The sequence below is a fragment of the Oryctolagus cuniculus genome, chromosome 10 (assembly GCF_964237555.1).
Source record: "Oryctolagus cuniculus chromosome 10, mOryCun1.1, whole genome shotgun sequence".
NCBI lineage: Eukaryota > Metazoa > Chordata > Mammalia > Lagomorpha > Leporidae > Oryctolagus > Oryctolagus cuniculus.
The window spans coordinates 121,756,954-121,827,697 of record NC_091441.1 but is presented as its reverse complement, the minus strand read 5'-3'; the positions used below and the strand labels follow the sequence as shown (position 1 = coordinate 121,827,697).

Below are 70,744 nucleotides of genomic sequence, written 5' to 3'. Positions count from 1 at the left end.
CGTACGGCGGAGCCAGAGCCATCACCGCGGCTTTCCCGAAGAGCCGAGTGAGCACCCAGGAGCTACGAGGATCAGCCCGGTGGACACGGAGAGCAGGCAACGCAGGTGTGTCTGATGGGGACACAGCGGTCAACTCACAGGCCAACAAAATAAGCCACCAGACAGCAGAGGCATCACTGTAAAAGGTTGCAAATGCTCAGGGAAATTGGAGTGGGGGCTGGGGGTCCTTACAAGGCTCCGGTCTGAACATCTTATGGATTAGGAGGGCGGTGGGGAGCGCTTACTATCTGCTGGGTCTTGCAGTAGATGCTTAAGGTAGAACAAAATGGAATTTCTGTCTGCAAGATCCTCCCAGCCTGGCAGAGGAGGAGAAGTCAATTAAAATCTGACATAATTAGATAATAGGTGACCCATATGGGCCGTGCTCTATTCTGAGTCCTGACACGCATCCGCGCGCTGGTTCCCCACCAGCGCCCAGGGCAGGTGCTATTTCCATCGCCCTTCCGCAGAGGAAGCTGGAGTGAGGCAGGTGTCGCTTGCCCAGAGCCGCACTCCCAGGAAGGGGCAGAGCTGGGACTTCATCCAGAGTCTGACTCCGGAACCTCCCCCCGGCGTGTTAAACTGCATCGTCTGCCCAACCGAACGCAGAAGCCGTGACGTGCAGCCAAAGCGGTGTCCAAGCCGAGGGCGGATCAGGCAGGAGGGCCTCACGGGCAAACAACTCCTGAGCCACACCCAGAACATGGCAGCCACCCGGGAAACGCAGCGGCCAGACGGGAAGCGTGGAGAATCCATCTTCCCTCGAGACTGTTACACAGTCACGTGTCGCATGGCGACCTTTTGGCCAGCGATGGCTCATGTTCCTGAGATTATGATGGAGATGAGAAACGCCCATCACGGGGGGACTCCAGCATTCCCGTGTCAGCCCGGCACGCGGGTGTGCGTCGCTGTAGTGACGCTGCTGTAAGCAAGCCCAGGTGCCGCCTGTGGTACACAGGGTGATGTCCCCGACGGTGGTAATAAGTGACGATGTCTCTGGCTTACCCGCAAACTACACCACACCTGTGTCATGATTTTTATTGCACTTTTATATATAAGAAAGGGAAATACGCCAGCTGTGCGTGTTGTGCCAGCAGCAGCCGTGCACGTCGCCTGCTTCCCAGGTCACCTCCTCTTGGGCTCCAAGGACTCTCCGGTTGTGTCGTCCGCCACGGCTGTGGGAGCGACAGGCTGTGGCAGGCAGCCCGGCGTGCTGTAGGCTACACCCTGCTGGTTTGTGTGCGTGCGCCCTACTCTGTTTGACCAAATCGCGTAACTCTGCTTTTCTGAAAACATGTGCTGCCGTTAAGCAACGCACGGGCGTATGCGTCAGACGGATAAATTAGGTAAAGCCCTTAGCTCAGGCCTGACCCTCCATCAGTCAGCATCTGAGCTGCCTCCACCATCCCCAGCCCGCCCACCAAGAGCTGTGCTGTGGGAGGGAACCGGGGTAGGGGTCGGGGGCAGGGAAGGTGACCTGGATCGGGGCTAACGAAGCGAGCGCAAGATGCTTCTCAATGCAGAACCTGGAGCCCCAGCGCCAGCGGAGAGAGGAGAACCCCAGGGAGTGGGATCACCGGCTCGCAGCCCAGGCACGGGATGTGGGGCCAGTGAAGTTCATCACGCCGTTAAGGCTCGGCTGCAGGCTGCCAGTCTGCTCCAGCCCGACCTTTGGTCCGGCCTCTAACAGTTGGGAAATAGACCAGAACGTCGGACGACATCAAAAGCAGAGCGAGCAACGTCCTGACGTGGCCATCGAAGCCCAGGACTGCTTTGACTTCTTGTTTGTAAACTGACACATAAAACCTGCCTGCCCGTGGGGTGCCGTGTGCTGCTTTGACATCTGTGCACGTGTGCGATGTTCACATCAAGGCACCCAGCTCCTCAAATACCTGCCCTTTCTTTACGGTGAGAACACTCAAAATCCCTTCTTCCGGCTTTCTATGGAGCCACCTGGGACACGGTCGCTCCCCAGTCACCCTGCGGGGCAGCCGCAGGCCGGAGCCTCCTCGTGGCTCCCGGCTCAGGACGCGTCCCCCAGCCTGCCCTGTCCCTCCGCGTCCCTGGCTTCCCCCGACGTCTGGAACCACTTTGCTGCTCCAGTCTTCACTGAGACCAGCTCCTCGGATTCCCCCGGGGGTGAGATCAGTCTCTCTCCGGGCCTGGTCTGTTTCCCCCATGGCAAGAGTCACAGCCTCCACTCTCATCTGCGTTCTCACAAACAATAGCACTCCCCCCGTGACGGCTGAGTAGGCTCCTACTGTGTACGTACACCAAGTGTTCTTTATCCATCCCTAGGGATGGACCCCTCGGCTGTTCTTGGAGACTATGGAGAGTGATGGACCACATGGAGTGCAGCCATCGCTTCAACAATCTGAGTCCACCCCCTCGGCTGTGTGCCGGGGCCGGGTTGCTGAGTCACCCACAGTTCTGTGTTCAAGGAGGCTCCATACTGTTTTCCACAACAGCTGTACCAATGCTTTTTTTTAATTTTATTTGACAGGTAGAGTTCTAGACAGTGAGAGAGAGAGACAGAGAGAAAGGTCTTCCTTCCGTTGGTTCACTCCCCAAATGGCCGCTATGGCTGGAGCTGCGCCAATCCGAAGCCAGGAGCCAGGTACTTCTTCCTGGTCTCCCATGCGGGTGCAGGAGCCCAAGCACTTGGGCCATCCTCCACTGCCTTCCCGGGCCACAGCAGAGAGCTGGCCTGGAAGAGAAGCAACCGGGACTAGAACCTGGCGCCCACATGGGAAGCCGGCGCTGTAGGCGGAGGATTAACCACGTGAGCCACAGTGCTGGGCCCCGTACCAATGCTTCTTCTCACCAACAGGGCGCCCACCCTCCCCAGCACCTGCTGTCTTGCGTCCTATCAGTCACGGCGATTCTAACCAGTCAGGTGATTGTAATCTCTCTAGTGAGGCGGAGCATTTTCCCACGCACCTGCTGGTCATCTTCGTCTCCCTTTAAAAAATTTATTTCTGGAGCTATTCCCCATTTTTAACTGGATCATCTGTGGGTTTCGTTTTTGTCCATGAGGTGTCCAAGACCCTCGCAAGCCCCGGCTGTGAACTGCCGCCTGTCAGATGTGCCGTCAGCAGGGACCGGCCTCTGCGCCGCAGCTCGTCTCTCCGCTTTGTTTGCTTTGCTGCGCACCTGCTTCGTTCAGTGAAGTCTCAGCTGTCTGTCTCTGCTTGTTTGCTGTGCAGGTCTTGTTCAGAAAAATCCTTGCCAATTCCAATGTTATTAAGCAGTCCCCCGATGTTTTCCTCTGGTAATGTTATGGTTTCCGGTCTTACATTCAAGTGGTTAACCCTTGTCGAGTTAACCTTTGCATGCGGTTGCAGACAGGAGTTAAGTTTACTTCTTCCTCCTGTGGATGCACAATCCTCCCAGCACCGCTTACTGGGAAAGACCATCGGTTCTTCAGCGATGTTCTCGCCACCTCTGCTGAAGATCCGGTGCTGCAGACCCTGGTTCACTCCCAGTCCCTCTGAATCTGCCGCTGGTCTGCGTGTCTCCTTTCATACCAGTACCCTGCTGGGGTGGTTTAAGATTTGTTTTGAAAGAGTTAGAGACACAGAGAGAGAGAGGTCTTCCATCCACTGGTTCACTCCCCAGATGGCCATGACAGCCAGTGCTGGGCCAGGCTGAAGCCAGGATCTTCATTCAGGGCTCTGACATACAGAGCAGTGGGGACACCAACACTTGGGCCACCTTCCATCACTTCTCTCAGGCTCATCAGCAGGGAGCTGGATCAGAAGTGGAGCAGCCGGGACTCAAACCGGTGCCCGTAAGGGAAGCATGGGATACAGGCGTCACAGGCAGAAGCTTTACCCACTATGCCCCGACAATGCCCCTACCATGCTGCTATGGTCACCATAGATTTGTCGTATATTTTCAGGTCCGGTACTGTCATGCTGGGCTAGTCAAGTTTTGTGATTCAGTGTGAATTTTAGGACTGCTTGTTCTGGTTTTATGAAGCATGTCACTGGTATGAAGCACGACGCTGGGTGGTATGGACAGCTTCACAACTCTGATTTTCCCAGGCCTGGCACATGGAATATCTTTCCATTTCTGTGTGTCTTCTTCAATTTCTTTCATCAATGTTTTAGAGATTCCATTCCAGAGCTCTTCACTCCGGGTTAAATTTATCCCTAGGATTTTGTTTTTGTAGGATCTGTAAGTGGGACTGCTGTCTTGATTTCTTTTTCGGGAGACTCGCTGTTGCTGCGTTGCAGTGCCACTCCTTTGTGTACACTGAGTGTGTATCCTGCAACCGTGAACTCATCCACTGGCTTTCAGAGCTTTTGGTGAAGTCCATGGGGCGGTCCACATCCAGGAACCTCATCTGGAAGCAGCAATGATGTCCTTCCTCCTCTCCCACTGGACACCCTTTACTGCTGTCTCTTGTCCAAGTGCCCCGACTCTATGCTGCATGCAGATGGTCAGAGTGGGGACTCTCGCCCTGTCCCATTTCTTACGAAGTCCTCGGCCTTTCCCGTTTCAGTAAAACATTAGCTGCTGACTTGTCACCAATGGCCTCCATTATACTGATACGTCCCTTCTATAGTTATTTTTTAAAAAAGATCTATTTAATTAACTGAAAGGCAGAGTGACAGAGAGGGGCGGGGTTCCTGCTGGTTCACTCTCCAAATGGCCACCACAGCCAGAGCTGGGCCAATGCAAAGCCAGGAGCTTCTTGTTGGTCTGCCACACGGTTCCCAGGGCCCGCACACTTGGGCCATCTTCCACTGCTTTCCCAGGCTAGTAGGGAGCTGCACCACAAGAGAAGCAGCCGGGACACGAGCCAGCGGCCACGTGGGATGCTGGCACCTCAGGCAGCGGCTCTACCTGCCACGCCACAGCACTGGGCCCTGCAGCTAATCTTTAAGGAGCTTTTATAATGAATAAATGTTGAACTTGGTCAAACGGCTCTTCTGCATCTGTTGAAACGATCATGATTTTTGTTCTTTCAACACGGTGTATCGTGTTTACAGATTTGTGTATACTGAACCATCGTGGCACCCTGGGGTGAGTCTACCAGATCACAGGACTAGCACTTCTAATATGGTGTTAGACTCCATTTGACTTTATTCTGCTGAGAATTTTTGCATCTATTTTCGTTAGGATACTGATTGGCCTGTAGTTGTCCTTGTGTGTGTGTGCTTATCTGACACTGAGTGGTATCAGGGTAACACTGGCCTCATAAAATAAGTTCGGAAAAAATCCTGTTTTCTTGAATAACCTAAGAATATAATTGTTAATAGTTCTTTAAGCATTTGGTAGAATTAATTCAACAGTGAAGCCATCTGGTCTTAGTTTTTCTTTGATGGGAGAATGTTAGCAACTCAATCTCTTTTTTCATTATTGGCCTGTAAACACAGTCCGTTTATTCTTGATTCAACCACGGTAAGGTGCCAGTCCAGAGATCTGTTTCTTCCAGGTCATCAAATGTGTTGCTGTATAATTCATAACAATCTCCCATGATGCTTTGTGGTTTTGTGGTGTAAGTTGTACTAATTTCCCCTTAGTCTACCTAAGTCTTGATCAAATGTGTTTATCGTTGACAGTTTTTTGTTATTTTGTATTTTTCCAGTTTCTGTTCCATTCATTTCTGCACTGATTTCACTAATTCTTTCCTTCTGCTAATTTGTATTTTTATTAAATTATTTGACAGGTAGAGTTATGAACAGTGAGAGACAGAGAGAAAGGTCCTCCTTCCATTGGTTCACTACGCAAGTGTCTGCTACAGCCAGTGCTGTGCCGATCCGAAGCCAGGAGCCAGGTGCTTCCTGCTGGTCTCCCATGCGGGTGCAGGGGCCCAAGCACTTGGCCATCCTCCACTGCCCTCCTAGGCCACAGCACAGAGCCAGACTGGAACAGGAGCAGCTGGGATTACAACCTGGCATCCATATGGGATGCTGGCGCTGCAGGCAGAGGATTAACCAAGTGAGCCATGGTGCCGGCCCCTAATTTGGGGTTTGGTTTGTTCTATTTTTCCAGTTGTTTAAGGTGCAGTCATCAGTAGTTACTTTGGTATCTTCCTGTTCTTCTTTGATGCAGGCACTGAGGCCTTAAACCTTCCTCTTGGTACTGTTTTTGCTGTGTTCCACAGGTTTGGGTGTATCGTGTCTCCACTTTTATTTGTAGCAAGAAATCTTCCTATTTCCTTTTTAATTTCCTCCTCTACCCATTAGTTTCTCTGGAAGAAGGTAATTTACAAGTATTTATATGCTTTCAGAAGCTTTCTCTGCTGATTTCTAATTTTATTGTAGTCAGAAAGGATGCTTGACGTAATTTCAATCCTTTTTAATTAAGATTGTTTTGTGACTACCATGGAGCCTACGATGGACAACGTTCCATGTGCTGTGCTGTTGAGAAGAACCTGTGTTTTGCGCAGCAGTTGGGTGACACGTTCTGCAGATGTCGAAGTTTCAATTGGCCTGTGGTGCATTTTCTTTTTAAAGGTTTATTTATTTGAAAATCAGAGTTACACAAAGAGAGGAGAGGCAGAGAGAGAGAGAGAGAGAGAGAGAGAGAGAAAGGTCTTCCATTCGCTGGTTCATTCCCCAATTGGCCGCAATGGCTGGAGCTGTGCAGATCTGAAGCCAGGAGCCAGGAACTTCTTCCAGGTCTCCCACGCAGGTGCAGGGGCCCAAGAACTTGGGCCATCTTCTACTGCTTTCCCAGGCCACAGCAGAGAGCTGGATCAGAAGTGGAACAGCCGAGACTCAAACTGGCGCCATATGGGATGCCGGCACTGCAGGTGGCGGCTTTACCCACTACGCCACTACCTGCCCATTGATCCCAGAGGGCTGTGAAAGTCCCCTCCAACTACTGAGTTCACCTCTCCTCTTTGGTCTGTTACTATTTGCTTTATATTCTTCCTATCTGAACAAGAGCTTTCTGGACCCAGTATTCTCAGTTACTTCCAACACTTTGGAGCTGGCATCCTCTCTATCGTTTTCTGTCAGCTTTCTGCCCACAAGCCCGTGTCCGGAGGAGTGGGACCCCTGTGTCTCATTCTTCCCTCCTGCAACTGGGAGAGCACTCTCCCTGAGTCAGACATCTGGTATTATGACTGAAACACCTGAGGATCTCCTTGCAAAGGAGAAGGTTTAGTTTGGCTCACACTGTGGAGGTTCACAGTTCAAGGTCAGGCGGCCCCCCTCTTCTGGCATCGGGAAGGAGCGGACATTGGTGGAGCAGGTGCAAAGGCAGAGTCCCAGGATGAGCCAGGAAGCGAAGAGACGCACAGGACGTGCACTTGGCTTACAGAGCCCTCTGGTGAGAACTACCTTCCAAGGGCAAGCCCCAGGGTCCCCAAACCTCCCACATCCCAGCCACCCTAAGCAGACCAGCACCGACCATTAGCAGTAACCCATTCACTGCTAGCACAGCTTCTGGGGCTGCCTAAGTGTGTGGAGCCAAGTCCTACTTAACCCTTAACACACCCTGTCCAACTGGGAGGGTTCTAGCTTGCTTTGGGGTAAACTCAGTTGAGTTAAATCTACCAGTGACAGAGCTGCCTGGACACAGACAGCTGTAGCCTTTCCCGGGTCAGGGACGTTTTCTGTTATATCTGTGAGAAAGCCTTCGGGGTTCCCAGCACTCCCCCGTCCCTCCTGGGCCCCGGTCAGCGAGACATTTGCTCTTTTAGTGCTAACCCAAACTTCCAGTAGGCGTGCTGTATTTTTTTTTTGACAGGCAGAGTGGACAGTGAGAGAGAGAGACAGGGAGAAAGGTCTTCCTTTACCATTGGTTCACCCTCCAATGGTCGCTGCGGCCGGCGCACCATGTTGATCCCAAGCCAGGAGCCAGGTGCTTCTCCTGGTCTCCCATGGGGTACAGGGCACAAGCACTTGGGCCATCCTCCACTGCACTCCCGGGCCACAGCAGAGAGCTGACCTGGAAGAGGGGCAACCGGGACAGAATCCGGCGCCCCAACCAGGACTAGAGCCCGGTGTGCCGGCGCCACAGGTTGAGGATTAGCCTAGTGAGCCGTGGCGCCGGCCATTTTTTTTCCTTTATTCTCTCAGCAGTATATTTTCAAATACCCTGTATTCAAGTGCACTGGATTCTTTATTCTGTTGGATCTATTCTGCCATGTATGCTTCCTTTTTTACAAAAAGATTTATTTTATTTAGTTACAGAGAGAGAGAGAGAGAAAGACAAAGAGGTCTTCCATCCACTGGTTCACTCAACAGATGGCCCAAACTCGGGGCCGGGCCAGACTGAAGCCAGGAGCCAGGAGCTCCTTCCAGGTCTCCCACGTGGGTGCAGAGACCCAAGGACTTGGGCCATCTTCTACTGCTTTCCTAGGCCACAGCAGAGAGCTGGATTGGTAGTAGAGCAGCCGGGACTGGAACCAGTGCCCATATGGGATGCAGGCAGCAGCTTAACCCCCTGTGCTACAGTGCTGGAGCAAGGCCATTGATGCTTTCTATCAAGTTGTTTTTTTGTTTTTTGTTTTTTGTTTTTTTTTTTTGGACAGGCAGAGTGGACAGTGAGAGACAGAAAGAAAGGTCTTCCTTTGCCATTGGTTCACCCTCCAATGGCCGCCACGGCTGGTGCGCTGTGGCCAGCGCACCACGCTGATCCTAAGGCAGGAGCCAGGTGCTTATTCTGGTCTCCCATGGGATGCTTGGGCCATCCTCCACTGCACTCCCTGGCCACAGCAGACAGCTGGCCTAGAAGAGGGCCAACCGGGACACAATCTGGTGCCCCGACCGGGACTAGAACCCGGTGTGCCGGCGCCACAAGGCGGAGGATTAGCCTACTGAGCCGCAGCACCGGCTCTATCAAGTTTTAAATGTTGCTTACTGTACTTTTTAGGTCAAGGATTTCTGTTTTTTAATTATTTCAATATCTCCATTAAGTTTATCTCTTAGCATTTTAGATAATTTCTCTATATTTGCTTTAATTTCTTAATATTTCCTTAAAAATGGGTATCTTGAAGTCTCTGTCCAAGAATTTGCACACATCAGTTGCTACATGGTCAGTTTCTGGAAGTTTATTTTGCTTGTTGGTGAGGTCATGGTCCCCAGTGATGTTTGCTGGCCTCATTGGTGCACCGAACTGTGAGGGTTATTAGCACAGATTTTTCTATTTTTGCTTGTGTATGTCCTTTCATAAATCCTAAGTAGTCTGCTCACCGTCTCAGAGCTTGGGGCACTTCAGCTGTCTCAACACCAGAGGGCGCTCTGAGCGTAGGCGTGGCTTGATTGTTCTGTTGGTTTGTTGATGCTGCTTCAGCACTAAAGATCAAAGCAAGCCCAGACTTAGCCTGAATCCCGGTTGGTTCACTGCTCCAAGGTCTGAGAAAAGGTACTCTGCCCTCTCCCTCTCAGTCTGTCTCCGTCTCTCTCACAGCCTGGTGTCAGGGGAGGAGTGGAGGCCATCTCAACGCTGCAATACGACAATGCTGGATGACGCTCAGAGCCCAAAGCCTGAGGAGAACAGCACAGCACAGGGACAGGACAAAGGCCCGCACTGCTAGGGGCTGCGTGCCCCCGAGAGGGACTCGCAGCTCAACAGTGCCGCCACCAGCCACAGAGGAGTCTCAGTCCGACACTGGGGCAGGGCTTGAAGCCTTGTCCTTGGGCACTGGCCTGGGACAGGGACTGTTCAGATCTGCCCAGGGTTGGTTTTTACCAGCCTGGCACCAAGTTCCAAGACATGGTCCTGGGGTCAGCTTCCTGCTGTACTCCCCATCAGCCATCAGCCTAAGGTTGGAGCAGGGTGGCGGAGGCATCGCTCGGCCACCCACGCTGCCTCTGAGCTGAGTCACACCCGGGTCTTGCAGCCCCAAGACCTGTGCGATCTGAGGCGGACACACAGCTGGCAGCCACTCAGGCTGAACTCCAAGTCGTCCCACTGGGGTGCGTGTCTGCCTGGTGCCAGGACCCATCTGTGAGCATCGGCCTTGCCGTGGGGACTGCTGGGCTCTATCGGGTTCTGGGTCTGAGCTCCCAGGCCACATCCAACACTCTGCTGGCCTGCTCCCCAGCGGCTGGGGTCTTGCTCTGCTCTCAGCCTGGGGTTGGGGGGAGCCAGCCCCTCGGCTGCTGGGTAAGAGGAGACCAGAGCCTCCATCCGCGAGTGCCGGCCCATGGGGTCCCGTCTATTACCACGGCGGGGCTGGTCCCGAGTTCCAGCCTAATTTCTGGCCTCGATTCTCTCCCCCTCCCACCAGCTCTGCTGTTTGTTGTCAGGACAGACACGTCCTGAGCCACTCTTTCCTGCCTGCCTTCTCCACGATGCCGGAGCCGTGGTCTCTCCCCTGGCTTCGTCAGCCCTGTGGAAGGCAGTGTGGCGTGTGACCAGCTGTTCCGTGGGGAGACCTGCACAGGAGCGCCGTGTTGACCCTCCCTCCACTGGAGTCTTGTTCGTGGTCATCCCAGAAGTTGTCCAGTGTTTTAACATCACGCAGAACAAACACTGGCACAGACGCTGTAGCGGAAGCGGTAGCCCACGCCTGTCAGTTCTCCCCTCAAGTGCGAGGTCCCCTGCACATACCTGAGCCTCCTACCACCCTGGACCCCCACACTGGCCCCGCAGCTGGTCCTGTGGCTCCTCGGGGAGGAGACACACAGGTCTGGGGACAGAGTGCATCCAGCTGTCCCCATCCACCAGTCTCTAAGGCACTCATTTGACAAAGCAAGCGTCACTCAATTGCAGCATTCCCAGGCGCGCCGCCCTCTGTGCCTGATGCAAATTTAGACTTTGCTGGTTTGGTTCCTGAGGTTTCCCAACAGAGATTCCGGGCCATGACTAGGGGGGCAGAACTTGAAAAACCAAGAACAGGGGCTGGTGCTGGGACGCAGTAGGTTACGCCTCCGCCTGCACTGTCAGCATCCCATATGGGCACCAGCTCGAGTCCCGGCCACTCTATTTCCGATCCAGCTCCCAGCTTACAGTCTGGGAAAGCAGTAGAAGATAGCTCAAAGGCTTGAGCCCCTGCACCCATGTGGGAGACCTGGAAGAAGCTCCTGGCTCCTGGGTTTGGCCTGGCCTGGCCCTGGCTGTTGTGGCCATTTGGGAGGTGAACCTGCAGATGGAAAACCTCTCTCTGTCTCTGCATCTCCTTCTCTCTCTGTGTAATTCTGCCTTTCAAATAAATAAACGCAGATTTTTTTACAACAGCCTTGGTTTATGAAATTTCTTAATAAACAGCCATCGATAAAAAATCCATCACGGAGGAGAAGCAACAAGTAGGAGAAGGAGAAGAGAGGGCGTTGCAAACAGGGCCTTGGTGTAAGCTGTGGGGGGACAGCGGGCCTTGGTGTAAGCTGTGGGGGGACGGCGGGCAGGGAGCACGAAGACCATGTTCCGGTCCATCACAGGTCGGGAAAACCAAGTGCAGAGATGTGCGCAGTGGCGAAGGGGGTCCTGCGCTGTGCCTGCCCTGACAGGAGGGATCCGAGACTGGACTTGCAGGCACCGCTCACGGCAGACGGGGGGCGCAGTGCCTCCGAGGCAGCAGGGAGCCGGCTCTGAGGTGCACAGAGGGGCCAAGCTCGGGCTGAGCACATCCCAGCGTGGACCAGGTCAGCCGAGCTCGGGCTGAGTGCGCCCCGACACAGACCGGGTCAGTCGAGCTCGGGCTGTGTGTGCCCCAATGTGGACCGGGTCAGCCGAGCTCAGGCTGAGTGCGCCCAGACAGGGACCGGGTCAGCCGAGCTTGGGCTGTGTGTGCCCCAACGGGGACCGGGTCAGCCGAGCTTGGGCTGTGTGCGCCCCGACGGGGACCTGGTCTGAACGCATGCCTGGAGGCTCCGGAGCCCAGGGGCGGGGACGGCTCTTTATGCAGGTTTCCAACCAGATGCGCATCAGCACACAGGTCAGCGGCCTTGCTTTCCCACAGCAGAGGCCATTGCTGCTTAGTGGGAGCAACTAATTTGCCCAAAAACAAGAGCTGTCACCAGTCAAGTTCAAGTTCACTGGGAACTTGGGTTTTGCATCCTCTCACTGCCTTGTGAATTCTGCCTGCCTGTGGTTCTGGGTCAAAGTCGACTGTGTGTCACGATGATTTCTCTAAGGGGCAGGCAGACGCGTGGGTGTTTCATAGCTGCTGTGAGAGTCAGTGCTGGGTTCAAGTCCTGCCTCCGCAAGTCACTCACTGCGGGATTCAGAGCGGGTTTCCCGCTCACGCCAAGCCTCAGCTCTCTCAAGGTCAAACAGCAGCAACATCCAACTCGTGCAACCGCTAGGAAGCGGAACAGGACGGTTTCCCCAACTCCTCAGTGGACAGGTCGCACGCACCAAGTCGAGTTTGGAAAACACTTTTTCCATAAACACGGAGACGTCACAAAAACACAAGCACCCTGTCAGGAGAGAATTGCGAGTGCTGAAAACGTGGTCGACTTGTCTGAAGTCCACGCACCGACCCCAAGCTTGTGTGAGACAGGGCTTACAGTTTCTTACAGGAAAATTCAGACTTTTCACAGAGAAAACAAGAACAGACCAGGAGCTCCGAGCCTGCCACAGCTGCAGCTGCTCCTCCCTTCCCGAGGGCGTGGGGTGAGTGCACCCCGAGGCGGTGGCCTTGGCGCCCGAATCCTGGCTTTCCCCCTCCGGAGAGGCAGCACTGAACCAGCCTACCCGTCCACCCAGCAGCCACCTCTCCCCGATGTCAGCCCTGGCCCCGTTCACCCAACTTTTGGAAAAGGAGCACAGCGGGGACGCATCCCTGCGGCCTTCTCTGTCCACGCCGAGGAGCCCCGTGGCCTTCCTCCCCGGATCTGCCACTGGAGGCCTCGCCTACGGGGGCAGCGACTACCGAGTGCAGCCCACCGCGTCCCACCAGTGGGGCTGCATCCCATGCGTGGCTCCCTCCCTGCACTTCCATTTCCACAGGAGGCTGGCAGCGGGGACAGGGATGGGCACTGATGACAACCAGGGAGACAGAGAGGGCCCAGCCGGCTCACCCTGGAGGCCACGCGAGAGCCGCCTGGCCAGTACCCGTGGAGTGTGCTTCTTCTGCGGGGACGCAGAGCAGGCCAGCTGCATGGTGCTGGGCGTGAGGCTCTGGGCGTGAATTCCGAACAGGAGCAGAGGATCTGCCCTGAGCCCACCCCGGGCCCATCATGGGAGCTTCCCGAGGAAAAGCTGGGTCCCCTTCAGGGCAGCAAGCACAGCCCAGGTGTCTGCGCCCACCTGGCCCATCCCCCTGGGAGCGGGCGATGCCGCCAGGTCACTTGCGCCTAGGAACAATGCTAGTATTAATGCTGCTACAGTGGGCTAGGAACAATGCTAGTATTAATGCTGCTACAGTGGGCTAGGAACAATGGTAGGATTAATGCTGCTACAGTGGGCTAGGAACAATGGTAATATTAATGCTACTACAGTGGGCTAGGAACAATGCTAGTATTAATGCTACTACAGTGGGCTAGGAACAATGCTAGTATTAATGCTGCTACAGTGGGCTAGGAACAATGCTAGTATTAATGCTACTACAGTGGGCTAGGAACAATGTTAGGATTAATGCTGCTACAGTGGGCTAGGAACAATGCTAGGATTAATGCTGCTACAGTGGGCTAGGAACAATGCTAGGATTAATGCTGCTACAGTGGGCTAGGAACAATGCTAGGATTAATGCTGCTACAGTGGGCTAGGAACAATGCTAGGATTAATGCTACTACAGTGGGCTAGGAACAATGCTAGGATTAATGCTGCTACAATGGGCTAGGAACAATGCTAGTATTCATGCTGCTACAATGGGCTAGGAACAATGCTAGTATTCATGCTGCTACAGTGGGCTAGAAACAATGCTAGTATTAATGCTACTACAGTGGGCTAGGAACAATGGTAATATTAATGCTACTACAGTGGGCTAGGAACAATGCTAGTATTAATGCTACTACAGTGGGCTAGGAACAATGCTAGTATTAATGCTGCTACAGTGGACTAGGAACAATGCTAGTATTAATGCTACTACAATGGGCTAGGAACAATGGTAGGATTAATGCTGCTACAGTGGGCTAGGAACAATGGTAGGATTAATGCTGCTACAGTGGGCTAGAAACAATGCTAGTATTAATGCTGCTACAGTGGACTAGGAACAATGCTAGTATTAATGCTACTACAGTGGGCTAGGAACAATGGTAGTATTAATGCTGCTACAATGGGCTAGGAACAATGGTAGGATTAATGCTGCTACAGTGGGCTAGGAACAATGCTAGTATTAATGCTGCTACAGTGGGCTAGAAACAATGCTAGTATTAATGCTGCTACAGTGGACTAGGAACAATGCTAGTATTCATGCTGCTACAATGGGCTAGGAACAATGCTAGTATTAATGCTGCTACAATGGGCTAGGAACAATGCTAGTATTAATGCTACTACAGTGGGCTAGGAACAATGCTAGTATTAATGCTGCTACAGTGGGCTAGGAACAATGCTAGTATTAATGCTACTACAGTGGGCTAGGAACAATGCTAGTATTAATGCTGCTACAATGGGCTAGGAACAATGCTAGTATTAATGCTGCTACAATGGGCTAGGAACAATGCTAGTATTAATGCTGCTACAATGGGCTAGGAACAATGCTAGTATTAATGCTGCTACAATGGGCTAGGAACAATGCTAGTATTAATGCTGCTACAATGGGCTAGGAACAATGCTAGTATTAATGCTACTACAGTGGGCTAGGAACAATGCTAGGATTAATGCTGCTACAATGGGCTAGGAACAATGCTAGTATTAATGCTACTACAGTGGGCTAGGAACAATGGTAGTATTAATGCTGCTACAATGGGCAAGGAACAATGCTAGGATTAATGCTGCTACAATGGGCTAGGAACAATGTTAGGATTAATGCTACTACAGTGGACTAGGAACAATGCTAGGATTAATGCTACTACAGTGGGCTAGGAACAATGTTAGGATTAATGCTACTACAATGGACTAAGAACAATGGTAATATTAATGCTACTACAGTGGGCTAGGAACAATGCTAGTATTAATGCTGCAACAATGGGCTAGGAACAATGCTAGTATTAATGCTACTACAGTGGGCTAGGAACAATGGTAGTATTAATGCTGCTACAATGGGCTAGGAACAATGTTAGGATTAATGCTGCTACAAACAATGGTTAATATTAATGCTACTACAGTGGGCTAGGAACAATGGTAGTATTAATGCTGCTACAATGGGCTAGGAACAATGGTAGGATTAATGCTGCTACAGTGGGCTAGGAACAATGCTAGGATTAATGCTGCTACAATGGGCTAGGAACAATGGTAGTATTAATGCTGCTACAATGGGCTAGGAACAATGCTAGCATTAATGATACTACAGTGGGCTAGGAACAATGGTAGTATTAATGCTGCTACAGTGGGCTAGGAACAATGCTAGGATTAATGCTACTACAGTGGGCTAGGAACAATGGTAGTATTAATGCTACTACAGTGGGCTAGGAACAATGCTAGGATTAATGCTGCTACAATGGGCTAGGAACAATGCTAGGATTAATGCTACTACAGTGGGCTAGGAACAATGCTAGGATTAATACTACAATGGGCTAGGAACAATGGTAGTATTAATGCTACTACAGTGGGCTAGGAACAATGCTAGGATTAATACTACAATGGGCTAGGAACAATGCTAGGATTAATGCTGCTACAATGGGCTGCGCCCGTCCAGAGCAGGTGCAGAACCAGCTCCAGCCTCAAGGCAGAGGGCCTGCACCTGTGTCACCCCCTGCCTTTGCCACCGGCAAAGCAACTCAAGTTCTCCTCACCGCACAGACCAGGCCATCTACGCCAACCGGGTGTTCATGGGAGACCTCAGGCCAAGCGACCCCCAACACCGGCAGACGAGGCCAGACCGGGAACGCTGCTCAGAGCCGAGCCAGCATTTCAGAGCCCCCGTCAGGGCACGGCCCAGGAAGGAGACGTTCTCCGGGAGGTTTACAGACATCCGTTAGCTGCCCTCTTCCCCTCATGCACACCCACTTACTGCTTTATTAAAAAACAGAGCTCGCTGCGTATACTCGCACTACATCCCTGGCACCGGGAGGTGCTGGGGGGTGAAATGGTTCCTACGATGACCACGGGCCAGTCGCCCCTCCCCCGCCGTCCACTCACTGGACTCAGCACCTGTCACTCACTGGGGGCCTCACGCTGCACATCGCCCTCTGCACTTTCCCATCCCTTGGCCGACACCCTCACTTCCCTCCGATCTGGGCAGACCGCCTTCCTGACAGGGTAGAACGTCCCGACTTCAGGCAGACTGACCCACAAGGCTTCGACCCTGCAGTGGCCAGAGAGCCGGGCACACGCGGTGCAGATGGGCACGGATCTGGACTTTGTTTCCTTTGGAAGCAGGTGCTAGGAGGGGGATGGAGGGGGCCACCCATGGGCGCACGGCCACCGAGCCAGCATGGCCGGGGAATACGGGGTCAGCACGTTCTCCACGCCAGTTTCCCACCTGCAGTGGGTTTAGCAGGGCGTGACCTCATCAGGGACCAAGGAGCACTGGGAATTTTAACTACTTTTTTTTTTTAATTATTTACTTGACAGGCAGACACACACAGAGGTAGAGTGGGAGGGAGGGAGGGAGAGAAAACACTTCCAGCTGTTGGTTTACTCCTGGAATACTTGCAATGGCCCCAGGCTAAGGGCGAAAGCCAAGAGTTGGGACCTCACTCCAGGTTCCCCACGTGGGTAGCAGGAACGCAGTCATGGCAGCGTGACCCTGCCTCCCAGGGCTGCCTTAACACGAGGCCGGCATCAGGAAGAGGGCCAGGGACGGAGCCCAGCACGCCAATGCGGATGCAGGGGTCTTAGCCGGCACCCAGCACCTGTGTCTAAGTACAAATATTTCTATTTCACAATTATTCTGGGTTTCCAGTCATTCCAGGCAAAACAAGACCTGAATCGCCACAGGAGAACGCTCGCACAGCACGAGACGGTGGCTGCCCACTTTAACAGAGCACGGCCCCTCCAAGCTGTGCAACACCCCCGAGGCTGGCACGGCCCCCCAGACTGGCACAGCCCCCCAGACTAGTAAGGCCCCCCAGGCTGACGTAATCTCCCCAACCTGCAGGCCCCCTGAGCCTGGCACCGCCCCCCCCCAGGCTGCAGACCCACCCCAGGCGGGCACAGCCCCCCAGGCTACATGACACCCCTGAGGCTGGCACGGCCCCTGCAGCCTGCATGACCCACCCCAGGCAGGCACAGCCCCCCAGGCTGCACGCCCCCGCCCCCGGCTGTCCCTTCCCTCACCTGCGGGCCTTGGCAGCGTGGGCAGTCCCGTGAGCCCCGAGCGGCCGCTGCGCCCTGGCTGCCCGTGCTCGGATCTCGGCTGCTGGGCTCCGTAGCATTTCTGTGTCTCTCCCTGTGCAGGGCCTTCCCCAGAGCAGGTGCCACGCATCCGAGAGGAACACATGAGTAATGCAGTTTGAGGACGGCCGCTGAGGTTCCACTCAGACCTCCCCTCCTGGGCGCAGGCCCCGGGCTCCTCCTGATGAAGCCAGAGGTCACGTGGACTCCACCCGCAGCCCCGCAGCCCCGCCGCCCCGCCGCCCACTGGGAACCATGCAGAGCGAGCCCCGGGCCTTCCACACCAGAAGGGGGCGTTGCTAATTACACAGGTTCAGCAGCTGGTGTAGGAGGTGGTGCCGGCACCTGCGAGGACCTCACGGGAGACCTCGTGAGACAGCCGAGGCGGTGCTGGCCACAGCTGCACCGGCGGGGAGGGCGGGAGCTGCCCCAGACGGAGTCGGAGTCGGGCTGGCTGCAGACGCTTGACCTTTGCTCTCCTGACTGGTACTCTTCTAATTAATTAACTAATAAGAGAGAGCGGCACAGAACTCTCCCACCCGCTGGTTTATTCCCCAAATGCCCCTGGCAGCTGTGACTGGACCAGGCCAAAACCAGGATCTAGAACTCAATCCAGGTCTCCCTCACGGGTGGCTGGGCCCCAGTCCCATGAGCCGTCACCACCGCGTCCCAGGGTCAGCAGGAGGTTGGCGGAGGAGCTGGAGCCGGGTACCGAGTGCAGGCACGGGCACCTCACCAGCCAGGACGCCTGCCCGCCTCGGACGGCTGCTTTGAGTTCACCCACGAGCCTGCGGCGTGGACAGAGAAAGTTTGCCTCTAAGAGGCTGACGCAGGGATGCGTGGGTCAGGCTCGCTGCCCGGCCCGGCCCGGCCCGTGGAGCTGCCAGGGCAAACATGCTGTCACGCTCTGCGCTCGGAAAGCCCGGCCTGCTGAGTGCCGCCAAGACACCCGGTGCTGCCGCCGAGTTTGCGCCTGGCGAGGAAATCCCACGGACACACGGGTCTAACAGAATGATTTAGGCAAGGGAGGGCCTTCAAAGGGATGTGACCTGAGCCCGGTCCTTTTATCCATGTGATGACGACATTCGTGGGAGCACACGTGGGCTTCATTGTATTCCCAGGGCGTCACCAACCCATCTCAGCGATTTGCACTCCCCAAATCTACCACTCGCAGTGCTGCAGGCTTTCAGAACTTAGGAGCTCACCCTGGCACTTGGGAGAGCTTACAGGTCTGTTAGGAACTGGATACACACCCAGCGCAGACTTAGACAGAGTTTCCTGGGCGAGGCAGACCAGGTGATGGCTAGTGGATGCAGACGAGCACAGGCACCAGGATCCTGTTTTTTTGTTTTGTTTTGTTTTAAGGCCAATATAATGTTTTCTTATTCAAAAACAGAAAGTGTAAAAATGATGGTATTCAGGGCTTTCATCATGGCACAGAAGGTTAAGCCACCACCTGTGACGCTGGCATCCCGTAGGGGCGTTGCTCCACTTCTGATGCAGCTTCCTGCTAACGAGCCTGGGAAAGCAGCGGAAGATGGGCCAAGTCCTCGTGCCCCTGCACCTACATGGGAGACCCGGATAGAGTTCCAGGCTCCTGGCTTCAGCCCGGCCAGCCCAGGCTATTGTGGCCATTTGGGGAGTGAACCAGCAGATGGGACTTCTCTCCATCTCTACCTCACCCTCTCTGGAACTTTGCCTTTCAAATAAAGGAAAAATATTTTCTAAAACACAAAAAAATGTTTGTACTCCCTCTCTGCGCCAGCCCTTGTACGATTATTATCTCATTTACTCAGTCCAAATCCCCCGGTGGGAGCACCAGCCTCTGTGGCTCAGCTAGAACCAGAACCTCCCCAGGCTGAGGCCGAACTCGGTTCTGGTTTCAGAAGAAGTCCGATGTCATCCCTCAGCCCCACCCACACAGGGACAGAGCCAATCCCATAACCTGCTTCTGCCACATGGCTCCCCTGGCCGCACCACGGCCCATGCGGCATCCTCGTGTGGGGCTGGCTGAAGCTCAGGGCCGAAAACAGCCCGCAGAGCACAGCAGGTGCCCAGCACCCGCTGGCCGGCCAGCGCCCACGCCTCTCTCCTCTCCTGGGTCCCTGGCCACAGTGCCTTCAATACAGCTGGGCCCGCCCAACGTTTCCAGAATAAGCTACAGGGACAATTAGTCTGCAGCAAACCACAAGGGTGACCGCAGAGTGTCCAGAAAGCACTGAGGATGGGTGCCCACGTCCTGGCACGGGTGGAGGACCCCTGGGCTGACGGCGCACCCAGGAACTGGCGTCGCGCCCCTCAGGAGTGTGGGGAGCCTCCTGTCCCCTCCTCCCCGGACGGTGCCCAGGTCACTGCTCAGCTGCCAGCAGCGCTGAGGCCCCCGCGCCAAGACAGGCCCCCAGGGGCTGCGACCACACAGCTACCCCTAGAGGTCCAGGTCATGGCGACGGCGACGAGCATCAGCCCAGGTATCAGGCCACTGATGGACACACAGGCCTGGTCAGGTGGTTCCTCACCACGTCTCACATCCCGGTGTCTTGGTGACTGCTCAGGCAGCCGTTCTCCTATCACTGAGAGGCGGTAGGGGGACCAATCGTGGAGACCTCTGTGTGCGTCAGGAGCTTGATCCAGCTCCCCTTCCTCCTGATTTCTGCAGTCCTGTGCTCGCGGTGTCTCAGTCGGAACTTGGCCCAAACACAGTCAGCAGTTTTCCTGTAACGGCCTCCACAGGGACCCTCCACTTCAGAGCGCTCCCCTCGGAGCCGGTGCCACGGTGCAGCAAGTAAACCTGCACCTGCCCATATGGGCACCGGTTCTAGTCCGGGCTGCTCCTCTTCTGATCCAGCTCTCTGCTATGGCCTGGGAAAGCAATGCAAGATGGCCCAAGTGTTTGGGTCCCTGCACCTACGGGGAGACCCGGGAGAAGCTCCTGGCTGGCTTTGGCTGTCGTGGCCATCTGGGGAGTGAGCCAGTGAATGACAGATCACACTCCCCCCACCCCATAACTCTTTCAAGTACATGAATGTTTTTTTTTTTTTTTTGACAGGCAGAGTGGACAGTGAGAGAGAGACAGAGAGAAAGGTCTTCCTTTTCCATTGGTTTACCCCCCAATGGCCACCATGGCCAGCACACCGCGCTGATCCGATGGCAGGAGCCAGGTGCTTCTCCTGGTCTCCCATGGGGTGCAGGGCCCAAGCACTTGGGCCATCCTCCACTGCACTCCGGGCCACAGCAGAGAGCTGGCCTGGAAGAGGGGCGACCGGGACAGAATCTGGCGCCCTGACCGGGCCTAGAACCCGGTGTGCTGGGGCTGAAGGCAGAGGATTAGCCTATTGAGCCACGGCGCCAGCCCATGAATGATTCTTTAAAAAAGAAGTTCCCTTGAAAGCCCTAGAATATGCCCTTCTGAGCAGAAATACCACACAACAAATCTGCCATGTGCTTCCCTTCCCCGCACCCCTTCCTGCTCCCTCTGGGACTCCAGGTGAACCTCCCCGGGCTCAGAACATTCTCACTGCTGACAATCAGATAACACAATGCAGTCAGCCAGCCAGGACCTGCAGGAAATCCTTGCCCAAACACCTCCACGCCCCTTACCCTTGGGAATGCACGGGCCCCAGGGACCTCAGAGCGGAGAGCACCCAGCGTGCAGAGCTGGGGGAGCACCTCACCACCCGGCGGGGACGGGAGGAGGCTGGGGAGGGGCCGGGGCTCCTGCTCGGGCCACCCTACAGTGAGCGGAGAGGCAGCCCGAAAAGCCTGGACACAGGTGCACACACACACGTGTGTGGTGGCAAATCCCGTCAATCCAGTTCTACTCAGCCACACAAATGCAAGTGACTGCACACAACACAGGTGAATCTCAAAGTAATTACGCCATGAAAGACATTCTAGAAAACAAACCAATCCCCGGTGAGCTAGAGCAGGCGGGTGTGGTGACGGTCGGCTCAGGCAGCAAGCTGGGGCCCAGGAAGGAGCAGAGCTCAAGACGGCAGAGACCCTAGAGGGCTGCGGACCTGCTCACTGCCTTGAGGTGACAGCGGCTTCAGGGGAGCAGGCGGGCCGGCACCACAGCCTGGACGTGTGTGCAGCTGGTCACGTGCCCACTGCTCAGCCACAGCAAAACCTCGAGGCCCAGGACCCTCCCTGGACAGCAGCGTCCCCGTCCTCCGTGCCAGCACCAAGGCGTCTGCATGCCCCCCCTCCCCCCGACCCCAGGCTGCTTCCCCGCCCCCTCCCCGGGTCTCCAGGCGTGGCTGCCGCCTCCACTCCCTGAGCTCTCCCTGTGTGTGTCCGGATCCAGGTTTGCCCTTTCTAAACAGGGGTCCCGGTCACACTGGGTCAGGGGCCGCCCCACTCGCCACGGCTGCTTCGAGGGCGGCTCAGGTTCTGAGCTCCCGCAGGTCGGGACTGCCACACGGTGCAGCCCACGGCAGCAAGCACTCTGAATAAATACCACGCCAGCAACACCCAAGCTCAGTCGTGAACGCCACGTCACCCACGCATTTTCCCTTTTTTCCAGGTTACCTCTTGAAATAGGACTACTGCCCAAACATCCAGTCTCAGCCTCTCCCTCCCTCTCTCTCTTGTTTAGACTTAGTTCTCTCGTTCCTTTTCTGCCTCCCATCACTTAAACACAAGTACAGTTTACTTTTTGATGGCCATGCACTGTTATTTCTCCCGGAGAGTGTATGAGGCACAATGTGATGTTTTGATTCACGCACACACTGTGTGACAAGCAAATCAAGACCATCAGCATTTGCATCACCTTGAGTTTGTGATTCCTTATGGTTCGTGCATTCGGAATCCTCCGCTCTGAGACGCACAGCGCTCATCTTCATTGCATCCAGCCCACCCTGCACAACACCCGAATCTGCCACTTTCAACTCACAACCTTTTTGTGGCGTCTTCCTTCTCAGAACGCACCGAGGCGGCGGGTGGCTTCCGTGGGGCGAGAGGGCAGCCTGCGTGAGTCGGGGCCACGGGGCTTCCACAGCAGCTGCGCTCTCAGCCGTCCAGGGCAGCCGCCCCGCTGCTCTCCATCAGAGCTGGACATACTCCCTCCCCCGGGCGCGGGCCCCCTTCTCCCTCCTCCTGGCGCCAGCCCTGCTGTAGCTGTGAGCTGACATCTCCCTGTGGGTTTCATTAGCTCATCACTGATCATTAGCGAAGTGGAGCGTTTTCTTCACATACATGTTGGCCATCTGTGTAGCTTCTGAAAAAAGTCACCTCAGATCGTTTGCTCATTTTTTAATTGGGCTGTTTTCTTGCTAGTAAGTTGCCCAGGCGCCCGTATGTTCTGGTTATAATGCCTCTGCGGAGGTTCCCTCCCACCCTCGCTGCGGCTGCTCCCTGGTCGTGCGAAGCTCTTCAGCTGGCGCACACCCGTGACGATTTTGGCTTCCACTGCCTGCACGCTGGGGTCCCGTGTGGCAACGCGCAGACCCGTGTGACGATTTTGGCTTCCACTGCCTGCACGCTGGGGTCCCGTGTGGCAACACGCAGACCCGTGTGACGATTTTGGCTTCCACTGCCTGCACGCTGGGGTCCCGTGTTGCAACGCGCAGACCCGTGTGACGATTTTGGTTTACACTGCCTGCACACGGGGGTCCCATGTGGCAACGCGGTGGGCCACTAACCACGTCCACAAACTCCTGAGAGGTCTGCGGGTCACACTAACAGAGCAGGAGGCCCCTGACCTGAAAACCAGAGAGCTGGGTTCAGGCCTCGCTGCCCCGTGAACCGGATACAGGGCTGTGGTTCAATGTCAAATCCAGTGCAGTTTCCCACTCTGCAGTTCACATAAGCCTTAGCCCTTTAAAAAGTTTTTTTTTAATTGTATTGTTTGTGAGGTAGAGAGAGAGAGAGAGAGAGAGAGAGAGAGAGGTCTTCCATCCACTGATTCACTCCCCAAATGGCTGCAACATTCGGAGCTACGCTGATCCGAAGCCAGGAGCCAGGAGCTTCTTCTGGGTCTCCCACGTGGGTGCAGGGGGCCAAGGAGTTGGGCCATCTTCTACTGCTTTCCCAGGCCACAGCAGAGAGCTGGATCAGAAATGGAGCAGCCAGGTCTCGAACCAGCGCCCATATGGGGTACCAGCACTGCGGGCCAAGGCTTAGCCCAGTACATGCAGCGCCAGCCCCGAGCGTCAGCCTTGGTCAGCTGTAACAGGATGGGGGTCGTCCTGACTTCCCGTGGGCTCCTGCATTGAGCTGCAGGCACGGTGCTGCCAGACACTGGGCAAGACCTCAAGAACAGACCAGCGCCCGTCTGCGGCTTCCTCTCCCAGTCACAAAACACGAAACAGGACCTCTCGTTTGCAGAAGACTGGGTGGATACGTAGCACTCTCAGCACTGCACATGCACCAACTCCTGCAGAACAGGAGCCCGGCAGGCGAGCGCTCAGCCGCCTGCAACAAGCGAAGACACTGTTCCCACGCCCAGGGAGGAAAGCGATGCGAGGCCTTGAGGACAAAAATAAAAAGCGGCCCAGTGAAACGGGGACACGCCGGCAGAGGCAGGCACTAGGCAGGATGCAGAGGAATCCTGGGAGCCCGTGCTCCTGCAGAACCCGTTTATACCGCTTTGTCTGCTCGATCTGCCAGTCTTTCTTTCATTGCCTCATAGGCCCCTAGGACTAAAAGTAAGTGCGCATATGGAATTTACGGTAATGGGAGCCCTGGATTCCAGCACAGGGGTCTCTCAGCGTTTTCCTATGAGGAACAGCTGTGAACTTCCCTCAGGTTTTATGCTTACCGAGAGAAAACCGGAGCCTAAGCCACAGACGGGGCGGCTGACACTCCTCACCGCCCTTGCTTGCAGGCCCTGGGAGTGCGGGGGAGGCGGGGAGCCGCTGGCCCTGCACACGGTGGAGGGCTGGCTGCTGTTCCATGGCTTTGCGGCCTGTCTCACGGGGCGGCCCGCAGGGCGCTTTGCCCACGGCAGGTCTAATGCCTGCCCAGGACACTGCCACAGTGAGAGTGCACAGGTGGAGACCAGGGGCCAACGCAGCTGCCATTCCCACGCCACAACGTGGCGGTTTGCTCCAGATGGAGAGGCTTCCTGGTGCACGAAGCTTCGGATTCAAGGCCTGAGAGCCTCGGGGAGCCGACACGGTGCTCACCATGGACCCATGTCGGCTGACCGGGTTAACTGCTGAAGATAATTCCAGGGACGCCTCGGCAGATGCCGTTTACATGCTCTCAACTCATTTCTGGAAGAAGAGCAGCTGTGCATGCGCCGTGCCCCAGTCCGCCGTGAAGCGTCGTGGCAGGCAGGCGAGGGGCCGTGCTCACGGCCCGCCGGGGTTTCAGGGCTGCAACCCGAGCTCAGAGCTGGCCAGCGCACTGACACTGGGCGCTCCATGAATATTTCAGTGAGGGAGAGGAGAGGGACGCTCGACCTCTAAGGCGGTGGCTTTGAAAAGGCAAGGTTTTCTTCTCAAGATGAAGTGTCCCTTTAAATGTCAGACACAATCACCTCCTCCAGTCGCGCCTTATTTCCCCTGGTTGGCCACATGGGCCAGCACAGGAGGACTCAAGCAACAAGGATGCGCCTTCACCCCCGCCGAGGGACCTCGGGGGAGCGTGTGGTCCTGAGCGCCTCCGCCGTCAGCTCTGAGCCCTGGCGCCGCTGGAGTCCTCGCACTGCACCTGCAGTTCCAGCCTCCCTCAAAGCCTCCAGGTCTTCCAGGCCCTAAACGAGTGCGCAGTAAGATGAGGTCTTTTTTTTATTATTATTTTCCTGTAACAAACCAATACATTCAGGGCCAGGGCTGCTGAGCTTGCTGGAGGCAACTCCAATGGGTCTGAGGCTTCACCGGGCGGGCGCACGCGGCTGGGTTCTGCTGCTGTTGCTGGGAAAGGCGACGGGAGCCTTCAACACAGGGCGCTCAGGAGATGCCCCCCGCATGCCGGCAGGGCCTGCCACTCCGACCACTGCGCCACTGGGGCAGCTCTGGAAACTTTCGAGAACTGGGTCACACTTCAGACTCCGCGGAGTTCCGCCTCGCTGGCCCTCGGCCCCCAGCTCAGCACAGGGACCCCCCTCTCCCTTCCCGCGTCCAGCCCGGCCTGGACCACACCTTCCCCTAGGGTTCCTTCCTTCTGCCGCCACCTCAACGCCAGGTCCCAGCTTCCTCTCCCACCCTGGCTTTGGGGAAGAAGAAGGCCGCCGACAAACACTGGCTTCACTGCCTCTCCTGGTGCCTCTGAGATGCGGACCCTGTGTGGGCTCGGGACAGCACCATCCACCCGTGGGAGCTGCTGTCCTGATCCAGCCTGCTATGACCTGGCTAATGGTCCCTGCGGCTGGCATCCTCCGAGCTCACCACACACCATGACAGCCCTGAGCATCTCACTCTTACCCCGCACGCCGCTTCTGCGCAGGGACTGCTTCCATCCCTCTCCGGAGCCCAGGACACCAAGCCTTAAAGGTAAAGTGCCCTGCCACGGGGGCGCAGCTCACACCAGGCAGTGCCAGGACACAGAGCAGCGCGTGCTGGCTTCGAAGCTCTCAGGCGGAGGCCAGGCCCAGGCCACGCCAGGGATTCCTGTCCCTGCCTCGCCGCCTGCCCCAACTCGGCGGTGCCCCTGGCGCACTCACCCACCCACCCACCCACCTTTCCTCCACCAAGCTCCGCCTCCCGGGCCTCGGCATCCCCTCCCGGCCCCACCCAGGAGGGCAGGCTGGGAAGCCGAGCCACGGCAGCAGCCCCAGGAGTCCCGCATTTCGTGGTCCCTTGGTCATCTGCCATGTGCCCGCCCCCACAGGCCCAGCTCCTTTCCAACCGCGGGAACGGGGGAGAACCAGCATGTATCCGGCGAGGAACCGGGCGGGCGGGGTTCTCACGCGGCGCGGTCACGGTTCGGTTCTTCGGCCTCCTCGTTCCACTGCGGCAGCCCGGAACCCAATTGTCCCTCCACGGCGTCGCCGGCTTCTAACCGTGGTCCCCTCGCTGAGCGTGCGGGCACGCCAGGGCACGCCGCACTTTCTGGCCAACGCAAAGTGGACGGAGACGCAGGGCACCGAGTGGCCACCAGACGGCCATGCCAGGCGCCTAGGCGCGTTCCAGGGACCAGAACCACGCGGTGACCGCTGTTGCGTTCGCCCCCGGCTTCCACGCAGCGTCCTGCGCGGGGCCCGAGGCCCCAGGAGACGAGGCCACCGCACTCTCCCGCTCCGTGCGCCTCACGCAACTTTCCCCGCAACGTGTCGCAGCCCCCTGCCTTCAAAGTTTCAGGAACGTTCTCCGAGAGCCGTCCTGGGCGGGGCGGCGCCGCCGTGCAGCCGGGGGTCCAGCCTCTTCTCCCCGCGGCCGGCTCGCAAGGGGCAGGGCCGGCGCCCAGGCCGGAGCCCCGCGCGCGCACAGCCCCGGGCCCGCGGGGCCTCCCTGCACCCGCATTTTTTGGTTTTTGTGTTCGCTTGTTTTCCTTTCCGGGTCCGTCCTTCACTGAGAAGCGGCGGCGCCTCCCTGGCCCAGCCGCGGTCCCCGGCACACAAAGCGGCGGCGGCGGCGGCGGCGCGCGGGGCCTTCGTCGGGCGGACCCCAGATGGTGCCCAGCACGGGGCCGCGCGGGCGGGGGGCGGCGGCGGCGGGCGGGGCGGCGCGGGCGCGGCGGCCAATCGGCGCGCGGCCCATCAGCTGACCGCCGTGCCTACCCCAGGTGCACGCCGGCTGCGGGCGCACAAAGCGGGGAGCAGCCGGGGCGCCGGAGCGAGCCGGGAGCAGGCGAGGCCCGCGCGCCCGCGGCTGCAGCGCCCGCCGGGCGGCACGGGGGCCGGCGGCGTCCCTCGGTGCCCGGGGCGCCGTCCCCGGGACCCGGCCGCGCGCCGCGCCGCCCTCGGAGCCGCACTTGCAGACCCTGCCCGCCTCTGCCCCGGCCCCCAGAGAGCCGGACCGAGCCCGGCCCCGCGCGGCAGCTGTTGCTCGCTCCGCCGCCTGTCCCCGAGCCGCGGGGCTGCGCCTGGTTCCCCCCAAGGAGCCCGTGCGCGCCGCTCCGCGGGTCCTGCGGCCGCCGGTGCCGCCGCCCCCGCTGGCCGGGCCTCGGGTAAGTGCGCGGCCGGCGTGGAGGAGCCTCCGGTGTGCGGGCGCTGCGGGGTACGGTCGCGGGCCTCGGGGGAGCGAGGGGGCGCGGCTCGCGGGGTCGGGGGGAGGCGGAGGACGTCGGGAAACGGGAATCTGGTGCCCCCCGCCCCCCTGAATACACGGGGTGCGGGGAGGTCACTGGGGAGGGAGGACACGGACGCGGACACAAAGCCGGGCCGGGAGCCGGGCCGCGAGCCGGGGAAAGGCCGGCGCGGCTGCGGGGGAGCCGAGGGCGGCGTGGTGGCCGCGGCCGAGCGGGGTCCCGGGCGGAATTCTCCCGCGCGGAGTGCGCCGAGAGCAGCGCCCGAGGGAGCCTCCCCTCCGGGGCGGGGCGGGGCGGGCGCGGCGGGCGCGGGGGTCCCGGCCCGCCCGGGCTCAGGTCTGAAGCGAGGAAAGTTTGCCAGCGAGGGTCCTTTGTGCGGCGTGGGGAGGGCGTGGGCCGCCGCTGACCTGGCGCGTCCGTGGCCCTGCCAGCGCCGAGAACCGCCGTGGACGCCTGAATGAATGAGTGACCGCCCGCGGTGTCCGTGGTCTGAGGTCGGCCCGTCCCTCGTCCTGTCCGGCCGCGAGTGGTCCCGGACCCGGCTAATGCAGGGGTGGCCCAGGGGTCTGGAGAGCGTGTGCGCCCAGGACCTCCTGGACCAGAGCGTGTTGTCTGGTTTGTGCAGTTTGCTCCTGTGCCGCCAGAGCCCGGTAGCTGACAGCTCCCGAGCTGCCCAGGACTGTGTGTTTAACAGCCACGGCCAGAGGAGGGGGAATGGGGCAAGTTCAGGAAGGCGCCTCCGTGGGTCCGTCCTGATGGGGCAGCAGTGGTGTCGCGGTCCCTGGAGTCCCTGATTTGCATGCAAATGTGAGCAGATCCTGGCAGCTGTCTGGCCCCATCCATTCACAGGCGGAATCTGAAGACAAGCAGTGCTCAGTGAACAATAGACCTTAAGAAAAGGGCATAAAGGCGCAGTGTGAGTTCTTCTGTTGGGGAATTCCATAGCAGGCTGGCACCTTTATTCCGGGGCCAGATCCTGGGAGCAGCTTTGTGCCGGGGGCTCTTGGGGCTGCTTGCTCTTTACCTGGCTGCCCGCGCCTGGGCCGCCCTGCAGGGGGGCATCCCTGGCCGGTGAGCCAAGTGCTTCCTTGAGGCACACAGCCCCTTAGTCTACCTGGGGTACCTGGGAGCGACTTCTGAGTTGACTTTTCAACTTTGGGCACTTCTTTTCTTTTTCTTTGCATGATTCTCCCTCGTGCCCTGACCCTTGCTGGCGATGGTCCGAATGGAAGAGGCCACCGACCCGCGTAGAAGACCTCCCTGGAGGTTCAGTGTGCAGGGGCGTCATGTGGCTTCTCCGGGCACTGGTGGTGATAAAGCCCGCTGTCCCCAGCACTGGGAGTGAATCGGGGTCACGGTGCAGGTGCAGAGCAGTCCCCAGAGCCGGGACCTCCTGGCCCTGTCTAACCTTAGCTGATGGGCACAGAGCTCTGTTGACTGAAGGCGGGCGGAGTGGGCCACACAGGGGGTCGTGGCTACACCCCTGAGCGTCCAGCGCCAGGGGCCCCTTTTGTCTCAAACCCCTTAGAGGGCGAAAGGGTCCCATTCACTGAGCAGCTCTTGCCCCTGCGTTCCAGCCACTGAGCGGGGCATTAGAACACACCCCTTCCCCACCCCCCAAAAAGCCGACATTGTTTTGGGAGGCTCAGTGTTTGGGAGTGGGCGGGCAACAGATGTTAGTCTGCTATTTTACATGTGTCCTTAAGTTATTTTTGCTGGTTCAGTGCCTTTGACACATAAGGCAGTATTTTTCCCAGGAGGAGAAAAATGAATTGAATGAAATTTAAGAAGCAAATGTGACGGCCAAGTTCGCACTGTCTGTCCTAGGGCTCTGTGGAAGTCAGGAATAGCAGGTCACTGTCGCACACTGGAATTTTGCCGTCCTGATGGACCTAAGGGGCTGGACATTTCGGAACTAGATTTTAAACTGTGTGGCTGCAAAGGTAACGCCCTGGGACTTCCTGGGGAAGGAGCCCACTGCTGACTATGGGGATCTTGGGCCAGGGCTGAGCTCTGGAGGGGTGTGAAGTTCTGAAAATGCAAGGGAACCTCACCCTGCGCCCCTGCTGGTGGGGGAGCACACCAGGTGTGAGAAAAATCCCCTGCCTCCCAGGGCTCCCCAAGCCAGCTGACTACACATAACGGGGAGGGGAGGGTGGGCCTCTTTGGCCACCATAAATAAACCACACACCATAAATAAAATACGATAAATCACAAGACGTGGGTGTCAGTTTCACTACACTTCACAAAGCCTTCTGAAAAGTTATTTTTAAGCTAAAGAATAATCGTCCTCTGGATGATTCATTTGGGCATTAATATAAAGTTGCTCAAATACTGCTTTTAATTTTTAAAAATTATTATGCTGAACATCTGTTTTGGGTCAAGTCAATCTGAAGATAAAGCAGATTCCATTTTAAATCAGATTTTGGTTTCTAGGAACAATGGGAATATCTGAACTCATGGATAGAGCTGTGATTAATATTTTATTCAAGATGAAATTATAATTATATAGATGAAGTCAGAAAAGCATGTATTCTCTGGCTCGAAGCACAGAACAGAGACGAAAGTTAAACCCTATCTGTAAAATTCAGTATGTTACTGACCAACAGAACCATCAATATAGAAGTCTTTTAAATGAAGCTGGTTTCTAAGTTTTCTTAACATGTTACCATTAAATTTTCTTATTCTAGCATAGAGTCCATGACAAAGTGTACCACCGACTCAGCAATGGACAAGTGCTTCAGCCGTGACTTAAGATAGTCTGTGATGAAGCAGTATATATTTGCAGACTTTGTGGTCACCTTGTCGAATCGTTATGCATTTTATCCAGTGAGACATATGCCATGTTATGTTACACACTGCTTTAAAAAAATCAACACTATGCAGACTGAGTATCTACTTTTGACTTGGCGCCGTTCTCCGCTAGCCGTCCGTCATCCAGCAGGTGGGCAGCGATTATCCCGTCATGGCGAGCTGGTGCTGGCTCGTCTTAACCCCGCCAAGCCGCGGCTTCCTCCTTTGTCGTGTGACGCTGGGTGGCTGGGGCCGGAGGACTAACTGCCATCTGCAGAGAGCTGTGGAAGCAGCTCGGAGGCCGTGCAGCTTCCTGACCAGGATCCCTGTGCCCAGACAGGGGAGCCCAGTGCCCGCCCCCACGGTGGGAACACTGCCCAGCCCCCGGTCCTCGGAGCTCCCGGCAGCCTCCAGGGTGCTGGCGGTCTGCTGAGGGCTCGGTTTTGAAAGCTGTGCAGTGAAAACTGCTGTGGGAGTAGCTCACGCTCTTTGTAGCTGAGACGCTGCGATGCGATCGGAAAACCCCCGGTGATGATCAGTGGCCTGTGATTTTCCTGGCGCGGGCCAAACTAGCCGCCATCTATTATACCGCTGGCAGCTGTGCGCACTCCACAGCTGGCCCCTCATTTGTGTATGAAACGCACACACTGGTGGCATTTTTTGGTTACCATGGTTACGTTAACAATATACAGGGGACGTGACATTCTTCTACGGGAAAGGTTTCTGTGGCTGGTATTTGGCAGACCTGCCGTGAAGGACAACCGCTGAAAGTTTGGGAAGCACACGGGTCGTCTGCCGTGGTGCTGGGCGCCATCGTTAGGGTCCCGCGAGGTGAGCCGTCCTACAGGCGTGTCGCGTCCGGACGCGGCCATCCCTGGCTTCCCCAGCGGAGTGCTTCCCACAGTGCCTGCCCACTGCTCTGCTTTCAAAATCTGCCCTTTTGGCTGATGACTGTGCTTTGTGAGGTAATGCATTAGCACAGTCATTGTCCATTCCCGAGGGGTCAGTGGACAGCACGGAGCTGAGCGTGTGTCTCCCCAGACCTGGGAGCAGAGACCGCCAGTCTGCACGGTGACGCCATGAGGAGAACGAGCCGCCTCATTTAGGAACACGAGAAGAGCTTGGCAGAGGGGGAAGGTGGCTTAACTGGCTTCATGCCTGTAATTCCCCCTCTAGAAAAAAAAAGCTGAGTGTGGCAATAAAGAATATCATCAACCTGCATTGTTATTTCACAATAGTAATAAGTCTTAATTTGCATCCATAATAACAGCGTGGTCTAGTGCTGCACTGGGTCAGGAGGGGCAGGCTGGGCTCCCAGCTCTGACGCTCACGACTGCACGTGTGACCTTCTAGATGTCCTGTCGCCGCTCCGGGCCGTCAGGACCCTCGGGGTTGTGCGGAAAAGGCCCGGGCAGCGCTGGCGAGCTCTGTAGCATCTCCACTGCGCAGAAGGCGGCTCCTGCCCAGGTGCGGTGACGCCAGGCGCAGCCCCAGCTTCTCTGCTAGGTCACCCTCCTGGCCCCTCGTCCCCAGCCAAGAGGTTTTCTCCTCCTTGGAAAACTTGCTCCTCCTCTCATGGACGCTTCCCCACCGCCCCACCTGGGCCCTTTGGAGATCATTTCACCGAGGGAGCAGGAGGCTGTTTGTGATCTCTGAGCGCTGTGCACCCGTAAGCATGCATTCGGCACCAGCTGCATGCCAGGTGGCGCAGGAGGCACTCGCTTGATTTTTCTGCAGTTTCCACATTCAAGCCATACACCTGTGCTTCTCCGCAGACACTGAGTGCCCAGAGAAAAGCACTGTGCGCTTCGTCCAGGTGCCCTTCCCCTCCCGCGGACATCGAGAGGGTGTGTTTTGGTCAGCTGTCACAACTAGTGGTGGTGTGCTACTGGCGTGCGGTGGGTAGAAGCCAGGGGTGATGCTAAAATCTCTGATATGCACAGAACAGTTCCCCACGACAAGGAATATTCTGGTCCCACGTCCGAAATGCTGAGTAGGGAGGCCTGCTCCTGTGAGCACTGTCTTGCCCTCAGCGAACTTCATTTTGGAAGCAGTTCCAGAAAGGGGGGCGGCAGGAAGCAGCCCTGCAGAAGCCCCAGGGAGCAGCCTTGATGCCGACCGTGGCCGCCAGCAGAGGCTTCGGGAATCGCGCTGGCGAATTCACAGGACAAGTGTGCACCGGGAGCTGCTTTTCTGTCTGGTCTCACTGAACATCAGCGAGTCGGACAGTTGCTGGAGCAAGGGTAGACACTGAGTTTGGGCAGAACTGTAAATGGGGTGGAGTTGTTACTTCCTTGTAGGGCTCCCACAACCAGGGAAGAGACTGGCTACCGAGCTCAGGGCAGTAGGAGCCCACATGGGGTTGCATGGCGCCTTCGACCTTCAACAGCAGGATCCGAGATAGGTCTCTCCTGTGACCTGCGGCATCCTGAGACGCCAGGGATTGCCATTTCTTCTCTTTTCCCCAGTAATGAGGGGACTCATGCCGGGGAGTGCTTTGTGGTGTCCACGGACGAGTTACTAAGTCTTACAGTGACCCTCTGATGTGTCCTTACACCAGCACAAGTGGGAGTTGTGAGAGATCAGAATCTAGGGAAAGACCAGAGCTGGGGTAAGACCCAGGGCACCCTGCCTCTCCCCCACCCCACGCCTTTTCCACTCAGACCATGAGGGCAGGGGCAGAACAGGTAACGAGGTGACAGTGACTCAGCATTCTAGCTCAGAGAAAGAACAAGGGAGACAGGAGTGACTGGGCACTCATGGATTCTGTCCAGTCCGTTCTTGTGGATGCCCTACCCCAATAAACTTTGCTACCTTGCTTACTTCTGCAAAAAAAAAAAAAAAAAAAAAAAGAAAAGAAAACAAAGGCACCACGCAGGGACACTCGAGCTGGCGCTCCCACACACCTGAGGACTAAAAAGGCCGTCTCTCTAATGTCTTACGCTGCCTGTAGCAGCTTTCAAAAATACTTGACAAGCTTGGGAAAAGAGGTTCACTGGAGAGTGCGGGTTGGTGTACAAAATGAGATGCGAAATGAGAAAGCCCAGGACCCCCGGAAGGAACGGAGGGCCTTCTGCAGCAGATCCCTGTCCTAGCTCTGCTTGATTTTGCTTGCCTCTCCGGCAGCAGTATTTCCACTTTGCTAGCAGAGGGTGCTGACCAGTGTGGTGCATGCATGGGCACGGGTGTGCACACGCACACACGCGAGGACAGATGGCATGTGGGGAAGTTTATGTTTGCTTGTTTAACAAGATTTGCACGGTGAAGTGTGTTTTGGAGACTGCCTTCTCTCAAGGTCTCAGGGGTTGCCGGCTTCTCTGGGATGGTGCCAGGCGTCTTGTGAGAAGCCAGACTGAGCAGCTGCATGGTGCCTGTGGTTTCCAAGATAATGCACACGAGTTTCCCGGCGCTTGGCCACATCCCGAGGGCTTCCGGGACACTGGTGGAGTCTATGTTAACTCGTTGCACCACCACAGACCCACTGAGGACGGAAGGGTAGCAAGTCCCAGATTGCCAGGCCAGGGTTCTGTGCAGGGAGGCCTGGGCATGCCACTCACCCCTCCCCAGGGACCAGGTAGCTTTGCTGTGTTCCACAGGGACACAGCCAGCCCTCTCACGTACTCAGAGGCTCTCAGCTGCTTTCCCAGGAGGCTCAGTGAAAAACATGAGTTGGTTCTATGCCACCTGAAAGAAAAGCGCAGAACCGGGACCAGCACCATGGCACACTAGGGTAAGCCACTGCCGGCAATGGCACCATACCATGTGAGCACCAGTTCGAGGTCCAGCTGCTACACTTTGATCCAGCTCTCTGCTGATGGCCTGGGAAAGCAGTAGAAGGTGGTCCAAGTGTTTGAGCCCCTGCACCCACGGAGAGACCCAGAAGAAGCTCCTGGCCCAGTCTTAGTCATTGTGGCCTTCTGGGGAGTGAACCAGCAGATGCCAAATCTGTCTCTCGCTCACTCGCGCTCTCGCTCTCTCCCGCCCTTTCTCTCTCCCTTTCTGCAGTTCTGGCTTTCAAATAAATAAATCTTTAAAAAAAATAAGAAAAGCACAGGAACATGGACAAGGGTTGCTGCGAGAAGTTTCTCTGCTCATAGGGTCGTCCAGTTAAGCTGGAACCGGGAGGAAGCTCCCAAAGCCATTCCTGCTGGGATTGAGTACTGGGGGAGAGACGCGCTCCACGCACACGAGGTGTTTTCGTGATCAGGAAGAGAATGTAACACAGGGCTCCCACGTGGCATCCCCAGAGCTGCCCATTGTCCTGACGCGGCGGAGGGCTGAGGGTAGAAGCAGAAGGCGCGGCGATGTCCTCGTGCTGCCCAGGTGCTGGAGAGCAGCCCAGACGCCTTGGATGCACGGGCTCACTCTGTCCTGGCGGTGACTCCGTAATGTCCACACAGTACAGAGAAACTGAGGCGGCGAGCCGTGAAGCAACTCGCCCGAGGTCCCACGGAGAGTGTGTGCTTGCATATTTGTGCAGCGAATGCAGGAGCAGGAACGCATGTCTTCTGGCTCGGAGGGGAGAGACCGGCTTTCTGCAGGGCACTGTCAGGAGCTGTGAGACCAGAGACGGGGAGAGCGGAGAGGTGTCAGGGCGGGACTGCGAGCCCGGGCTGCTCACACACGTGCTACGTCTCCTCCTCTCTACTGCACTTTAAACCAAAGGGTGGGGCTGGATTCCTCTTCATAGCCCATCCAATTTTGTCATTCCATTTAAAATGGTGTTTCTTTAATAAAACATTTTTACTACTTTCAGTTTTGAAATCTAATACTTGTTTCATTTTAACAGTCATCACTGAGTTACCCTTTAAAACTGCGTTGTATACATTCTAAGTATTAAGAGCATATTTAAGATAGATAATTGTAAATGGCTAAAAATGCATGCTTAGAGACTGCATTCTCCTGACCATTCTCCCGCCTGCATATTTAGTTACATGGTTGCTGTCTAAATTTAGAAAGTTTCTAAACATTGGCAAGTGTTTTTATACAGAGGACAGGCAGAAATAAGAAAAGATCCAGCTTGAGAAAAGTATTGTCTTTGGCACTTGCAGAGATAGTAGATTGTGGGATCTTATCAAGCTCCTGACTAGTTCTCAAGAGCTGTGAGCTGCTGCAATATCAACCACCTCTCGCTCACGGATTTCCTTTGAAGATTGTTGTGCTTTACGGTTTCCTTCTGACATGCACGTGCCCCTTCCTGCCACCCTATATGGGGTGTCCAGGCCAGGTTAGGGGAGAGCAGGCAAGAGGGCAGTGTCCAGGCCAGGTTAGGGGAGAGCGGGGAAGAGGGCAGTGTCCAGGCCAGGTTAGGGGAGAGTGGGGAAGAGGGCAGTGTCCAGGCCAGGTTAGGGGAGAGCGGGCAAGAGGGCAGTGTCCAGGCCAGGTTAGGGGAGAGCAGGCAAGAGGGCAGTGTCCAGGCCAGGTTAGGGGAGAGCGGGGAAGAGGGCAGTGTCCAGGCCAGGTTAGGGGAGAGTGGGGAAGAGGGCAGTGTCCAGGCCAGGTTAGGGGAGAGCGGGGAAGAGGGCAGTGTCCAGGCCAGGTTAGGGGGGACAGCGGGGAAGAGGGCAGTGTCCAGGCCAGGTTAGGGGGGACAGCGGGGAAGAGGGCAGTGTCCAGGCCAGGTTAGGGGGGACAGCGGGGAAGAGGGCAGTGTCCAGGCCAGGTTAGGGGGGACAGCGGGGAAGAGGGCAGTGTCCAGGCCAGGTTAGGGGAGAGCGGGGAAGAGGGCAGTGTCCAGGCCAGGTTAGGGGAGAGCGGGGAAGAGGGCAGTGTCCAGGCCAGGTTAGGGGAGAGCGGGGAAGAGGGCAGTGTCCAGGCCAGGTTAGGGGAGAGCGGGGAAGAGGGCAGTGTCCAGGCCAGGTTAGGGGAGAGCGGGGAAGAGGGCAGTGTCCAGGCCAGGTTAGGGGAGAGTGGGGAAGAGGGCAGTGTCCAGGCCAGGTTAGGGGAGAGCGGGCAAGAGGGCAGTGTCCAGGCCAGGTTAGGGGAGAGTGGGGAAGAGGGCAGTGTCCAGGCCAGGTTAGGGGAGAGCGGGGAAGAGGGCAGTGTCCAGGCCAGGTTAGGGGAGAGCGGGCAAGAGGGCAGTGTCCAGGCCAGGTTAGGGGAGAGCGGGCAAGAGGGCAGTGTCCAGGCCAGGTTAGGGGAGAGCGGGCAAGAGGGCAGTGTCCAGGCCAGGTTAGGGGAGAGCGGGCAAGAGGGCAGTGTCCAGGCCAGGTTAGGGGAGAGCGGGCAAGAGGGCAGTGTCCAGGCCAGGTTAGGGGAGAGCGGGGAAGAGGGCAGTGTCCAGGCCAGGTTAGGGGAGAGCGGGGAAGAGGGCAGTGTCCAGGCCAGGTTAGGGGAGAGCGGGGAAGAGGGCAGTGTCCAGGCCAGGTTAGGGGAGAGCGGGGAAGAGGGCAGTGTCCAGGCCAGGTTAGGGGAGAGCGGGGAAGAGGGCAGTGTCCAGGCCAGGTTAGGGGAGAGTGGGGAAGAGGGCAGTGTCCAGGCCAGGTTAGGGGAGAGCGGGCAAGAGGGCAGTGTCCAGGCCAGGTTAGGGGAGAGTGGGGAAGAGGGCAGTGTCCAGGCCAGGTTAGGGGAGAGCGGGCAAGAGGGCAGTGTCCAGGCCAGGTTAGGGGAGAGTGGGGAAGAGGGCAGTGTCCAGGCCAGGTTAGGGGAGAGCGGGCAAGAGGGCAGTGTCCAGGCCAGGTTAGGGGAGAGTGGGGAAGAGGGCAGTGTCCAGGCCAGGTTAGGGGAGAGCGGGCAAGAGGGCAGTGTCCAGGCCAGGTTAGGGGAGAGCGGGGAAGAATCCCTGTCGACACCACATCTCGGCTCCGTGAAGTGACGTGCTTCCCTGTGCTGCGTCCCTTCACCGGCAGGCTGGGGTGATGACAGAGCCCGCCTGCAAGGCCCTGGGAGCCCCAGTGGGAGGGTGCACAGAAAGCCCTTGGCACAGCTCCTGCACCAGGGCTATTACTTAGCAGCCAGTGGCAGCCAGTAGGAGTGGCACCATCATGCTGAGTGTCCACACCCTGAGCACGCTACTTCTGAGGCAAGTGGAGAGATTTTAAGGGAAAGGAGACTCAGACTTGATGTTTTACGATGCCAGTAGTTCATGTGCTTGTCACCTCTTGTGGCAGACGCCAAGAGCTCTGTGTCTGTCCGTGCATACAAGCCGTCTTGAGTTAGCCGCTGTGCTCTAAAAACTGGCAAACAGGTGAGTACGCCGGAGTCTTTGCGGTTTGTTTCTAAATTCTCTAGATCCACTTACTTTTCCTTCTCTGAAAACACTTAAACGCCCCTAAGTAGCACAGAGTCACATTTTCCGACCAGAGAAAGTAGATCAGGTTCGATGCTACCATTCCACAAAGAAGAGCTGAACATAAGACCCTGGAACTAAGAGACCCCAGCAGCTTCCCCTCTCAGTGTCCACGGTTGTGCTGGAGTTGTTGGGAGCACTAAGCTCTTAGAACAGCCAGCATCTTGGAAGTGCTTGGTCATCAGTGCTGCTACATTGCTAACTCTCGGGACAGCATCTTCACGCATCATCAGCTTGCTTCTTGACCACAGGAGGCTGTGGTTGGGACCACTGCTGTGCAAGCAAGGAGGAGCCACCTGGTGATCAAGTCCTGGAGACCCCTGGCGCCCCTGGGCGTGCTGGCCAGGGCAGGTTGCTGTGGCTGAGCCTCTGCAGTGCCCCTGGCTGTAGCCAGCAGGATTTCCATGTGCAAGTGAGGGGGGAAATGATGCCTCTGCTGCCCACATTGCCCTTGAATTCCATGGGAGAAGGAAATAATTGTTTACAGGGAACTTCGTATCCGTCGTGTTGCTTGATCTTCAGAATCGGGGCTTCCCAAGGTGGGTGGTGGCACTTACACATAACTGGGACCCTCCATACCCTTAGCTTGGAGACAGACGCAAACACCGGCTGGTCCTGTGGGCTGCGTGTTTTGAGAAAAGCACATAGCAACCCTAGGGACTAAGTATCAGCCCATCTTAAAGATGGGGGGAAATGCCAACAGGAGGCTCTTTCCCGGTCCCTCGCACCAGGTCCGCACCCAGGAGCAGGCCCTGTGAACTGGGGCTCCCTGTGAGCTGTGTCGGCTGCACCACCCTTGATTTTCCCGCCTCCAGTCCAGCATGTGTCATGGTAATTGAGGGTTACTTTTCCATCACTGTAATGCCGCCTTCCCCAAACGGCTCCTGAAGGGGAAAGGCTAGAGAAGCAGTTGGCACGTGTGAAATGCACTTTGCAAATATTTGCTGAGTGAAAGGAGAAAGCGATTTCTATATCATAAGTCTGTTTCACTTTGTCAATACTGATTCTTCTAAATAATTTCTATAAAATTATTTCCGCTGTGGCTTGCGAGAAAACGAGGAGTTCATAAACGAGTGTTGCCGTCAGAGATGGGAGGTGGTGCTGCTTCGGAGAGGTTACTATGGAAGGTTGAACTCATTTGAGAATGCTTTTATGGTATCATTGCCAAGCAGGAGTTATTAATCCAAGTCTTCACTGAATGCCTGTGCAATAGCAAGTGCGGTTAGCAGGGTGGTGGGAGGGCAGGACAGTGGACATGGCATCTTTCCTATCCAAAGTGAGAGTCCAGGCTTCACGGTGGAGGGAGACTCCATAAAAGGAAGACAGAATAATTAAGGGCGCATCTGTAGAAAATCCACAATGAAGTAGAAAACAGCAGGCTCAGACCAGATGAGGAGGGGTTTGAATCTCGGCTCTGTCACAGTTAGCCATGCAGTCTTGGTTAAAGGATCCATTGACCCCAGGTGCCCCCATCTGCAAAGTGGAAGCAACCCCGAGCACTGCTGTGAAACTGTCTGGGAAGGCCCCTGGTAGAATTCCGGAACATGACAGTCATTTGCATGTACCAGTCGGCAGTTGCTGACAGCATCCTTGTGTGGATCTTGTGGCCGTGAGCTGAGGAGACAGTGGTGACCACTGGCGGTGAGATGTGCCCCCTTCCACGCAGAACTTGTGTGATGGGGAGAAATGCAGTGATCCAGTTATGGCACAAGAACAATCGAAATGACGGCTGTATTAAGTCCTGTGACAGAAATCCAGGGGGCTGGGGCAGTAACGTCGTGGAGGCTTCTAAGAGAGGACCTCCCCAAGAACTGCAGCATTGAAACCGGAGCCTGACGTGTGAGAGTCAGCCAGGTGGAGGTGTGCAGAGGCTGCAAGGAAGCTGGTGAGCGAGGAGCAGAGACCAGGGTGGCTTCGGATAGGATTAAGGAAGGAGGCTTTGCTTTTCCCTGCTTCCAGAGTGCCCCTGGAGTTCGGAGAAGACAACTTGCCCAACGTTCAGCAAGGGGGAGCTGCTGTGACGTCAGCAGAGGTTCGCTGCCTGGAGTCCTGCCAGAGAGACAACGCCAGAAGGCTAGACTTCCTGCAGCGGGCAGTGGCGAGAGCGGTCCTGCTGTGTCCAGGCTGCGCGGTGGGATGGCGGTGTCTGACCTTCGTGGCCTGGCAGGTGACCAGCGGCGAGAGGAAGGGCACCAAGGAGGAGGCCTCCCTCCTGCGTTCCTGTGTGACCTCAGGCGTGCCGCTGACCTTGCTGAGTCTGGCTTGTTCCGTTGGAGAGTGATGAAAAGCAAGGATGCCGGCAGGGTGCCCCGGTGGTGGGGACTGAGCTCCTCTCTCTGTTTGCTCTCTGTTGCCACGCCCACCCCACCGTCCCCTGCCCTTTTCCTGTAGATGAAGCTTCCATTGAGATGTTAATGTGACTGACAACGCAGCACCTGTGTTGCCCAGAGATGTTGCGTCTTCATGTGCTGTAGGTATGGCCAGCATCTGCCCTAAAGTGTGGAATACCACTGTTGCAATGCTCTCCTCAGCCACACGGAGCTGGTGGGGCTGTGCGGGGTCCTCCCCCAGCTGTGGAGTGCGTGTCATTAGGGCTCCCATCGCACGTGGCACCAGTGATTGGTCCTCAGTGCAGAGATCTACTCTGTCCAACCTCAAAATTATTCTGGTTCATAACACTGAGGTCGTTTCAACACCCAGGTAGCATGTTACCCCGTAACTGTTTGAGTTCTATCTTTGAATTGACTTAGAACTAAATTCAGATTCTACCACAAAATAGTTATCAAGGAAGATGGGGGATGGAGTCAGTTCTTTTTCACTGAGGCGCAGAATTGACCTTCATGCTGTGCCATGATTTACGGCGTCAATCTCTGGTTCCCGCCACTCTTATTACTGGCCTGCTTTTCTCTCTGTGCCTCTTGAGACCTTAAGAAATCTTGTTACTGGATCTTATGAGAAAAACTCCCTAGCCGTAGCCTCACCACCAAACCCCACTCCTGAACGTCACCGAGGAGCTAAGAGGGAGCAGTATCGCCTCAATCCAGAATCAGCTGCAGTTGTCCGAGGAAGGCAGGGCCTTCGGCAGAAGAGCAGCAACCAGGAAGGGGAGTGTCAGCCTCTTCCTGTCCTGTCACTCGCGGGAACCCATCCAGCCTCTGCAGTGGCTCCTGCTCTTGACCTGCCCAGTCTTGGGAGCCTTGTCTCTAACCCCCACCCCATTCTCGACATGTCATCAACTGTAGGACCCAGTACTTGATTGTGTAGTTATGTTCCCTAAACCCCTTCCATGTGGTTCCTCCTCTTTGTTCCACCACTTATGTAGCTGTTTTAGGTGCTGAGCTGGAGTTGCCGGGACCCATTATGCCCGCTCTCCAGTCTCTCAACCACGACTGCTGGGTTCACCTGTCTGAACTACAGAAGTGACCCCACGGTTCTCCTGGGCTGTGCCTTTAGTTGTCCCCACTGCCTGTGGGATTGTGCTGAGTATCCCGACGCCCCTCCATACGCACCCTCAGCTTCGGGCGGACAGACTGGCCGTCTGGTCTCCTGCTGGGCTCTGCTTCCTGTGGCAGCCAGCTCACAGCTGCTGGGCCATCTTGAGTGAGTTTACGTTAGCCTTGCCCACCGCTCGTGTTAGACTCTGTATTTATCCCCCCAACATTAGTATGTTGGAACTGAAGTACCAAGGCGATGGTTTGGGGAGGCAACTCGGTCGTGCGGGCCTCCGATCCTGAATGACTAGTGCTCCGAGGACAGAGGGGGGGCGCTCGAGTCTCCGCTGCCACCCGAGGACCAACCAGAGGCACCGTCTGGGAAGCAGAGCACCGTCCTTGCCTTGATCTCGGAGTCCCAGCCCGGAAATGGGAGAACATACTCTCTTCTTGCTAATTTCCCAGTCTCAGGAATTTTGTTGCAGCAGCAGGGATGGCTCTGACACCTTGTAAATGGTCCCTTTTTAAAACCTTGCTTTCCTCATTCCCTTTTGAGTGTACCCTCTGATTTCTTCTGCATCTCTAAACAAGAATAAGAAATGAGAAAAAAAAAAAAAAACAACTTCCTATCAAAGCGTCAGAGTCGCTCCACGTCTCAGCACCACCCTGCCTTTCCGTCTCAACTTCTGTTCCTGTCTTGGAACCCTTGAAATCCCGTTCAGAATGCAATGGTCCTGTTGCATGTGGCTATCCCAGGTCTGCTGCTCTCGGCCTTGTCCTGGGGGTGTGCCCGTAAACATTAAATAGCTGGCTCCCCAAAAGAAAGCTCTGATTTGTAGGACCAGTTTTAAGCTACCGATGCCTTCAAGTCTCTGAACTCGGATGTGGAAAGGAATGCCCACCATGAGCCCCACACCTCTGCTCTGCACACAGGTGCCCCTACCTGGGCTTTTCTGGACCCTTCTGCCCCCTCTCCCGTCCCAGGGTCTTACACAGAAGAGCTGCTGGATAAATGAATTCGCTTCTGTCACTTTTGTAGGAACAGTGCAAAAACCTACTTCTTAGCCACGTGTTAGCAGTGATATTTCTCATGGTGAGTGCTAACACGGATGCTGGTTAGATTTCTGAGACTTAAAAGCCCTAAAGTGTAAATAAGCTACTTGTTCACATTTTCTGCCAAGTGGCTGAAGCTTACTGCTTAAACTTGCTCAATTCCCTAAGAAAATAATTCTCATTTGTTTTCAAGTTATGTCATCATTATCCTTATTTAAATATAATTTGAAGTAATAAGTCATCATTAAAATATATTCCCTCACTAACAAAGCCATTTGAATATTCCATAGTTTATGTCTCCTTGAGACTAAAACTCTACATAAAATTTCTAAGGAACATGTTGGTCCTAAATTCATGAGATTGTACTGTAATCTGTTTTCTTTTTTTTTCTCAAACAAAATACCTCACATATTTAATCCTAAATTGACCTACCAGTGCCTTGCACAGAAAGGGAAAACCACACTGTCGGTGGGAGATGCCCAGGTATGCAGACAGTGGCGGCCTTGAGACACCGAGAACGTGTGTGCCGTCCCACGTGCGGTCAGCGCCTTCCAGGTGCGGCTTGGAGCTGGCTTCTCCCGAGTCTCCCCCTGAAGTCGTCCCTGATTCTATTCCTGGTTTCCATCCAACCCCGCTGGGCAACAGGATGATTTCGCTTGAGTGCCTTGCCAGCATCACTGCTGAGATTGTTGTGAGACGCCATGGCCAGGAACGGCATCAACCTCACGCGCAGGGTGGTGTGGGCAGGGGTCGGGGGGCTGCGGTTTATTCCAAGTTGTATTCTGTCAAGAGAGCCCCTTTAGTGAGCCAGGCTTTCCAAGAGACAAGTTTAATTTTGCTTCATTAAAAAAATGCTTCCTGTAATTAAGGTTCAAACCCTAAGTGTGATTTCTATTAGAAGGTGCTGAGGCGAGTACATAACCGGTGACAGTACCCTAGCACGGCGTTACTCTGTGGTGAGCTGCTAAGGATGACATTATGGGTATCCAACTAGAATGATTCTTTGTACTTTGAGTGAAACATGAATCCAAGAGAAACTGTAGAACAGACTGATTTATGATGCCTGCTGCCCAATGTTATCAGCTGCTCCTTTGCATCATTTGGTTACACACAGCCTAAACTGTGTTATGAAAGACCATTCCACTAGTGTGCACTGGTGGATTTATGGTGCACAGGTCATCAGAGATGTAAGCACTTTTTTGGGATTGGCTCATTAGTCTCAGATGCATGCTAAGATAGGGGGCCACGCTGGCATCAAGGAGACTCTAACACGAAACTGCTTCAAATTCACGGTGCTCGCTTTCACCTGGTTTCAATTTACCAAAACAATTTAAAAACCTGATTAACAGAAATCCTAATTAACTAGACTTTTCCCCCCGCGAGTCCACTTTTAAGAGAAAATGGAAAACAGGAAGAAAATAAGTTAATATCCAGGACTTTAGATTAACAAAAAATAAAAGATTTCCAACGTGAGTTCATTATCAGGGCCCTGAAGAAAAGTATGTCTTAAAATTTTTTTTAAATCTTGAAGCCTTGAGCTAACCAGAAAATTCAGTCTGCACCGTACCTAACCTGATCTTCCGGTTGGCCAGGGCTTCTGCACTGCGTGGTTTCCTCCCTGATCCTGAGAACGCTGCAATGCACTCTCGCTACTTGCAGGTGGCCCGGGACGACGGTGGAGGGAGCTGGACCACAGAAAAGGCACTGACTTCGAGCCCGGCCTCCGTGGCTTTCACCGATAGCTGTGGGACTGACAAGTTGCTTGGATCCGTTTGGATTCCGTAAGAGACAGAAGCAGTAGGGTGGGCGGGTGGGCAGATGGAGGGACATCTGATCAGAAGATTTATTACAATGATGACCTCAAAAGACTGGGGACTGAGCGGTTCACCTCTGCCGCCTGCAGAGCGGAGGCACCATCCAAGTGTTGTAGGAATCTGAGTGCCGTGGCGAGCATGGCCCACACGGGAAGGCTCGCGTGGGGAGCATGCTCCCCAGTGCGGCCGTGTTAAGAGGTGGTGGGCCTTTAAGAGGTGCAGGTTCGTGGGTAGGTCACCACGGGATGTGCTTGGAAGCACTGCCCAGTTCTCACGGGACCCCAGTCTCGCTCCGGCATCCTGCCTCCCCCGGGACCCCAGCCTCCCCCAGGCTCCCTGCACTGTGATGCCATCTGCCACGAGGTCCTCCCTGGAGCTGTGCTGATGCCCGAAAACCCAGCTGTTTTGTGATAGTCACGGAAAAGTAACTGATAGGGCAGAGGGAGCCCCCTGCACGGTTTTTGTATGTTACCTGCTCCACACCCCGGCTGGCCTATGTTAGAACTGTGCACTACAGAGCCACTGGGGCCCCCGAGCCTTCGGGGGCGGGGGCACAGCACAGAGGGTGAGGGGAGGGCTGAACAGTCAGCCACATGTTTCGCCTCATTCTTGTGCAGTTAGAGTTCTTTAACTCCTTATCAGAGTGAATCATCACATAAAAATAGTTTACGAGAGGAATTTAAAACCAATTTCAGAGTTTGGGAACACAGGGCTTTCCTTTGCCTCTTTAAAACAAGAAATTCAGCGTGCTAGAGTTCCATCCTCAGAGGGCGAGGACGCTGCCGCCTTAGCCTCGGCCAGCAGGAAATCCCCTGCTGAGGGTAACGTGCGCTACCCTAGATCTGTCTCCAGGCTTTACGGGAACATTTTAATTTGGAAGGGATATGTTCTTGACATTTTCCCAGTCTAAGGTTTAAACAGCACTCAGTCTTCCAGTTGGCAGATTCTAAGCAGTCCAACTCTTGGGAGAAATATCAGTGCATCAGAGCTGTTGGCTCACATATTATTGGATTTTTAAATAAAAATTTTTAATAAGAATGCTTTTAAATAAAATGTTGTTAAAATGTCGGATAATTAAAGATCACTGCTGTATTTTAAAATAGAGCAAAAGACAGGCAGAACTGTGGTTGAGCAAAGACGATCAGAGTGCATGTTCTGAAGGGCACGTGAACGTGTTTGCCGGCTCCCCATGAGGAAGGTTATTTCACTTACTGCTCAGCCTCGGCCGGTCTGGGAGCAAAAGCAGGCCTGGCCAAGTCTGCCGAAACTGCGGCCGCCGGCTGGGTCCTGTCCCCACCCTTCACACGGGCACTGCCAGTGCTGCCCGCGACCAACCTGGCTTCCCCGTGGTGCTCGGGCAGTGCTCCCTGGCCAGCCCAGAGCCGTCGCAGCACTCGCTCCTGCTGCAGCCTTTGTGAACACAGCACGACGACGTCCAGGGCTGAGGGAGAGACCACGCCGTACACTGGGAAGTACTGAGAGCGGTCCTTCTAGGCATATTAGGCTGCCAAACTGAAGATTTAGCCCTTATTTAACATGTAATCATGCTGCTAATTACAAAGCAATTACTTCACACAGACGTATTACAGGAAGAGAATTAAAATAATCTGTAAAAGCCTAAAATTACTTGATTTCATGGCGGTTTTTATGTCACTGCACTTGCTGGTGCTAGAGCGGAGCGGGAACGGCAGCCCGTGTTGGCCGGCGTGCTGTGCCGTCAGTCCCTCCGCTCGGTAATGGGAAGTTGCTACTTTATGATTCCAGCGATGCAGGTAGCCCATTTCGTGCGAAGGAGAAAAAGCAAACTTTCTTGACTCCACAATGAATTAAACAGAAAAAACAAACAAAAACACAACTTTCTTCCTACTCTCTTTCCCTGTCATAGAGCCTCGGGTTTAAAGGGGATTTGAAAACCAAAGGTCCCAGAATTCTTCCAGCTGGTTCTGGTGTGTGACGTTCAGAGCGTCGTGGGGAGTGGTCCTGGCGTGCAGCTGAGACACTTCATGAATAATGATGAGTCTCGCCCGCTGGGGCCCAAAGAAGCTGCCGAAATGATTGAATTTAGCGCAGTTTTTTCACCTGGAGAAACTACAGCCTGCCTGGTCTGAGGCTTACAGGCGGCAGTACACATGAACTCCCTTCATGATCACTTGGGGCACTCGAAAGGCAGGGGGACGCGGGGAATGAGCGACTCCAGTGCACTACGTGTCAAGTGAAATTAGCATTCATGCAGAATAACTTAAAAGGGTGGTTAGGACCCAGATGGGCAGCTTTAGAATCTACACTTCGCTGGTCTTGTAGGGCTGCCATGACCAAGACCACTGTCCGGGCAGCTTTAAACAACAGCAGCGCTCGTCCCATTGTTTCATCACAGGCCCAGAGGCTGTTCAAGATGGAGGTATCAGGGTTCCCACAGCATCACACCTCCTCTGAAACAGGTGAGCGAATCAGTCCTCCTCCCTGTCTTGCTTCTGGGCGTTGCTGGCAAACCCCAGCGTCCCTTGGCTTGGCCCTGTGAGTCTCCACTCTCTGCCTTCACTGTCACGCATGATCTTCTTGGAGCCCCACCTTCATGTCCTCTTCCCTCTGTTAAGATCACTACTCATGGGGTTAGGGGCCTGGCCTACTCCAGCCTGAGTTTATCTTTACATATTACATACGCGGCAGCCCTACTTCCGAACGTGGTCCATCACTCGGTGTCCTGGTTCCTGGAGGACACGGTTCAACCAGTAGCAGGCAGCTTGGTGCAGATCAGGGGACGCGTAGTAAGAGTCCTAGGTCTTCTACACACAGCATGAACTCATCCTGTCCACAACCCCTCGAGGAAAGGATGCCAGCACCTGTCTCCAGGAGACGTGCAGCCTGGGGAGAGAAGGTGATGTGCCGGGGCTGGGCCTCGGCCTGCACAGCCTGTGCCCACCCTTCTGCAGAGCTGCCTTCTCTAATGTCCTCTTCCCCCTCTTCTTATATCGAGGAAGACAGGCAGGATACACGTGACATGATCCCCGAGTTCTCAGAAGTCATTCTCACCTTTCCCGCAGCAATGCTAATTTGCCTTGCTAGGTTTTAGAATTACTTTTCTCTCCTGTCTTCTGCAATCCTCTTGCCTAAGGACACGATCCAGAGAAGGCTCATGATTTTGAGGGGAGGATATTACCTAGACAGGCTTGTTTGTTTATTCAACACCATTTGGGGGTGCTGCTCTGTGTTCTAGCAGGCCCTGTGCAGCAAGCTTGCCCTCAGCCTGCCTCAGCTTCAGGAAGTACGGCTAGGCTTGGCATCTGGCACGGGGCTAAATGCGTTCTGTTCGGGTTATTTTCTGTGCAGCGTGTTCTTCAGCCCTGGGCACCTCACGTACAGCTGTAAGGAAAGCCGCGGTGCGCGCGGTCGCGTCTGATGCAAGCTCTGCTTGCTTCACTGGTTCCTTCAGATTCAAGTTACAAACTTTTTCCGAAAGATGTAGTTAGTTAGTTATTTGAAAGGCAGAGCAAGAGAGAGAAGAGAGAGATTTGCCATCTGCTGGTTCATCCTCCAAGTGGCCACAATGGCCAGGTCTGGGCCAAGCCGAAGCCAGGAACCAGAAACTCCATCCCAGTGTTCTGCATGGGTGCCAGGGGCCCGAGTACTCGGGCCGTCACGTGCTGGGTTCCCAGGAGTGTCAGCAGGGGCTGCTGGGGCTCAGATCAGTGCACTGATGCGGGATGCCAGCGCCACAGCAGTGACTTAACCCACCTTGCCACCGCGCTGGCCCCTCCAAGGACGGACTTTTTGATAGTTTGCTGGCCTTCCTGCACTGACTTTTGCACACATGTCACCCAGACACCTGTGTAGGCGGCTTTGTGCTCTCCAGTGTGGCAGAGCAGAGGGAAGCCCAGGATCTGGAAGGCTGAGTGTGTCTGATGTGGGGACCCTGGCTCCTGGGACTGACGTGTCCAGTGCTTGCAGGCTGGTCTCTGTGGTAACTGCAGGGCCTCCCAGGACAAGCAAAGCTTGGGTTAAGTGAGGCTGAGATTTAGGGTTAGCCTGGGTCACCTCTGAGAACACCCAGATGGCTCCACAAAGTCAAGTCTCACTGCCTCTGTAGTTAGCAGGCCTGGACCACACAGTGCTGGCCCCTCTGAGCCCGCGAGTGCTGGAAGCCAGGATGGCGCAACCTGGAGTGCTTACACTCGGCCTGCAGTAGAGCCTTCCACGGAGCTTTTAAGGGTTCCCGAAGACGACTTAGGGTTTCTCAACTTCACAATGGTGATGGTGTGGGAGGAGCTTTGAATTAGGCTCTTCCCGGGTCTCTGGGGGGCTGGCCACAGCAGCAGCAGATCTGTGCTGGCCCCTTGAGCACGCGGGAAGCAGCCCACACTCAGCAGCTTGCTGTGTCGCTGAGCTGGGAAGCTGTGCCCGTCAGGTGTACTGAGTGTGTTTTCTCAGGAGAGCACCTCCAGGGCTCCCCTGGGACGTGACACGGTGGAAGCCGAGGGGCATCTGTTTATTCCAGACCTACTTCATCGAAATTGACACGAGGCGCAGGATTCTGTATTCTCCAGGGGATCCCGGGTTAATCAACAGCTTGGCTATGTATTGCTCTGTTACCCAGTAGGATAGTTAGGGTGACATCTGGTACTTTAAATTTATTTGAAATCGGCTGAAATAATACAATTTCCACTCTTCATTCCCACCGGCCACATTTCAGGCGCACGGTAGCCTTTCGAGAGCTGCTGCCCCAGGTGGAGGCGACGTGGACACGGCTGCCGATGAGCCGGGCAGGCCACGCCCCCACACTCCTCCCTTGCACTTCGCGCCGTCTCACAGAATGCCTGTCGTGTTCCTTTCTCACGCGATGGTGAGCTCCTTAAGGGCAGACTGCGCACACAGTAAACACTCACTGGATATCTTTTGAATCTAATTAAATTAATTTGCCTCAATCAGAGCCATATTAGCAGATCTCTCTTGCAAGTCAACTGACTGATTTCTATCGGGGTCTAGAGGAAAGGATGGGTGGGAAATTTGCACTCTTTTCTTAAGAGCAAGACTTTTTAAAGCGCCGGGTTTGTAACACCTGAAGTGCAGGAAGCACCCGGCAGCTATGCGAGTATTAACAGTCTTAGCACCACCATCACTGGGCACTCGACAGCATATTCTCCCTGCTTGTGCTGTGACTTGCGCTCCGTGTCGAGTGCCCACTAGGGAACGTGCATTCTCACTGGCATCAGATGTCCGGCCCCACATAGGACCCTTCCCCCTTCACTGTCGCTCCCCCTCTTCATGGAGGAACGACACAGGACCCTGCGCTGTTCTTTTGTTTGCTCGGCCCTCCCCGGGTTTGCTGCTGGTTCTTCCCGGGTTGGCTACTATCCCTTCCACCTCCGTGGAAGGGCGGTTCCCCCTGCCACTTTTCCCCACTTCCGCAGGGGAGCGGCACACCGCCGGCCGGCTCTCTCGGGGGCTGCACAGGTGTTCCTTCAGATAGATGTTCCCCTTAGATGTTCCTTGTGCATGTTGTCTCTCTCCTCCTTTATAGTCCTCCTCCGCCAATCCCAACTCTGCTACCCACACGCCGAGTACGCTGCTCTCCAATCAGGAGCAAGTCCTACAGTTTCTTGGTTGAACTGGAGGCAGCTGTGTAGAAGCTGTTACTCCTCTCCCAGCGCCACATTGTGGGAGAGCAGATGCATAGAATAAGGCTTAATTCCAGTAACAGCCTTAGTCCGAGTTGCTCCCCACACTTCACTGCCTGAGACCTTGGCCAAATCACTTCATTTGCCTGGGTCTCCATCATCTATCAGAGTTGGAGGCATACTGGTACCCACCTCAGAGCTTTGAATATGAAATTATTATTTAATAAGTGCTAATCACTGTTAGCGTTCCAGCTGCTCCTGAGCCCAATGAACACGAAGAAGTTAGAAATGAGAGTGTCTACAAGGCTAGAAAACACTTCATTCAGAAACCCTGCCTCCTCCTGTACTATCAGTTTAATTCTGTGAGCTTCCTGTTTACATCCTTGAGTCCAGATTAACTAAGGCAGAGCTATAAATGTTTTGGTAGATGCCTAACTCTTATTTCATTTTTGATTGGTTTGTTTCCTCAGTGAAGGGTTTGGCTGGTAGAGGATGGGACTCCTCAAGACCACTGGGCACAGGGACAGCTACGGGTGTCGCCCAGCCTCTCGTGGGGCAGAGGGGGAGAGTCCTAGAACTGCAAGCGGAAAGCCTGCCTTCCCAGAACTCCATGGCTTAATTAGCATTGCCTCATTAAAATGACCATGGGATTATTTTCTTACCTTCAGAAATACTTCTGGGAATGAGCTGGGAAGGGAAGCGTTGGGGGTGAAGGCAGTCTTAGAGCTGGGGACTCTGCAGGTTGAGTCTTCCTGAGCCGTCGTGTCTGGTGTTGGGTCTGAGGGAGAAAGACACGCGCTCTGTCCCTGTGTATCAGAAGAAAGAAATCAAGATCTGGGACCTGCCACACACTCACGTAAGGTTCGATGTGAGCTGAGCTGCCTTTGCTTCAAGAGCCTTCTGGTATTCTGGAGATACACCCATCCTTGCCCGAGGCATCCAGCAGGTCTCTGTGAGGCCCACGCTATTTGGCGGCAGGGGAAGCCTCCTTAGGCCTCCACGTGCTGTGCCGGGCTCAGATCGTTCCGGAAGGCAGTGGCCTTCTAGAGCCCTGAGTGCTGAGGCCGCTGATCTGGGCGTCTGCTACGCCCCTGATGGTCCTGGTCCTCAGGTCCAGAATCGGGTTCTCTGGGATGGAGCGGGCTCCTGGAGGCGGGGCTTTAATGAGGATGGCTCCGCCGCTTCGCAGGCACGTGTCGGGAGCAGGCTACCTAATTTCTCAGTGCACCAGTTCCCTCAGTGTAGGGACACAGCATTCCCATCCTGGGGATTTCTAAGGGAAAAACGATGCACCCAATACACGATTTTAAAGAAGAAAAGCTGTTCTAGATAATTGTAAGGAAACATTCATTTCCTCACTGGAAGAGTAGATACTCACTTGGGTTCCAGCCCCAACTCTGGTTTTCAGATTGGGAGCGTGAACGGAAGTTTCCATTTGCTGAGGTCCTACCAGACACTCCTCAGCACGTGTTCTCTTATCTGATGCTCAGAAGGTCCACACAAGACAGACACAGCTATGCGTTCCTCAGTCCCTAAGGCTTGGTCCAGTGCTCCAGGTCTTGTACCACGTTGCTTCTCATGGCACTGGGGAACCAGGGCAGACTCGGGGCTAGACAGCTTGTGTGCACCACTGAAGGGCTCCCTTGAGACCACTGCACGTGACCTCTCCCTGAACACCAGGGCTGATGACACGTTGGACCACACCTTCAGTGTAACAGTAGATGGTAAGGGAGTCAGTAAAGTTAGCCACACTGCATTATTACTCCTGAGGCTGCTCCGATCCTGAATGCCCACTTCCAACTCCTACTCATATTTCAAACCCTCTTTACACTTCTTTCGTTTGAATTTCTGTGCCCTTACAGAGCTGGAAACACATGATCTATCACCAATTTAAGAGTTTAATTTCTGCATTTTACATTAAACTTGCAGTCTGGCTCTGCTTATGTAGAACAGATCAACCATTACAATCAATTCTCACGGTATGGTCTTTTTTAAAAATCAATGAACATTGTTTACCTGAGCTAATTTTTTTGAATAACTTCGCCATCAGCATCATAGATTGAGCTGCCTACCTGCACATGATCTACGGCACAGGCTTGAAGAAAACCGGCCTCTGCCTGCACTGCCCTACGCTGAATGAAGTTTCCTATCCCTAACGAGCACCTGACTAACGGAGCACTGAAGGCCAGTGTCTTGGCAGAGTTTCCAGCCCTGCCCAAGTGACAGGGACTGTGAACTTAAAGTAACTGCAGGTTGAGTGGAGCAGTGCAGGATTCTGTGAGCAGACAGTATGGAGATGGGGAATGGAGTCAACCTTGCTCCTGCGAACACGGCACTTCCTTTCCAAGGTGCTGCCTCTGTCGAAGATGCTATTTTAGACATGCCCAGTGACCTCGACGGCCCTCTCTGACTTTAACAGTTTGTGCCACTAAATTTTCCCTGGCAGGCTTGCCCTCTTGCCTTTGGTCAGTACACAGAATCTGAGGGGGTCCATGTTATTCTCTAGGGCCCTCCCTGGCCATGCCAAGCCGCGTACGTGGGTTTGGATTCATGCTAGCTAGCCCAAGCCTTCAGGTTTGCTTTTCTTCTTCTTTTTTTTTTTTTAATTTGCTTTTGTAATTCTTAACCTCAAACTGGTCCAGCCCTGCCATGTTTACCATGCTTGACCAACCCTCCTGAAAAGGCTCACACGCTGGCCATGGCCAGCTCCTCTTAGGAGCTGAATGAATTGTGACCCCAACTTGGATGCTCAGCTTGGAGACCAGCTGTGCTTTTGTATTTTTCCCAGAGCTGCTGGCCAAGGCTGCACCTGCAGCATGATGGCTTTGCGCTGCCCTGAGAGAGGAAACAAGATGAGCACAATCACAAAACCACTGTGTCTAACCTCTGCACACTCGTGTGCTTATACCAACCAAGTACACGGGAGAGCTTCAGGCCTTTCATCAGGGTATCTATTAATTGACAACAATAACAGATAGAAAAAGAAGAAAATAAACAAATTCTTCTCTGAGAACCAAGAAAATGTTCACAGGAAATTAAAGGGGTCGCACTGGGAACAGCTGAGCTGGGGAGGAAGGCAGGTGGGTTTACTTTGTATCCCAGTTACCTGGGTGTCCCTGCCAGTTACCTGGGTGTCTGGATCACCTGGGGGTCTCACCATCCCATCTGCACTGAACGTGGCTCTTCCCAAGAAAAGCAAGCAAAGTGAACTTCCGTCAGAACACTGCTGTGTTTAATAAGCCCAAGGACTTCTTCAGAACCAAGGTTCGTGGCTTACTAAATTAGATTTATAATGATGGAGTATTTGCCCGTGTTAGTTTAGGATTTGTAGTGATCATGTAGTCACGCAGTGCCGCCTGTAGTCGGCTTTATGGGCGGTGGTTCTGGGTCAGAGGACGCAGGCTGGCCGCAGCGCGCAGCCCTCCAGAAGCAGCTGTGTGCAGCTCCCACAGCTGAAGCACGTTGGACGCCTTGTGGGGTGCACACCCTCTCTGGCTTTTCACGTGACCACTGCTCTCTGTTGTGTGAGACCCAACTGCCTGTACCACCTGGCCCCAGAAGTTCTCCAAAACAAGTTTATAAGAAAGAAGAAAGAAAAAAAAATGAAAGAAGACAGGGAAGGAAGGGAGAGACGAGGGCTTGGCTGCAGCGTAGTTGACACCAAGGGAATGCTGATTTGGCCAGGAGCTCTTCCTCAGAGCTCTCTTACTGCACGAGGAATAAAATAGGACGGAAAGTCACATGACATGCTCAAGGTCACCCACAAAGTGTGGGGAAGCCAGAGTTAAGAAGCCCTCATCCTGCTGCCTGCTCCGTGGCTGGCTGGTGAGTGGCGTGGGCTCTCAGCTGCAGCCCCTTAGCCAGCGAGCCTGGGCACGCCCCACTGTGTCCTTGCACGGGGATGCACTCACTGCGTCCTGAGTGCGATATGGAAACTATTACAGCACTTGCTCCCCTGCAGGCCCTCCATCTGCAGTCACCAGCGCACACTCCAGGGTGTTTGGCTCTGGAAAGCGAGTGAGCTACAAAGATGATCTTGGAAACTGGTTAGAGAAAGAAATCTAAGTGTCAGAAAGGGTCAGAGGTCAGACAACAGTGCAAGAAACTAATGTCTTCAGACTGAGAGCAAGTGCCCCCCCTTGTTCTCTTTCTCACCACACACCCATCCCTCCCCAAGGGTAATAAAATACACCCACGTGAAGAATTTGCTGTAATCTCCCTCCCTCCCTCCATCCCTCCCTCCCTCTCTCTCTCTCCACCTGCACCAGCCATCTACATTAGGGTTCAGAACTTGTAGTAAATAATATCTTAAAGGCACCATCTCCCAATCCAACTATCCAATACTTTCTTTCCTCTTCAACGTCCATAAAAAAAGACTTAGATTCAATTTGAGACATCAACTTGCAACAATAGCAGCGAACATCTATGGGACAATTGCTCTGTGCCAGGCTCTCTGCAGGGTCTCTACATTTAACACTGAATTCTAATTCTCTCACCACCCTTGCAAACCAGGTTTTATGATCTATTCTTTCTAAAACAAACAGAAAAGGAAACTGACAGTTAAAAAGCTTCCATCAGTTGCCCAAGGTCACGGAGCTGAATCTGAAGCCAGGTCTGTCTCTTCTGATGCCGCATGCTTGATGCTCGGCCATTTCCTGTCTCAGAAAGCTTGCAGACCTCTCAAGTGGGACAGCACCTGTGCCTGCAGAGGGCCGGCGGCCTTCAGCCACTGGAGACTCTGGTGGGTCCCTCCAGAGTAGCATCTAGCTCCGCTTTGGTCCTGTGGGAGCAGCACATGTTTAAATTTTTAATCTTATAGGGCCAAAATGAAAGCTTGCTTGGACAGCAATCCCATTTCTCCATTATTTAAGCCAAGCCAATTGAATGCTGCGTTCACCCTGGATCTATCTGAAGACCAAGAAAGTTAAAGAGGTGTGTTTTTTTGTTTTTTCTGAACATTATCCACATGGTGAAAATTTGCCCACCAAAGAAACTATGCATAAAAGCATGCATCCAAGGAGATATTTTTATTCATTTTGGGATCCAATTTTATTTCTTCATCATTGTGACTACACCGTCTACGACGTGATGTCAATTTCCAGGTTGTCGGTTGTGTTTTATAACTTGCTTGCCTGCATAGCATTTTAATTTAGCTCTAACGAGATGTTTGGTTTCCAGATTTCTAACACTATTAATTCCAGTAAACATGGATGGAAATATAATGACAATGAGAAATAATAATAATAATGACTGCACCAAACACCTGCTGTGCCCAAGGGTTTTAAGGAAATTCGCTCATTCATCATCTCCCAGTAGCAGGGTGAGAATGAAACGTAAAAGGCAAACTTGATGAAGTACTGGAGGGTCAAATAGCATGTGAGGGCCCACGAGGGGGCACACTCTTTCCCCTACTTTCACGTAGATGATTTTTCTTAGTTATCATAGTTTTAATACATGGAGAATATATCATTAGCCTTAATTTTATCTCTGGAAACTGAGACACAAAGAATTTGAAGATTGCACAAAGTAACACATCTCATAGGAAATCAGAATATAAAAACAGGTCACTTGACACCCAGGAAGGAGTCCTTCCTGCAGCCCGGGAGCTGCTGCAGCTTTCTCCCCTACAGAACCAGAGTACACAACCATCATGATTCTGTGAGTGGGTGTTTCTTTTTGCCCAGCTCCATAAGAACTTGGTACAAAAGGATCCTCGCCCTAACTCCTACCAAGTACGGACGTTTATTAGACCAACATAATTCCAGGGAGAAAGCCAGAGCCAGTGCCAAGCTCACTGATACTGACGACCATGCAGTCCTCTTCCTTTGGAATCTTTATATTCAGAGCAGAGTGTCCCCAACAGATCTTGGGGGGAGGGGGAAGAATCATCAAATTTAATTGCATAATTGTCTGTGGGCTTCTTTTAAATGGGTTCCGTGCCAATTCCAGGACTTTAAAGCTGTGATTTGTTATTTAAGGGATTGTCTCTTCAAGCTGCCAGACTTGTTTGTGGACCCGCACTCTGGTGATGAGCAGGACAGTTTCTTCTCACACTTGACAGACATAGCCAGTCACACCCAGAATAAAGAAGTTTCACTTTTTTTTAATCTGTGCCAGCCACTTTTTATCTGTTACAGACTGAGTTTGTACGAGAAAAGCTGGCCTGCACGGTAGTGGATGTGCTTCCTTTTTGTTGTGGTGAATACATAGTATGAGGTAGGCCATCTCCCGTGTGCATAGTATTCGGTAGGCCATCTCCCGTGTTTAGGGTGCGGTTCACTCACACTGCTGGGCAACAGATCTGTCCCTGCTCAGCTCTTGGCAACCACCTTCCTACTTCCTGTTTCTATGATTTGCACAACTTTGGAAACGTCATGTGAATGGAATCATACAACATAAACTGTTTGGTGATTGGTCGGTCCCACAGTATGCTCGAGATTTGCCCATGTTGTGGCCTGCGTGAGGATTTCCTTCTTTGTAAGAAACTCGATGATGTTCCACTATGTACAGTGGTCGCTGGTATCCATGGGATACCCGTACACGTGCAGTGCTTTTATGAAATAATGACCAGAGAAAAGCACGTGTATATGATTGGTAGTTTCTTTTCTGAATGTTTGCAGTCCACAGATGTGGACCTTGCAGACCTCAGGGCAGACTGTACATACCACATTTTCTGTGTGCCTTCATTTGTCATTGGACACTTCATTTGCTTCCACCCCTCAAAGCTGTTGAGAATAATGTGGCAGTGCACATAGGCATGCAGCGTCTCTTCAGATCCTGCTTTGGATTCTTGTGGATTTCTATGAAGAAGCAGAACTGCTGGACAGCACAATGATGTGTTTTTTAATCGTCCTGAGGAGTCTCCATGCTGTTTGCCATAACAGCTGCACCATTTCGCATTCTCAAAACCAGTGCATAAAGGTTCCTTCCCCCTCCTTGCCAACACTTGATGTTTTGGTTTTCAGATAGTGGATAGGGATAAAGTGATGTCTTGTGGTGATTTTTATTTGCACTTGTCTTAAGATCAGTGATGTTGAGGATTTTGTTTTCATGTGATTGTTGATCATTTGTGTGTCTTCTTTGGAGAACTGTTGATTTAATCCCTTTGCCCAATTTTAATCAGATTATTTTGTTGTGGCTGACATCCTCATGGTGGAGTTAACGGAGCTCCTTACCTATTTTGGACATTAACCTCTTACTTTGGATATTAGTCATTTATCAACCATATAAATGATTTTAAATATTTCTCATTCTGTAGGTTGTTTCCTAAGTTTTTTTGATTGTTTCCTTTAATGAATGGAAGTTTTTTAAGTTTGATATCATCTCATATGTCTGTTCTTGCGTTAGCCACCTGTACTTTAGTTGTCATATGCAAGAACTCATTGCCAAATCCAATATGCTAAAGTTTTTCCTCTGTATTTTCTTCTAGGAGTTTTAGGATGTTAGGTCTTATGTTTATGCCTCTAATACATTTTGAGTTAACCTTTGTGTATGGTATAAAGATTCAGTTTTTTATTTTCCTGTCTGCCCAGCACCATTTGCCGAAAAGACTGTCTTTTCCCCATGATGCAGTCCTGGCCTGCTTGTCAAAGATCAGTATACAGAAGGGGTTATTTTTGGGCTCACTGTTGCATTGGTCTGTGTATCTGTCTTCATGTACAGCATCTTGATTACTGTTGCTTTGCAGTATGTTTTGAAATCATGACTTGTGAAGTCCCCAATATTGTTCTTTTTTTTAGATTTTATTTATTTATTTGAGTGGTAGAGTTACAGAAAGAGAGAGGCAGAGACAGAGAGAATGGTCTTCTATCCTCTGGTTCACTCCCCAAATGGCTGCATCAGCTGCAGTAGAGCTGACCAAAGCCAGGAGCCAGAAGCTTCCTCCAGGTCCCTCACGTGGGTACAGGGGCCCAAGCACTTGGGCCATCCTCCTTTCCCAGGTCATAAGCAGAGAGCTGGATCAGAAGAGGAGCAGCTAGGACTCAAACCAGTGCCCATATGGAAGGCCGGCACTGCAGGCCGAGGCTTAGCCTACTATGCCGCAGCACTGGCCCCCAATATTGTTCTTTTTGAAAATTATTTTTGTGATTCAGAACAGTATTAAGTCTTCAGTCCACAAACATGGATGTCTTTCTGCTATTTGTATTATTTTAAACTTCCTGCAGGGCGCCAGCATTGTGGTACAGTGGGTAACCCCAAAGTCTGCAATACTGGCATCCCATATGGGCACTGGTTCATGTCCCAGCTGCTCAACTTCCGATCCAGCTCCCTGCTAATGACGGGGGAAAGCAGAAGAAGATGGCCCAAGTGCTTGGTCCCCTGCCACCCACATGGGAGAGGCAGACGAAGCTCCTGGCTCCTGGCTTCCACCTGGCTCATTCCCCGCAGTTGCAGTTGTCTGGAGAGTGAACCGGTGGGTGGAAAATACTTTTCTCTCTGACTCTCCCTCTCTCATTGTAAGTCAGGCTTTCAAATAAATAAAATCATCTTCCTTTAGTAATGTTTTGTAGTTTTCCATATACAAGTCCTTCCCCTCCTTTGTTCAATTCATTCGTAAGTATTGTATGTTTTTAAATATTCATTTATTTGAAAGGCAGAGCAGCAGAGAGAGAGAGAGAGAGAGAGAGAATGAGAAAGAGAAAGAGGGAGGGAGATATCTTCCATCACTGGTTCACTCCCTAAATAACTGTAATAGACAGGTAGTGTCAGGCCAAAGCCTGGCACCAGGAACTCCATCCTCAGTCCCCACTTGGGCGGCAGGAGCTCAAGTACTGGGGCCATCGTCTGCTGCCTTCCCAGGCCCAGCAGCAGGAAGCTGGAAGTAAAGCAGCCAGACTGGTAGCCGGCACTGCAAGTGGTGGCTCAGCCTGCTGCGCCACAGCCCTGGCTCTGCTAAGTAAAGTATTTTTGATGCTGTTGTAAATGGGCTTGTTCTCTTGATTTCATTTTCAATTAGTGATTGTTAGTTTATTGAAAGACAACTGATTTGCATGTCGATTTTGTATCCTGTTATTTTGCTGATGTCATTTATTAGTTTGAACTGTTTTTTTGAACTCCAGTTTCACAAATTAAAAGAGCATGTACTGTGTGCACAAAGGTGATTTTCTTCTTTTCAAATTTGGATGCCTTGTGCTTCTTCCTGCTGTCTGACTGCTCTGACGAGGACTTCCCACGGCAGGTTGGGCAGAAGTGGCGAGAAGAAACACACTTTCCTTGTTCCTGATCTTGGAGAAGAAGCTTCCAGTCCCTCACCACCGAGCGTGACTGGAGCTGGGGCTTTTAGTGTGCGGCTTTTATTATGCTGAGGTCGCTTCCCTCTGTTCCTAGTTTGAAAAGTGGTTTTATCGTGAAGGAATGCTGGACTTTGTCACGTGGCTTTTCTGCATCAACTGAGCTGATCATGACTGCGTTCTCCCGCCTGCTAATGTGGTGTATTCGCTGGTTTTCATATACACTTCCTGAACTTCCAGCTGTAAACGCAGCTTGTGCATGACATGTGATCTGTGTAATGTGCTGGTGATTGCAGTTTGCTGGTATTCCAATGAGACTTTATATCAGTGTTCATCCGTGCTATTGGCCTATAGTGTTCTCATTGTGACAATGGGATTACTTTTAAACAGTTATTGAATAGCTCCAGAGAAGTGCCCTGTAGTTTCAGCATTTAAAATGATTAAAGGACTATTAGACTTTGTTCCATGAATAATGTCCTGTTCAGGCTGGTGATATGTGCTACAGGTAACTCAGAAGGAAAAACAAATAGGGATGTCTTCAACACCTTTTCTTTTAAGTAAGTTTAATTCTCTGCTCCCAAAGGAGTTAGATTCAGATTTGGGCAAGGAAAATGTCTTCCTTCGCTGTTTGCTATAATTTCTGGGTTTCTGTAATTGGTTGATTAGTTTGTTTAAAGAAGTATGTGTATGTGTCAAGGAGAAACATGACTCTCTGGAATTACATAAGAAACTAAAACGGGGGCATTACCCATGCCAAAATTCAAGCTATGACCCACAAGTCATTTTTCAGTACACAAGAATGTATTGGGAGTATCTCACACAACATTGCTTCTCCATACATTTCCTTGAATTCAATCAAAACATAAAAATTAGTTGAAATTGCATCTCAGAGTTGTAGAAAGCAGGTATATTCTTTTGTTTTTCTGTTTTGAATTAACACCGAAGGGTAGCTGACAGTAGAAATGCCCTTAATGCTTATCATGGCTCTTGCAACTGTTGGAGGATTACCATAGAAACGAGTGGGAAATGTGTGGAGATGACACTTGCAGTATTTGGGAAGGGTATTTTCTGAGATATGTTTTCATTTCATGGTGCTAAGTTTCGCAGATACATAGGAAATGATGAAGCAGGCAGACGTGGTGTAGGGGGGGAGAGGAACACCGCACCTGTCCCCCCCCCCCCCCACGGAGGGCAGCAAGCTTCCTGCAGCAGGTCGTCTCCCTCCTACCTCAGACTTCCCAGATTGTGCACTGAGTGACCTCATCTTGTTAGGCCAGTAACTTAGTGTGCATTTTTGTAAAATGGCAAAAAAAAATTCTAGTACTTTTTGTTTTTTTATACTAAAGCACGACTTAACCATGTAACTGTCAGTTCTTGCCATTGGCATTGTTTACTTCTTGGTCAATCACCAGGATACTAAGAGCCGCGGTGTGAGCTGAGAGCCTGCTCCAGGTTGCGCGCTGGGCGTGGGCACATTACTCACACTCACACTGGTGCTGTTACTGACTCTGTGCAGTGATCTCGTGCAGGTACAGAAAACACTGTCACTGACTTGCATTCCAACAAGACAAGTGGAAAGAAACACGCAACTCTACTTTTAATACCTTAACAAGGGACTGGTTTAGTCTTGAGAAAAGAAAGCAAACACTGGATCCATGATGGCTTATCCCTGATTGGAATCCGAAAGATGAAACCATTAACCATGAATCTTAGCTTCACATATCAGACCTCACAGGTTTTTTAAAACCAACAGACGGGGACCAGCATTGTGGTGCAGCGGGCTAAACCACTGCCCATGATGCCAGCATCCCATATCAGAGCACTGGTTCATGTCCTGGCTGCTCTACGTCTGCTCCAGCTCCCTGCCAGTGTGCCTGTGAAAGCAGTGGAAGACAAGATGGCTCAAGTACCCAGACCCCTGCCACCCACATGGGACAACTGGTGGAGTTACAGGTCCCTGGCTTCAGTCTGGCTCAGCCCTGGCCATTACGGCCACTTAGAGAGTGAATGAGCAGATGGGAGGTTTTTTCCCTCTGTGTGTCTCCCTTCTATCACTCTGACTCTCAAATAAATAAAATAAAAAATTTTAAAAAACAAATAAAGCCGACACACAGATGGCCAGTACAATGAAATATGCTTAGCTTCCCTTCTTCCTCTTGTACTCTGACAGCCATCATTTAGCAACGACTAGAATGGGTGAGCGCTATGGTCATATGATAATAAAAATCATTAATTTTCGAGAGCTTTTTTTTCATGCGCTAGTCACTATAGCGGGAGCTGCATGGAGATTCGTTTGACTCACTCAGTAATCCTATGCACAGGGTACTTGTGTGACCAAGCTGACTTCATAACTGAAGGAGATTAAATAAGATCTCCGTGCTCCACAGCTACTAAGTGGCTAGCACCTGTCTCTTAAGATTGATGAAATCCTGCGGGTGAGTTATGCACACATGTATAATAAGGACGCCTGTGGTTAGCGAAGGCTAGTGGTGCAGTGGAAGAGGCTTTTCATTATTTAATTCAGACATGGCTATTAGAATACAGGATAAACAGGTATCTTCCCTTCACAGGTAAATCAAAAATAAAAAAATAATTGCACAAAAATAATTGAGCCTGAAAAGCACTGAATGAATATGTATACAGACTGTACTATTTGGAAAAGAAGGGATTCCTAGAAGCAGAGGAAACTAGTTTTCAGTCTTTAATGGACTACCTACCGTGCATTACGCAGGCGTGCCCTTTCAATGTCTTGGAGCTGTACGCATGCCTAATGCTGACGCCGCCTTTGTTTTTGGAGAAATGACCTCTGCGTCTGTGGTTTAGTGACTTCCCAGTGCTTTCGATTCCGGTGCAATTGTGAGAGTGAAGGGCTGGGTTTGGAGTGCAGTAGGTGGGACACAGCGAGAGTGCCCTGCCGTTTACGCTGTCCTGTTACTGTGAATGCACTTCCAAGATTTCTGTCATCTCATTTGCGAGTGGCTGTGCCTCTGTAGTAAACACAAGGGGCGGGGGAGTGATGTGGGAAGTGCGGGACCGGTGTAACGTGTGTCCTCATCTAACTTTCAGGCACGTTTCCAGAGTTTGGTTTGGCTGCAGTAACTCACGCCGCAGAGCCGTGCACATGCCTGGGCTTAGGAAACACAGGTAAAAAACTGCCGACCGCTGCCTGCCTTTCAGGAGCTCCAGGAAACCACGTTTGGGTTCCGGAATTCCTCAGACCTCAAGCAGGACCTCGCGTGGATGTGGACATCTTCTGCTTGCTGTCTCGGCTGCGCGTTCTTCCGGAGCTCGCGAGGGCCTGGCGTCCGCCTGACTCTGCAAGCCAGCATGGCGAGGATGAGCTGCGCGGCAGCGGCTTGCGTGTTGGCGCTGGGCCTGCTCCTGACCTCCTTAACTGGGTCTTCCGCGCCGAACAGCGAGTGCCCACAGCTCTGCGTCTGTGAGATCCGGCCCTGGTTTACCCCGCAGTCGACGTACAGAGAAGCCACCACCGTCGACTGCAATGACCTCCGCCTCACCAGAATTCCCAGCAACCTCTCCAGCGACACGCAGGTGCTCCTCCTGCAGAGCAACAGCATCGCCAAGACCGCCGACGAGCTGCAGCAGCTCTTCAACCTGACCGAGCTGGACTTCTCCCAGAACAACTTCACCAGCGTTAGGGAGGTGGGGCTGGCCAACCTGACCCAGCTCACCACGCTGCATCTGGAGGAGAACCAGATCACCGAGATGACGGATTACTGTCTGCAAGACCTGAGCAGCCTTCAGGAACTCTACATCAACCACAACCAGATTAGCACCATCTCTGCCAACGCTTTTTCAGGCTTAAAAAATCTTCTGAGGCTCCATCTGAACTCCAACAAACTGAAGGTTATTGACAGCCGCTGGTTTGATGCGACACCCAACCTGGAAATTCTCATGATTGGGGAAAACCCTGTGATCGGAATTCTGGATATGAATTTCAAACCCCTCTCAAATTTGAGAAGCTTAGTTTTGGCAGGGATGTATCTCACCGATATTCCTGGAAATGCCTTGGTGGGCTTGGACAGCTTGGAGAGCCTGTCTTTTTACGACAACAAACTGATCAAAGTCCCTCAGCTTGCCCTGCAAAAAGTCCCAAATCTGAAATTCTTAGACCTCAACAAGAACCCCATTCACAAAATCCAGGAAGGGGACTTCAAAGACATGCTGCGGCTGAAGGAGCTGGGCATCAACAACATGGGAGAACTCGTGTCTGTGGACCGCTACGCCCTGGACAACCTCCCTGAGCTCACGAAGCTGGAGGCCACCAACAACCCCAAACTCTCTTACATCCACCGCTCGGCCTTCCGAAGCGTCCCCGCCCTGGAGAGCTTGATGCTGAACAACAATGCCCTGAACGCCGTTTACCAAAAGACGGTGGAATCTCTCCCCAACCTGCGTGAGATCAGCATCCACAGCAACCCCCTGAGGTGTGACTGCGTCATCCACTGGGTCAACTCCAACAAGACCAACATCCGCTTCATGGAGCCCCTGTCCATGTTCTGTGCCATGCCGCCCGAATACCGGGGGCAGCAGGTGAAAGAGGTCCTGATCCAGGATGCAGGAGAACAGTGCCTCCCCATGATAGCTCATGACGCCTTCCCCAACCACTTAAACATGGATGTTGGCACTACGGTTTTCCTAGACTGCCGGGCCATGGCTGAGCCAGAGCCCGAAATTTACTGGGTCACTCCAGTTGGAAATAAGATAACGGTAGAAACCCTTTCAGATAAATACAGGCTAAGCAGTGAAGGGACCTTGGAAATATCTAACATACAGATTGAAGACTCGGGAAGATACACGTGTGTTGCCCAGAATGTCCAAGGAGCAGATACGAGAGTGGCCACAGTCAAGGTGAATGGGACCCTTCTGGATGGTACCCAGGTGCTGAAAATCTCTGTCAAGCAGACGGAATCCCATTCCATCCTAGTGTCCTGGAAAGTGAACTCCAACGTCATGACATCAAACTTGAGATGGTCCTCTGCCACCATGAAGATCGACAACCCCCACATAACCTACACTGCCAGAGTCCCAGTCGACGTCCATGAGTACAACCTCACCCACCTGCAGCCATCCACAGATTACGAGGTGTGCCTCACGGTGTCCAACATTCACCAGCAGACTCAGAAGTCGTGCGTAAACGTCACCACCAAAAACGCGGCCTTTGCCCTGGACCTCTCCGATCAGGACACCAGCACGGCCCTCGCTGCCGTGATGGGGTCAATGTTCGCCGTCATCAGCCTCGTGTCCGCGGCTGTGTACATTGCCAAGAGATTTAAGAGGAAAAACTACCACCATTCATTAAAAAAGTACATGCAGAAAACCTCTTCCATTCCACTCAACGAGCTGTACCCTCCGCTCATCAACCTCTGGGAAGGTGACAGCGAGAAGGACAAAGATGGCTCTGCGGACACCAAGCCCGCCCAGGTCGACACATCCAGAAGCTATTACATGTGGTAATCCCGTGGATATTTTGCTTCTGGTAGTAAGGAGCACAAAGACATTTTTGCTTTATTCTGCAAAAGTAACAAGTGGAAGACTTTTGTATTTTTGACTTTGCTAGTTTGTGCCAGAGTGGAGACGATGGGTGGATAGTTCAGATTTTTTTTAGCATAGCGTATTGCAAGGGTTTGACACAGCTGGCAGCAACTCAAGGCTTCCAGCTTGTGTTTGGTTTTTATTCTTATCATTATTATGGTTATATTATTATTGTTATTATTATTATTATTATTATTTTAGTTGGTGTGCTAAATCCAGTAATGCCATCCTAGCTACGATGCTCAATAAATGGATCACTGGAGGCTGGGGCTCCCCTGTGCTTTCACCAGTAGCATGACCCCTTTTCTGAAGCCGTCAGAGAAGGCACCTTGTCCTCCAAGAAGCTAACACACAGCTCTGAAGCAGCATTGAACCTTTTGTAGCAATCTGGTCTACAGACTTTTAACGCAAGAAGCTAAGTATAGACTTGCTACCTTCCTTGAATGATGTCAGTTGACTGTACTGTAATGTTGTATCAACTGAATTGAATGTTTGCCTTTGAATCATGATTTTTCTTTCTTGTTTTATTTTTTTGTAATAGTTAACCAGGCTTAGAATAAGCTAACAGGCAATAGAAATATGTAAGCCAGAGTTTTTTAATGTAACAGACTACATGTTAATTGTTACCTTATTCTTTTTATCTTTAGTAGACACTTTTAAAAGAAAAGACAATAATTTTGTTGTGTTTCACTCACCAACATGTGGTGTATAATGAAGACAGAACTATAATAAATTAGTTTTGTTCTGATTTTTTAGAACAGTTGCAATAATGTATCATTTATAGTTCTTGCTAGTTGAAGTGGTAATGTTTTTCACATCTATGAAAACAACAACCAAAATAAATCAGTTAAGGCATGTTGCTTTTTAAAACTAGGCCGTAAAAAGTTTTGAACTCTTTTTCTAAGGGAAGAAATATATATTTTAATGAAGATATTATTCTAGTGAATAGGATTTCTATATTTTCAATAATATCACTGACCAGAACCGAAGGGGGGAGGTGTGGTTCATATGAAGAAAAAAGGTGTATTATTGTAACCGTGCATAAGTAAACAAACATGCAAAAATATATTTGAATACTTTGGATATATCATTTTCTGCAAGGCTTTTGCTAAAATCTGATTTCATTCCTTTAGTGTCCACATTCTCCATGCAGGTGTAACACAGCTATGGGGTGCTGTAGCTCATGTGACATGGTACTGCTCGCTAACAGTGGTCTGTGCTGAGACCAGCAAGGGGTTAACAGGAAGTAGAACAACCTCTGCACAGCTGGCATTTTTCATCCAAAGATCTAGAATAGATAGATGCTTCTGGTCAAATTAAGTGAAGTTTAGAGCGGAAGGAGCTGGGTTTGGGCGGAAGGCCAGTTCCACAAAGGGCAGAGTGAGCGGAAGCAGACTCACTGGACGCTGGAACTGGGAAGGCTGAGCAGAGAGCAAGCTGGCTCAGACGGCAGCTGTCGGCTCGCTGAAACGAAGAGGCTGCGGGACCGAGAGGAAGCAGGCGGCAGGTGCACAGGGAGAGGGAGCCGAGGACAGTCCTCGTGAGCAAGGGAAGGGCTGTCTTCCCTCCTTGCTTTGCAGTCACTTCAGAAAGAGATCACCAGTTTACTTCCCATCTGGGCGGTGCGGGCGAGCACAGGTGTTGGAACAAGGAGTGTGGGACCTGGAAGCAGCCCTTCCCTCAGAGGAAAACGGGGGCACCGGGAAGGCCTGAGGCTGGCCCAGGGCAGCCCCTGCCGCCTGACTGGACTTCACACTCTGGATTGCTCTAGCCCAGTAACCGCCCAGACTCCAGGGCAAGACTCCTTATTCACAGCTCGGAATAACCTCTGATTCCCTGTGGACTCGAATTCCATTTAATCTCCTACATTGTAGTACAGGGCACTCCAGAGGGTCAGGGCTGCGTCCGCATCGCTGGCACCACCAAGTACACTGTGGAGAACACAGGACAGGAGGCGCTTTAGATGCACCTTGGGGCCATTCCTGTGGCGGCGGCGGGAGGAGGGGTTACACTAAGTAGTGGGCCAGCTCACAGCTTCCCTGGAGCGTTAGACCACAAAGCGGCCACTGCAGGTGGAGGCATCGCCTACCCCAGAAAGCAATGATGGAGAACACCCGAACCATTTCTCTGTTTTGAACATATAGCAACACCAGAAAATCCAAGCACCGCCTTGGCACATCAATGGAGGGGAAACCTTTGTTCTCCCACAGTAAAATACTAGAGCTCGTTTTTCCCTGTCTGTGCTCTTTGGTTTGTTTTCAGCTGATAGAAAGCAAGACGGCGGAGTTCTTTCTTCCCTAGCCAAGCAGTTCCTCATTTGTACTTAATTTGATAAGTTAGCCATTGAAATTAGACATCACACTAGCTCCTCAGTGATAACGGAGGGTCTATCACCTTCACCAGTGAAAGGACTGGTATAGTCACTGCTCACTTCCATACTCTCTTTTGCTTTCTGCTGCCCAGGACATACGCTGCATCGCTAACCTGGTTGTTTCTGGAGCTGTTTCTTAAAACAAGCATTCCCTAATTTGCCCATTTAATTAACAGCATATCAAGCTGATGCCAAGAAGCTAAAAACAAATGTAAAGGTTGTTATCAATGTTTCTAATTTGGCTGTGTGACTTGCCAAAAAAAAAAATGTATCTCCCTTCTTTTGCACACAGTACTTGTCTGTTCCCTCCCTCGGCTTCGGTCTGTTCCTTCCTCTGCTGGGCACACCACAGCCAGGCCTTCCCTTGATGCTGGCTTTCTGTCTCTGAATCTGTTTTCTAAAACATTCTCTTCTCTTCATCACTGCTCTTACCATCAGGAGAAAGGCATTTCTTACACTCTGCCGGAAAAACCGTACTTTCTGCCTGTCCAGTTACGAAAGAGGGACTGCATTTAACTCCTTGTGCCCACACATCTTCCTGAATCCCGGCCCTCTAGCCCTGCTTACAAAAGGACTTTAGTTTCTAATTCCAAAGTGGTTATCTGGGAGGAAAGATAGGTTTTAGAATCACCATCATTCCAGGGGAGGATTCTGGCCGAGAACCTCTGTCGGACTGCACCTGATCTGGCATGGATTCCCCTGCCCCTCCCTACCCGCACCAGCCTTCTCTGTTCTAGGAGACTCAGGAGACCGTGCGGGAACAGAAGGCTTTTATGTTTGCTGGTGGGGGCTGCCCAGCACAGACTCACAGAATGAAGCAGGTTGTCGTTTCAGGACCCCTCAAGAGCCGGGAAGGTGCTGATACCAATGATGCAGCATTTGGCCATTGGTGCATCTCAGGGAACTACTATGTGTGACAGGCAGGAGCAGCTGAGAAGTCTGGGAAACTGGCTACGGTTCTTTCCAAGTTAGAGAGGAAACTAAGGAGCAATCGTTTTTCCGATAGCATACAGCCCTGTAAGACACAGACCCTGACAGCGCTTCCTGCTTCTCTCCCTCCGTCCAACACCTGCTCAAGGGGAGGGAGGGGCTCGTGTGACAGAGCAGGTGTTGGGGTCACAGCACGGTACCCAGATACCTGGATAGAGGAGCACTAAGGGAGAGGACACCCAGGACTGTTGATGTCAGGATTTATTTCTCTCTCCTTTCAGAAACCTTGCATGCTAGGAATTTGTGAGATACACGAGAAAGCTTTGTTTACACCAGGCCAAATTTGAATTCTATACTACCCATTTCATCACACACTTCATGAGACTTAAGAATGTCAAAGTTTTTGTGGAGGAGACTCCAAGCTCATTCTTTCCTTCACAGGAAACTGGAAGGCTTTCAGAAAATTAACGACAATCTCTCCAAGATTCACATGAGGAGATGTGAGGTTCTTATGTCTGGGTGGAAGCTGATATACCCCAAGACACAAACAGCTCTTGAGTCATCACAAGCTTTGTGGAGTTTGTAGGTGTGTCCACATTTTCAAACTCTTATCCCCCCAAAGCCACTTGGGTGCCGTGATACATGAACATTGTATGGATTTTTTAAAAAAACAAATGCAGTTGTCCTCCCAACATACTCCATTTACCCAAACGTGCTTCTTGTGAAAGTAACTGGACACAAACTGGACCCCAGGGCCGTCCTTCTCTTCCTCACCTTGGCCTTCCACTTTCTCTCCGTAAGAACACGTTGCCGGGGCTATCACTATGGCACAGAGAGTAAAGCCAGTGCCTGCATTGCTGCCATCCCACAAGGGTGCCAGTTCAAGTCCTGCTGCTTCGCTCTCTGCTAATGCATCTGGGAAAGCAGCAGAAGATGGCTCAAGTCCTTGGGCCCCTGCAACCATGTGGGAGACTTGAAGGAGCTCCTGGCTCCTGGCTTCAGATCAGCCCAGCTCCAGCCATCACAGCCATTTGGGGAGTGAATCAGCAGATGAAGATCTCTCACTCTCTGTTTCTCTCTGTGTGTAACTCTGCCTTTCAAGTAAATAAATAAATCTTAATTTATACATTTTTAAAAATATTACATTGGGCCGGCGCCGCGGCTCACTAGGCTAATCCTCCGCCTAGCGGCGCCGGCACACCGGGTTCTAGTCCCAGTCGGGGCGCCGGATTCTGTCCCGGTTGCCCCTCTTCCAGGCCAGCCCTCTGCTGTGGCCAGGGAGTGCAGTGGAGGATGGCCCAGGTGCTTGGGCCCTGCACCCCATGGGAGACCAGGAAAAGCACCTGGCTCCTGGCTCCTGCCATCGGATCAGCGCGGTGCGCCGGCCGCAGCGCGCCGGCCGCGGCGGCCATTGGAGGGTGAACCAACGGCAAAGGAAGACCTTTCTCTCTGTCTCTCTCTCTCACTGTCCACTCTGCCTGTCAAAAAAATAAAAAAATAAATAAATAAAAAATAAAAAATATTACATTGACAAAGTAAATTTCAGCAGGGCCCTGACAGAATGATCACGAATTTCTCAGAAGGAGGCATTTTACTGCATCAGTTTGTGTATTAGCTTTTCTCCCTAAAACATGCAGAAGGCAGGTGGCCCTGAGCAGAAGGGGAGAATGAACCTGTCCTAGCACGCTGGCCTGCTTTTTACAGCAGTGGCCCTGGAAGGGGAAGAGAGCCATTGACTGTGCAGCCCTGTGCTAGGAGCGCACACAGGTTGTGTATGTGGAATCCTCCCATTGCCTGGGACATGCGTGCCATTGTCCTCCCCGCATCAGCCAACAGTGGTTTACTCAGGCCCAGGGAGTCCAGTAACCTCCCTGAAATCATGCAGATGGCAAGAAACAGAGCCGGGACTTGCACTCGGGGCTGTCCTAAAACATGTCGTTTTTCAACTACAGAATGGTCCACAGCTATTTCAGGGTCAAGAGCACAGGATACATAACCCAAAAGCACAGCTGGAACTTGAGATGAGGAGAGTGGAGCACAGGAAGGCTCCGACCTCAAGAGAGGCCTCAGAGCACAGGGTCCAACATAAGGCCCAACCCGAGATCAGTGCAGCCGGCTCCCATAGCCACAAGCCCTTCATCTGTGGACTCAGCCAACAGCAGTCGGAAAGTACTGGTGCAGAATCCCTTATCCAAGATGCTTGGGACCAGAAAGGCTTTGGATTTTGGAAGATTTGTATAGTCTTTACCAGTTAAGTATCTCCGACATGAAAATCTGAAATCCAAAATGCTCCAAAACCCCCAAATTTTGGCACATTATTTTGGGGCTCAAAATGTTTCAGGTTTCAGATTTTTAGATTCGGAGTGCTCAACCTGTATTTGAAAAACAATGCATCTGTCCCGAACGTGTATAAATGGTTTTCTCATCATTCCCTAAGCAACACAGTCTAACAACTACTTACCCAATAGTTACATTGTATTAGGTGTTACCCAGAATATAGGGATGATGTAAAGGCTGCAAGAGGGTGTGCAGAGGCCACGTGCAAACACCATGTCAGAGACGTCAGCACCCTCAGGTTTGGTGGCGGTGGGCAGGACAGTGTCCTACAACCAACTCCCTAAGGATGTCGAAGCACAACTGTCTATGGAAGTCACAACAAGCTACAGAGGACAAGGTAAAGGTTTTTGACAACTGCACACAAACACCTTGAGGAAACTGAAGCTGAAGCGAGAAAGACAGTAATAAAAAAAAAAATTGAAAACACATAAGGTGTAGAGTGGGTGGGACTAAAAGCAGATCCCAGAGCTGACCCACACCGAGCATGGGCAGACATCCCATGCCGAGCTGCGAGCGTGGCCTGTGCCTGCCATCCTGGGATCCTCCTTGGCATTACAGGCACGTATTCATAGCCCCGTTCCTCACCCAGAGAAACAGACTGACTTCACTGTCACAGGTGACGAAGCCAAGCTCTTGCCTTTGGCTGTCAGACTCACGGCTCAAGTCTGACCACGGAGCAGCTCCTCACCGGGCTTCCGGGGCCCTGGGCTGGCCGTCACCTCTGTGTGACCGACTTGGTTCTTCCCTGAGGGTGGGAGTTAGGGGAAGGGCAGGCTTCCTGATCTCCAGAGGACCTTTCAGAGGTTTGTCGACAAAGCACTACACCACAGGCATAGGAGAAAGAATACAGCCTCTCCAACTGCTAGGGTCCAT

At 53.1% G+C, this 70,744-nt stretch overlaps 1 protein-coding gene across 2 annotated transcripts; it reads left to right on the top strand.

Moving 5' to 3' along the window:
* The first annotated feature begins 27,011 nt into the window (after positions 1-27,011).
* On the top strand, positions 27,012-65,318 carry LRRN1 (leucine rich repeat neuronal 1). Of its 2 annotated transcripts, XM_070050023.1 has the most exons (3): positions 27,023-27,375; positions 43,681-43,802; positions 61,744-65,318. In XM_070050023.1, exon 3 carries the CDS (start codon positions 61,918-61,920, stop codon positions 64,153-64,155), a length of 2,238 nt encoding a protein of 745 aa, XP_069906124.1. In that variant the 5' UTR covers positions 27,023-27,375; positions 43,681-43,802; positions 61,744-61,917; the 3' UTR covers positions 64,156-65,318. The 2 variants fall into 2 exon arrangements, with proteins under 2 accessions (XP_051687872.2, XP_069906124.1); XM_051831912.2 differs by lacking the exon at positions 43,681-43,802 and having other exon boundaries at positions 27,012-27,375.
* The last annotated feature ends 5,426 nt before the right edge of the window (positions 65,319-70,744 follow it).

Excerpts from the sequence above, each read along its gene's own strand:
- LRRN1 (XM_051831912.2), top strand. The coding sequence starts at position 61,918 with ATGTGGACATCTTCTGCTTGCTGTCTCGGCTGCGCGTTCTTCCGGAGC.